We start from the raw sequence: 68,010 nt of genomic DNA, 5'->3' as shown, positions 1-68,010 counted from the left end.
GTGATCCGATGTCATCATTTCTTATGGCTGAATAGTATACCATGGTGTATATGTGCCACATCTTCTTTCTTTTTTTTTTTTTTTTGTATTTTTCCAAAGCTGGAAACGGGGAGGCAGTCAGACAGACTCCCGCATGCGCCCGACCGGGATCCACCCGGCATGCCCACCAGGGGGCGATGCTCTGCCCATCTTGGGGCATTGCTCTACCACAATCAGAGCCATTCTAGCGCCTGAGGCAGAGGCCACAGAGCCATCCTCAGCACCTGGGCAAACCTTGCTCCAGTGGAACCCTGGCTGCGGGAGGGGAAGAGAGAGACAGAGAGGAAGAAGAGGGGGAGGGGTGGAGAAGCAGATGGGCACCCCTCCTGTGTGCCCTGGCTGGGAATCGAACCCGGGACTCCTGCACGCCAGGCCAATGCTCTACCACTGAGCCAACTAACCAGGGCCTGTGCCACATTTTCTTTATCCAGTCTTCTATTTTTTTTTTACAGTGATTAAAGCCTTTAAGCAAACTCTTGGCCAATACAGCAAGAATCCACAAAAGAATAGTGTCCTTAACTGTTCACCAAGTCCAAGTTGGCCCCAACACCATGCCAAATCCCTGAAAAATGCAACCCAACCCCAGTTCAGTCTGTTAGGAGCTGTCACAAGGAGCAGGAGTCCAGGAAAAGTCCACATCCAGGAAAAGTCCACATGGCACTGGAATTGTTGTCACAATTCTATACTTTGCAGCTCACGTCCAAGTCCCAATGACCGCTGCTTCTAGCTGGTAATGATTCAGGTAGACTGGAAAAGCCATCTGCAGCATGTGTGGAGATGGAGCTTCTGTTCTCCTCTACCTGGAGAGATGAGACCAGGTTGCTTTTCCCTGGAGCTCTGCGACTGTGGCTTGGTAAAGAGAACCTTGGGATACACTAAGCTGGGTGGCAAAAGTAGATTCATAACAGAAGTTGGCAAAGGGGGAAAGAGAGCTCTAAATTAGAAGTAGGTCCTAGCCTGAAATATGAGTGGGGCATTGAGGTAGGAGGAATAAAGGAAACACTATATATTAAACAAAGCAGCAGAAAATAGGACTATCAACATCCACACAGAGATCTTCGAGGGAAGAATTAAAAACCTGACTATTCAGGCAAGACATAGTTAAGTGGCCCTTGTGCAAATGAGATCAGTTTACCTGCTTCTTGGAAGAAATACCCTAGGCTCGTCCACAGTGTCGCAGATGGGGCCGACGGCCCTGGGCACCTTCAGTCTTCAGTGGCAAACCCCAGCATTCTGGGCAAGGTTAGGTCATAGGTGGCTGGAGCAGGACTGGAAGAGACTGAACCCTCCCTTAGAGGAGCGAGGGGGAAGCCTACCTTCCAGTGTCCCTGTTTCCTCACAGCAGAGGCAGGTAAGTCTGGCAGGCTTTAGTTCAATGACCTTCCTTTCCACTATTGAAGCAGGACCCAGATGGCATCCTATGAGACCCCTTTGGGGTGTTGGAGCCTTTAAGGGCGTATCCTAAAAGTTGGTAGTTCCCCTGATCTCTATTGGGCTTTTTCTGCCTCTAGGTATCTTAAAAGCCATGCTCAGAAGATCTCGCTGAGGGGTTTGAGGATCCCCATCCGCCTATATAAATCTTTTCCATATATTTGGAGTTATTTGGAAAAAGACAAAACAGTGTTATTAGCTGGATCAAATAAAGAAGGTAGTAGTTTGCAGGAGAAAAAGATTTGGCGTCTCCTGTTCATCAGTATTCAAAAGAAATTTTAAATTCTTTTAAGTAAAAAGCATGATATGGTAGACCCGTAGGAGTTCCAGGATATGACTCTCCCCTTTAAAAATTTTTTTTTAATTGACCTTAAAATATTTGCTGGGTACACTTTAATAATACCTTGACTTTAAAGATTGTAAGAAATACACATAATTCGAAAGGTTTGACAAAATACAGTAAATGCTTTTGCTCCATATGCAGGAACATTGTCAGTTTAACCAGTTTAGGAAATCCAATAGTAGAACAGTGCATACAGACAATGAGCTATAACATGCTTAGCAGCCTCTCCTGTTCTGACAGAGGTTACTATAAATCCATAATATGTATCCACTATAACATGGACATAGGACTGTTTGCCAAATGAAGGTATATGAGTAACATCCATTTGCCAAAGTTGTCCTGGTAGGGGTCTTTGAGGGTTAACTCCAAATGAAGGGGCAGGTTGTAGTATAGGACCCCTTGGACAGGATTTCCCAATCTGCCATGCTGCTTCCCGAGAAAGTTGAAACTGTTTACACAGGGCTGCAGCGTTCTGGTGATGAATAGTATGAGACTGAATTGCTCTATCTGTCATGGGTGCTCCAAATAATTTTCTTTTGGGTAGCTTGATCAACAAGGGCATTCCTAGGCCCTGGTTGGTTGCTCAGTGGTAGAGCATCGGCCTGGCGTGCAAGAGTCCCAGGTTCGATTCCCGGCCAGGGCACACAGGAGAAGCGCCCATCTGCTTCTCCACCCTTCCCCCTCTCCTTCCTCTCTGTCTCTCTCTTCCCTTCCCACAGCCAAGGCTCCATTGGAGCAAAGTTGGCCCAGGCACTGAGGATGGCTCTGTGGCCTCTGCCTCAGGCGCTAGAATGGCTCTGGTTGCAACAGAGCAACAACCCAGATGAGCAGAGCATCCCCCCCTGGTAGGCATGCTGGGTGGATCCTGGTCGGGCGCATGTGGGAGTCTGTCTGACTGCCTCCCCTCCTTCTGCCTTTCTTATAAGGACACTTGTAACTGCATTTAGGGTCCACTTGGATAATCCTGGTGATCTTTCCATCTCAAAATCCATAATTTAATCACATTGTAATTTATTCAACTCTTCCCCTTTCAATAGATTTGGACTTTACTTTAAATGCAATCTTAATTATATATTAAGGACTCATATACATTTGCATCTGGTTCCAGACTGTCTGTGTTGTTCCATTGATACTTGCCTATGACAATGCTAGACTGTTTTGAGTTTTATTATAAGGTCTAACATCTGGTTGGGCAGGATCCTTGTGGCAAATTTTTTATTTCATGGAGAGTTCTTGGCAATTCTTGTACATTTATCCTTCCATATTAATTAGATTTTTCTCCTCTTTGTGCATTTTAAGATAATTTTTACCTAGTTCTGAAAATGAAACAGGAAGCATTTGATATCTTGCTACCCAGCATTTGTTATCAGTTTTAGCTCAAATAAACTCATAAAAAAGAGAAGAGAGAACCACCTGACCCATTGTGCCCTGACCGGGCAAGCCCAAGGTTTCAAACTGGTAACCTCTGCATTCCAGGTTGATGCTCTATCCACTGTGCCACCACAGGCCACACGTTTTTTTTTTGTTTTTTTTTTAATCTGGAATGCTGAAGTCACCAGTTTGAAACTCTGGTCAAGGCACATAACACAAGCAAACAATGAACAACTAAAGTGAAGCAACTATGAGTTGACACTTCTCACTTCCCACCACCCTCCTCTCTCTGTAAAATCAATAAAGAAAATCTTAAAAAGAGAGAGAGAACAAAACATCCCCTAAAATATCCACCTTTAAAAACCCTTAATGGCCCTGGCCGGTTGGCTCAGCAGTAGAGCGTTGGCCTGGCGTGCAGGAGTCCTGGGTTTGATTCCTGGCCAGGGCACACAGGAGAAGTGCGCATCTGCTTCTCCACCCCTCCTCCTCTCCTTCCTCTCTGTCTCTCTCTTCCCCTCCCGCAGCCGAGGCTCCATTGGAGCAAAGATGGCCTGGGCGCTGGGGATGGCTCCGTGGCCTCTGCCTCAGGCGCTAGAGTGGCTCTGGTCGCAACAGAGCGACACCCCAGAGGGGCAGAGCATAGCCCCCTGGTGGGCATGCCGGGTGGATCCCAGTCGGGCGCATGCGGGAGTCTGTCTGACTGCCTTTCCGTTTCCAGCTTTGGAAAAATGAAAAAAAAAAAAACCCTTAAGAGAGGACCCCGACTCCTGGTAGCATGCGGGGGGGCCTTCCCCCTCCCCCACTTCTTTTCAGGCGCATTTGTCCCTCCCGGGCTCTAAGGACCCTTTTTTGACCTTTATAACTTGTTTCCTAAAGCCCGTTTTTCCTACCTCTGTGACTTTCTAAATAAACTTTCTGTTATAAAAAAGGAAAACAAGAACAAAACAAAAATCTTGTTAGGATTTCTCATTGTAATTGCTTTAAATTTGAGTTTATTTGGGGATGGGTTGATTTATAGGAACATGGTATTACGATTCTACATACGGATGTATTTAAAGAAAATCCATAAATTTGTTTTAACTAAATAAGTAACCTACATAAATTAAACTATATTTATAGTATATAAAGTATTATAAAAAGTACTTTGGGGGCTCCAGCGATCAAGGGCTGAGTCTGTCTTTATTTCATTCCACCTCTGGCCGTGATGACAAGTCACGAATAGGGTCCCGCTACCCTCGGAGAGGTTGGATCATGTTGCATTGTGCTATTCGGGTCCTTCTCACATGTCTCTGTGGGTCCTCGACACATGTTCCCATTTTATTCTCCCTACTCTACAGAGGGAGAAACAGAAGTTTGGAGAGGTGGATTGACGGGCCGGGGTCACAGTAGAACTAACAGTCACAGTGCTGGCCTGCTGCCCGTGGTTAGGAAGGGGTCGAGAGGTGAGAAGAATCAGCTCCCCCTTATCCCGGGTCCCGATCTTTTGGTTTCTCAAGGGCTGTTTGGTTGCTCCCCTAAACGGCCTCAACGTGCAGGCCAAGGTGGCACTTGGTTGGGGGCTGCAGCACAGGCCAGTCTATCATCCCCCAAGCTGCTAACAGATGACTTCACTTTCTCGTGACTATGCAGGTTTACAGTCTTAGGGATGTAAAACAATCTTTCTCACAGTGAACAGCTGCTGTCGGTTCCTCACTTTGCGGCCTCGCTTTTCTGGGCTGTATCTCTTCTTGTTTGAGTCTGCGCCATTCTCCTTTGTGCCTTTTCTTTTCTTTCTTAAATTTTTTTTTAATTGACCTTTAGGGAGAGAAAAAGAGAGAGGGAGAAACATTGATTTGTTGTTCCACTTACTTATGCACTCGTTGGTTGATTCTCGTATGTGCTTTGACCAGGGCTTGAACCCTCAACTATGGTGTATTGGGAGGATATTCTAACCAACTGATCTTGATCCACCCAGCCACGCATGGCCTTTGTGCCTTTCATGATTTATTCTTTCTTCCTAGGCTTCTCCTTCCTGCCGTGATGGATATGACCCACCTTCCTTGGAATGCATTTACTTACTTGCTGTGACTGTCGTAAAATAAATAGATGTACCTTTCTGAGCCTCAATTGCTTCATTTGTAAAACTGAAATAAGATCTGCTGTATATGACTGTTGTGGTTAAGAGGAAAAACACGTAAATCACAGCCCTAGGACACAGAATACACCTATTATATACATTAGTCTGATGTTATCATATATAGCTGTACAGCCCTGAACATTCACACACAGATTTTATCTATAGGTGTTAAGACCCTTTTCCTTTTCTTTTTTTTTTTTTTTTTTTGTTTTGTTTACAGAGACAGAGAGAGTCAGAGGGATAGATAGGGACAGACAGACAGGAACAGAGAGAGATGAGAAGCATCAGTCATCAGTTTTTCGTTGCAACATCTTAGTTGTTGATTGATTTGTTTCTCATATGTGCCTTGACCGCGGGCTTTCAGCAGACCGAGTGACCCCTTGCTCGAGCCGGCGACCTTGGGATCAAGCTGGTGGGCTTTTGCTCAAACCAGATGAGCCCGCGCTCAAACTGGCGACCTCAGGGTCTCGAACCTGGGTCTTTCCGCATCCCAGTCCGATGCCCTATCCACTGCGCCACTGCCTGGTCAGGCTCTTTTCTTTTTTTAAGTGAGAGGAGGGGAGATAGATTCCCGCATGTGCCCTGACTGGGATCTAACTGGCAACCCCCATCTGGGGCCGATGCTCCAACCAATTGAGGTATCCTCAGCTCCAGGCAACGCTAGAACCAATCGAGCTACTGGCTTCATGAGGGGAAGAGAGAGAAAAGGGGAAGAGGGAGGGGAAGAGAAGCAGATGGTTGCTTCTTGTGTGTGCCCCGACCGGGAATCAAACCCAGGACATCCGCACGCTGGGCCGACGCTCTATCCACTGAGCCAACAGGCCAGAGCCTATTCTTTCTACCTTATATAATAGTTATTTGTGTTGAGTATAGGCTCCTGGGCAAGGAGGGGGCAATGTGGTTAGGGGAAATGGGATGTAGTAAAAAGAAACAGGATCTGGAAACAAAAGATTTGGGTCTGCCACTCAACCAGCTATATGACTGAGGACAAGGTATTTCTCTTCCCTGAGTTTCTTCCTTTGTAAAAGAGAGATACATAGCCTGACCAGGCAGTGGCGCAGTGGATAGAGCATCAGACTGGGATGCAGAGGACCCAGGTTCGAGACCCCGAGGTCACCAGCTTGAGCGCGGGCTCATCTGGTTTGAGCAAAAGCCCACCAGCTTGAACCCAAGGTCACTGGCTCCAGCAAGGGGTTACTCGGTCTGCTGAAGGCCCACGGTCAAGGCACATATGAGAAAGCAATCAATGAACAACTAAGGTGTTGCAATGGCAATGAAAAACTAATGATTGATGCTTTTCATCTCTCTGTTCTTGTCTGTCTGTCCCTGTCTATCCCTCTCTCTGGCTCTGTAAAAAATAAATAAATAAAATTTAAAAAAAAAAAGAGAGATACACAATCAAATGTCCCATAGTCTTTTCATGTACATTATCAAAATAAGATAATGGATGCTCTAGGGCTTTAGAGATTGCCAAGAGCTGATGTCTTACTTTCCAATTGCCCTCGTCTGCTTCCTAAAGCTCAGCACAGTGCCTGGCTGGGGCCTAGACGGGTGTGCATAAGGATTTGTTAAAAGAGTAGGCCACTGCACTGACTTTATTTGGTCTTCACATTTCCCCTCTGAGATCAGCCTTAATATCCCCATTTCAAAGGTGACCAGACTGAGGTTTGGAGTGGGTAAAGGTCTTTAGTCATTAATTCAACAAACACCTGAACAAGCAACTACCATGCATCAGACACTTAGATACTAGGGATACAAAGACAAAATCTCTGCCCCTCACAGTCCAGAGTGGAGGGCAGACACATAAAGGTAAATATAACACACACACTGATGCAAATAAAAGATAACACAAGCACATTATGAATTATTGCTAGTATTTATTGGGTTCTTACTAAATGCCAGTCATTGTGGCAAGCTCTTCCTGTGTTTCACTCATTCAGGTCTTCTGCAACTCTATCAGATAGATACCATTCTTATGCCTGTTCCTCATATATTCATAAATAAGGCATAGCAATTGCTTAAAGTTTCATAAGTAGCCAGAGGCAGAGCCAAGATTAATACCCCATTGCTCTAGTGCCAGAGGCCCCCACCTTAGCCACCAAGCTCTACCACATCTGCTAATAAGGCAGCACATAGGGCATTGTCAGAACCCCAGGGAGTTACCTTTGACTCAGTCTGGGGTTCACCTGGTGGTTGGGGAGATTTCCTGAAAGGCTGCGGGAATTAGCTAAGCAGAGGTCGGTAGGAAAGGTAGAGTCATTTCAGGAGGGAGGAAGGAGAGAAAACCATCTACCAGAGGTCTACACAACATCCCAGGCAGGGGCTGGGGTTTATGAGGAGGCAGCAGGAGCAGGCAGGACCCAGTCTACAAAGGAGAATGATCCATACCCTTGAGGTAGCTGAAGGTTCGAAGAGTTTTAAGCAGAGGAGAGAACTGGCTAGATTTTTAGAAACGTCATCAGGGCAGCTCTGTAGAGACGGATGAGGGGAGGAGAGACTCAGAGTAATCCCAGGCACGAGCTGATCGCGGCCTGGACAAGGTCTGGGGCCGCGAGGAGGGGATAAGAGACAGTCAGAGGATGATGATTTGGGGATTGTTAAGAGAAGACAGGGACCAATTTTTGAAAGACACAGTTTCGGTCCTAATCCAGGGGAATGGGGGTGATCTCATAAAGTCAGTTTTGGATGTAGCCCTGGTCTTCTGGCCCCCATTCCCGTGCCGTTTCGCCTCCTCGCGTGGTCAGCGACGATGCCCGCAGGCGTGCCCCAAGTCACCCTAGGGAACGCAGCTGCCGCGTCTCGCGACCCAGCTCGGAGCCTGGAACCCCACCCCTCTGGTGCTGGTGACGTCTGCAGTGCACTGTTCTAGGCGCCAGAGGGCGCTCCCGCAACTGCTAGGGACATTCTGGCCCACCCGTCTCAGTGGCCGCGGAAGGTGACGTGGACACGGAAGTGGTCGTCGTCGCGACGGCACCGGTGGGAGCGGGGCGAGGGGATCAGAGTGCGGCCGGCGGGCAGACGGGCGGCCGAGGACGCAGGCGACATTGTCGGTTGGATGCGAGTCCGCTGAGCCGACGTACGGCTTCTCAGGCATCTCCCTGCGGGTCGGAGCCCCGGAGCCGGGACCCGCTCAGCCGGCGTCACCATGACCAAGGCCGGTAGCAAGGGCGGGAACCTCCGCGACAAGCTGGACGGCAACGAGCTGGACCTGAGCCTCAGCGACCTGAACGAGGTCCCGGTCAAGGAGCTGGTTAGTACAGTCGCGCGAGGCCAGGCGTCCACCCAGGCCTGGTGCTGGCCTTTGCGTGGGCCGCCTCCTTTCCTATGCTTCCGTTTTCACGTCTTAAAATCAGGTGGGGAGAGTGGGACTGAGCCCCCCGGGGAGGCGGCGTCCGCCTTCCTCGGATGTACACGTGTCACTTTGGCGCAGTTCCAGAAGATGGGGGTGGGGAGGGGGCTGCTTATCTGGCCTTGGGCTTTGGACAGGTCAGGAGTGCATCTGCCCCTCCGGCCCCAGGTGGGCGCCCACAGAGCGGTTGCTCGATGTATTGGGAGAATGAATGAACAAATGAATGAATGACTAGGTTCAAACATAGGCCTCGGGGTAAGCCGGGGTGTGGTCCAGAACCGGGCTTTCCTAGGAAGTCGGCAACCCCAGCTGGCCGCCCCAGCCCCGAGTCGTACTTCCGTGAAGAACGGGAGGTCTCACTGTTGGCAAGGTCTCTTGCCTGCTGGGCTGAAACGGACCAGAACCCCGCGCTGCCGGGCCCCATCTCTCCAGGCCCCTACTCCCACACTCCCACCCAGGAAACAGGCCTGAGGCCCCTCCCTGGGAGATGACACAACTAGTTGTCAAAGTGGAGTGAGCTGTTCAGCCTTGCTTTTCCCACCTGGTTCCCTACCTGTGCCCTCCTCGCTGGCTTCACTTGGGATGAGGTAGACTTTTCTCACTGCCTTTGGCACTTGATCCGGTCTTCCCTCCGCCTTGGCTGTGGAGTATAGAGGTCAGCACAGGATGGCCAGTTAACATGTCAATTCAATAGCTTAATAGCTGAGTGCCCTTGGCAAGCTAATTAACTTTTATGCCTAGATTTCCTCACTTATGGAATGGTGATTATAGTTCCCATTTCATAGAGGTTGCAGGGGTTCAGTTAACACTCTAAGGTGAAATATGTATTTGGCAGGTAGCAAATGCTGACCCTTGTAGCTATTTTCATGGCTTTCTTCACACTGTAATATCGAAAACTTTTTTAGGTGGGCAAACTTTATTCTTGGGGCTTTCTGACATTTGGAAAGTATAGGTTGGCCTAGGGTTCTAAACAGTGTTTGGCTTCTTCCCCACCCCAGGAAGATGGCCAGCCTTGTTTCCACCTGCCCCTGGGACTGCTATTTGAAACCGATTACTCCAGGCATCTGGTCAGCGCAGCATTGCCCCTAGGGAGAAGGCAGGGGCAGCTCTACTGAGCCTCCAGTCCTGAACACCAGGGAAAATGGAGATGGGCCATGAGGGCCTTGTTTTCACTTTGATATTCACTCATTGACTCATTCAGTCGTGAATCAACCAGTATGCATGTTGAGTGCCAGGAAGGCCTGAACTAGAGATTATGGAAATTGCATATCTATATTAGACAAGTCCCTGCCCTGACATCTAATCAGGAAGGGTGCTACCGGAAATAATTAGAAGTGCTAGTATTTAAGAGTTTCTTAGAATCTGTGTTCCTCTCGTGGCTGTTCCACAGCCAAGCCCCTGTTCTTTGCATTGTTCCTTAGGTTGGGGTTGACTGGCTCACTTTCCCTCTCCTGTCCCTGGGAACGTTGTTATACTTCAGTGCCTTTCCTAACCATGGGAACTGGTAATGCTTCCTTACCAGATGTCACTGAATCATTCCATGTGTTGATTTGACGTTTTGTCCTCATTCCCTTTCCTAGGCCGCCCTTCCAAAGGCCACCATACTGGATCTGTCCTGCAATAAACTGACTACTCTACCGGTAAGATTGGCAAGCGAGCACGATTTCTTCTAGAGCCCTGATGCTTCGTCTTTCGGTTTGGGGGAGTTGTGTCATAAGGCGTAATTTTAGGATAGGCCTGCAGGCAGGCTTCAACTAAATCTGAGTGCGTTGGGGGCGGAGTGGGGTGGCTCATCTCAGTGGGAAGGGAAGCAAGGTAGGAGGAGCCTTGTTCTCTAGAATAGTGGGAAAATCAGGCCAGAGAAAACTAAAGTCAACAACGGGATGCTGGCTGAGTCAGTTTATTGGGTTCATCTCTTTTTTTTTGCCATATTTTATTACTTTGAAAAATAGTTTACCTCCCTATTGCATAGAAGAGGCTGGAGACCTTTGTAAATTGCCCTACATTTGTTTGTTTGTTTTTAGCGAGAGAGAGAGGGAGATACAGGAAGGAAGAGATGAGAAGCATCAACTAATAGTTGTGTCACTTTAGGTGTTCACTGATTGCTTTCTCATATGTGCCTTGGCAGGGGAGCTCCAGCCAAGCCATTGACCCATTGCTCAAGCCAGCAACCTTGGGCTTCAAGTCAGTGACCCCGCACTCAAGCCAGTGACCTCAGGGTTCTGAGCCTGGGATGCCGTGTCCCAGGTCAGCGCTCTGTACACTGAGCCACCACCCGTCAGGCAGAGTGCTCTGCATTTCAGGGAGAGAGCTCTTTATGAACAGCCTCCTTGTGTATCACTTAACAGGGAACAGGAAGAAGTATGGTTTTCTGGGACTAGTGTGTCATTATCCTTTCAATCTTTAATTGCTTGAGATACTTTTTTGTTCAGCACATCCAATCTATAGTCAAATCCTTTTGTTTTTTTCTTGTATCAATTCTTTTGCTCCACCTGTGTAGATGCTGGAGTCATCCATTCAACCTCTCCGGGGTAGCAGCTGTTCTCTTCTCCACAGCAGTGCCTCTTTATACTTAGGCCTAAGTTTCTTGTCATTGTTGCCTTTCCCATCCATTACCCTGGTCTAGTCGCTCCTGCCATTCTCTTTTGGGCTCTGGCTCAGAAATCAAGTCTCAGAAATTGGCAGTTTCCTCACTAGTCATTAGTCCATTCCCCTCTCGGTATTTGCCTGGGTCTCACTCGCTGTGTGTAGCATCGTCCTGTAGCTCATCAAGAACCATTTCTTTTTTTTTTTTTAATTTTTTTAAAATTTATTTATTCATTTTTAGAGAGGAGAGAGAGAGAGAGGGCGAGAGAGAGAGAGGAGAGAGAGAGAAGGGGGGAGGAGCTGGAAGCATCAACTCCCATATGTGCCTTGACCAGGCAAGCCCAGGGTTTCAAACCAGCGACCTCAGCATTTCCAGGTCGACACTTTATCCACTGCGCCACCACGGGTCAGGCCAAGAACCATTTCTAACAGTGAAAAGTGGCACTGAGATCCCACTTCTTATAGGTAGTCTTTTGTGCTAATTAAAGAAGGGCAGCAATTCGCTGCAGCCTGATGCCTGCTGTGCACTCTGTTAGATGGTCACTCAGCACTCCTAAGTGTGCTTTTCAGTCGGAATTCAGTAGTCCTCCCTTTCTCTGCAGTGCAGGTCTCCTGGTCTGGATCCCCATGTCCCCAGAGAACACGAATAGTGCCTCATTAGCTGAGGTTGGAGCATCACTTCAGATTAGTGCTGAGCAAAGGCTTTAAGAGGGATGTTTTGAACTGTGCTGAAGAAGAGCCAGGATATGGGGAGGGTAGGTTCAGCCCCTTCTGTCAGTAAAGAACGCTTATGGGCCACCTGTGCTAAGGACTGTGCTAGGTGCTACAGAAATAAGAATAACACTGGGTATTCAAGTGTAGGAGAAGAGAATGGGTCCCCAGTCCACCCAGGAACAGTGGAGAGGATAAGTTAAAGCAGGGGTCTCAAACTCAACTCAGCACGTAGGCCGCAGAGCAAGATCACAGCCGTTCGGCAAATACAAGTAGACCCCTAGGCTTACTTAATTTTATCCAAAATATTTTGAACTTCGTGGATTAGTCTGCGGGCCGCACAAAATTGTTCGGCGGGCCGCGAGTTTGAGACCCCTGGGTTAGAGGGAGAACTGAGGCAGAGGGACCGCACTTATTTTGTGCCCATATTTGTGCTCAGCCCTTTTGCGTGCACATCTCACTGCAGCGCCAGGAGTGATGATGCATGCTGTGGCCATTTTTATTTGATGTGGAATAGCTGGTAAAAGGTGGAGTTGGGGTTTACACATTGGGGCCTCTGACTTGGGGCCTCGTGGACTGTTCCATCAAAGTGCGTGAGCCCAGGCTTAGGTGTTGTGTCTTTGGGTCCTAGTCGGATTTCTGTGGCCTCACACACCTGGTGAAGCTGGATCTGAGCAAGAACAAACTGCAGCAACTACCAGCTGACTTTGGCCGTCTGGTCAACCTCCAGCACCTGGACCTCCTCAACAACAGACTGGTCACCCTGCCTGTCAGCTTTGCTCAGCTCAAGGTAACAGTTCCTGAACAGTTCAGTGCTTCATGGTCAAGTGTGGCAAAGGGCCCAGAGACTCATGGAGCATGTCTTAGAGAAAGGCTGACCGAAACAGATCCTGCCTTGTGGCTCACCCCACAGCTGGGACGCAGAGGGGCTCTCTCCCTACTCACTTTGTTCCACCTGGCGGGGCTCTGTCTGTGAACTCAGGCTTAGCCAGCCTCTCTGCCCATCTCTGTAGAGTCTGAAGTGGCTGGACCTGAAGGATAACCCCCTGGATCCTGTCCTGGCCAAAGTGGCCGGGGATTGCCTGGACGAGAAGCAGTGTAAGCAGTGTGCCAACAAGGTAAGCATGAAGCTCCCCGGGCGTCCTTCACGCGCTGTCCTGGGACTTGCTTCTGCCTCTGCCCGTTTTCCCACCCAGGACACCCATACCTTGTACTGATTAAAGTGCCAAAGTCTCGGTGACATATGTCTCCCATGAACTTGGTCAGCAAAGAGACGTTTGTTTCTGTTTCTGTACAAGTAGAACAGTGCTTTATTGCAGAACTTCCAATCTTAAGAAACTAGAACCTTCCATGATCCAACATTTCAGTCAACTGTTGTTTAAATGGGACGGGTGAAGGGCTGTGGCTTTTCTGAGGCATAGTTGTTGTAGGAATTTTGATAATATAAAGGCGTTAATATTTGTGAGTTTTATAGCTATTAACAGACATGTATCCTTTAGAGATCTGGCATTCGATTTTAGTCGCGGCAGCATGGAAGGCAGACAGAGCCAATAACCGGGAAGCGGCTCGCACGTCTCTTGCAGAACAGTGCTGTACCCATCTCGCAGCAGCTCCCAACTGTGGCCATTCTTTCCGCCCCAGCTTTAGAACAGTGTGCTGCGGCTTCAGCTGAGCACCAGATGACTCTGGCTATGTTTAGGGGGCATGGTGAACAGAAAGGACTTAACTTTGAATGCTAGAATTAATGTGGGTGAAATGTGTGTATGGTGGGGCTCTGTATGACTCTCAAGAAGAATGGCCTTTCTTTTTCTGTCATTAGCTCAGGGTTTCTTAGATAGTTCCATCATCTGTATCATCCATTGGTACAAGAAACCAACAATAAAGTTAAGGCAACCAAGTAGCCAAGGCAATAGTTAGCTCTTAGCTGAGAACAGTGCAGGTGATCAGTAGAACCGTGATTTGAAAACAGGGTGCTTTAGGAGTGATGTTTGTTTCAAAGACCAGTAGTAGCTACCGTTGATTCTTCTCCCTTTGTCCTACATTGCTTTGTGTTTCATCTCATTGTCCTCCTAACCCTGGGAAGTAGGTATTCACATGTCTGACACAAGACACCTCATTGTGCACGTGCCTTTTATTGGTCCATTTATTCGTTCAACAAATAATACATTGAGCCTTATGAAATTGCTGATCGTCTAGCAGGCGTCCCCAAACTACAGCCCGCGGGCCGCAATACGGCCCCCTGAGGCCATTTATCCAGCCCCCACTGCACTTCTGGAAGGGGCACCTCTTTCATTGGTGGTCAGTGAGAGGACCACTGTATTTGGCAGCCCTCCAAGGGTCTGAGGGACAGTGAACTGGCCCCCTGTGTAAAAAGTTTGGAGACCCCTGGCTACAGCTTTGTGACCCATAAAAATAATTTTTATTGAGTGCAAAGGTCTTTGGTGTATGCATACGTCCTGACCAAGCTCTGGTAGCTCAGTGCATTGTGGAGCTGGTAACTGAGGCCGTGTTCCCAGCACTGCGCCCTGGGCGGCCCTGCAGCACACCTCTAGGCACTGCAGGTGCGGCAGAATGAGCTCACTTGTCTCCAGGAGTTAGTTTAGGTCTCACCTCCTGGGTGCATAGGTTAGTCATAGTAACTGATCGGCTCGGAACATAGTAAAGCCCTTCTAAAACTAACTTGTTAGTTCAACAGTATTCATCAGGCGCTTACTGTATGCTGTGGACTAGGACAGGTTGCCAGATCTGCTCTCTAGAGGCTCACAGTCTAGGCTAGAGGAGTCTTCCAGTTCTGAACTTGCTGTGTTTTTGTATAATTAACTCCTGATATAGAGGTAAAAGGACATCTTTCTAACCTCCCAGATCTTTATTTAGCCAGCTGTACAGTCCTTAAAACCAACAGAATGGTTGGTGCTTATTTAGAATTCAGAGTTCAGAGTGAAGTGACATAGGAACTTTGAACTTGGGCTACCTGTGTCCGTCATGCTTTACCTTTCTCCAGATCCTGTAACACCTCGTTGAGAAGCCAAATTTTAGGAAGCTTGATACCCTTCGGAGGGGTTTGACTCCTGAGTTACACGGGACAGGGTTCCTTGTGGCTTCAAACCATGCTCTTGGAGGGAGCTGCTTTTGCAGGCCAGACCCTGAGCCCTCTCATGATGGGCATGTGCGTGTCTGAAGTGTCCACAAAGTAAAATAACTACATTTGAATACCTGTCTGTCCTGTAGGGTGTCTGGTGCAGTAGTGAAACAGACAGTTTGCTATCGACTTACAGAGTGAGAAGAAGGGAGAGAGAGAGGGGAACCTCAGTTTGTCCCTGTATGTACCTGGCTGGGGACCAAACTGGCAACCTCTGTGCATTGGGACGATGCCCCAACTGAGCCATCTCGCCACGGCTTCCTCTCTTTTCTTATGAATGCAGTCAAGAAGATGAAGTAAAAAAAGCTGCAGTATTTATTAAGCACATATAATGCCAGGGGCTATGTTAAACAGCTAGTACAAGTTTATGTAGCAGGCCAGAGAAGTCTTATTTCTGTTTTCCAGATGAGAAAATCAGCTCAGAAAGGTTAAGTCACTGGCTAAACTCACACTGTTACTAAGTAACTGGTAGAGTCAAGATTGTGTTGGGCTCCAAGCTTGCACTCTGTCCCCTACATCCAAGGAATTTTAGCTTCTAAAAAATACAAACAAACTTAAAAAAAAAAAAGTCATTTACCTCCTCCCCTGACCATGTGTATGGGGAGAATCTCTGAGGGGGTGTCAGTGAGAGGTCAGCCGTGCCTGTGTTGGTGAGGGTTCACAGGGCTCAGGGCACCAAATCTCTGAGGGGGTGTCAGTGAGAGGTCAGCCAGGCCTGTGTTGGTGAGGGGTCACAGGGCTCAGGGCACCAGTGGGTCGTGTCGTGTTGGGGCAGAATGGCTCCTTCCCTTTCTGCTAGACTCTCGCCCCTGGGTGAGGGAGCGGAGCAGGCTCTGCTCTGGGAGTTCAGAGGAGCAGGCTCTGCTCTGGGAACTCAGAAGACCCGCCACTGCCGTCCCAGCTGTGCTGCTGTGAGCCCTGAGACGTGGGCGGAGCACCCTCTCAGAGTCTCGGTGTTCTTCCTTTTGAAATGGGAATCAAGTCACCTGTTCATCAAACGTGTGCTGAGTGCCTGTAATTAAGTAGCTAAGCTCTGTGCTTGCTGCAGACAGGATCCTAGTTCCTACACTTAGGAACTCACAGCCTTAGAGCTGAGCTAGGTAAGAGACCGCCCCAGGACTGGGGGGGAGGCCAAAGAAGAGAGTCAGGACAGTGTCTTGGGGAAGACACCGCTGTCGCTGCTCGTCAGAGTTGCTGCACATCAGAGACTATAAATGGCAGGGTTTTTCAGATCCAGTTGTCATTGTGTTCACACTGTCTTCCTGACAGCTATAGTGAACTGGGCCCACAGTGAACTGGGCTCATAGACTCTTCTCCAAGGACCGGCACTAGGTTAGGAGACAGGCCTGCCTCCAGGGCCGAGGAGAGCAGTCTTTGAGACTTCCTCTGAGCGGACGTGGAGCCGCAGAGCCCGCGCGCAGTTGAGCGCCCCCTCTGCCTCTGCAGGTGCTGCAGCACATGAAGGCCGTGCAGGCGGATCAGGAGCGAGAGAAGCAGCGGCGGCTGGAAGTAGAACGAGGTAGGTGGCCAGCCCTCCTCTAGTCATCTCTGGGTCCCGATCCCAGCAGCTGGTTCTGCTTCAGGAGCTGAACCCAGAGGGGACTCATGCAGAGCAGTGGGGCACAGTGAGGTGGCAGATAGCTCCATCTCTCTGTGACGCGTCTCCCTCCAGTCCTGGTTTCTCCACTGAGCTCCAAAATCAGGTCCAACTGCCGTCTGCCGGTCTGCTTGGAGGATTAATAGGCGTCTCAAATTAAACATGGCTAAAACAGGTCACCTTTAGCCCCTCACAGTGTCCCCCAGAATAGAAATTCACCATCCCTGCATCGTTCAAGCCAGAAATTGGAGAGCTGTCCGTGGTTCCTTTCTTCTGTTCCTCCTGTATCCGGTCTGTCAGCACGTCCCGCGTGTGACTGTTTCTCCACCTTGAGTGCCACCACCGTGATCAGGCCGCCATTCTGTGGACTGCTCGAGTGCCTCCTACCCTGACGTCCTGTCTCCATGCTTGTGCCTTCTCTGCAAAGACATTGCCCTTGCAGCAGCCAGAGAGATCTTTTTCACACAAATCAATTAGGCTGCTATTCGCTGAAAACCCTCTAATGGCTCCCAGTTCAACTTAGAATGAAATTCAAGCTCAGTAAGATGCCCGATAAGGCCCACCACAGCCCTTGCATCTCCGGCCTTGCTCCACACACACACAGACGCAGTTAACCTCAGCCACACAGACCTCTGCTGTCGCTGGGACACTCCGGGCGCAGTCTCGCCTTCGGGCTTTGTTTGGTTTCCTTTCCCTCAGATCTTTCCACGGCTGGTGGTTTCCTGTAATCCCTCACGTCTCTGCTCCAATGTTGCCTTAGATTAACCTCAACCCTTTCCCAGCCCCCCAAACCAGACGAGCCCTCCCTCCTGTCATTCTCCACACCCTCAATTACTTCCTTCGTGCCACACAGGACTGTGATTTTTACTATCTGTTCACTTGTGGGTCGTGTGTCTCATTCTCTAGAAAGTAGATGACTTGGCCCCTGGCCAGTTGGCTCAGTGGTAGAGCGTCGGCCTGGCGTGCAGGAGTCTGGGGTTCGATTCCCGGCCAGGGCACACAGGAGAAGTGCCCATCTGCTTCTCCACCCCTCCCCCTCTCCTTCCTCTCTGTCTCTCTCTTCCCCTCCTGCAGCCAGGGTCCATTGGAGCACAGTTTGCCCGGGCGCTGAGGATGGCTCCATGGCCTCTGCCTCAGGTGCTAGAATAGCTCTGATTGCAGCAGAGCGACGCCCCAAGATGGGCAGAGCATCGCCCCCTGGTGAGCATGCCGGGTGGATCCCGGTCGGGCGCATGTGGGAGTCTGTCTGTCTGCCTCCCCATTTCCAACTTTGGAAAAATACAAAAAAAAAAAAAAAAGAAAGATGACTTGGGCACTAGAACCTGGCTTGTCCTCCCTGCTGTGTCTCGAGCACTTAGAACGAGGCCTGGCTCACAGGGCTGTGCCGCCTGGCTGGCTGGCTCCAGAGCCCTGACCGGAGGACTCCTGTGGTTAGAGGAGGGACGTGCGTGGCACCGGTTGCAGGCAGCTCCTGAGATCAAAGCTCCCGTGGACGTACATGGCTACTGTGATGCCGTGCTTACTCTGACCACCGTTGCTTTCATTTCTTGACGGCACATGGTCTCTGGAGGCCGAGTGTCCTGTTCTTGGCATTCTCAGTGCCCAGCTGGAACTTGGAGCTTGTTTGTTCATAGAGAAGCGATGGAAAGCTACAGTACTTATAGTGCTGCTATTTAGCTGCATGGTGGTTCAAATAGGTTTTTATGCCCTTAGAGGACATTTTGCCACCCCTTGTGGCATTCTGGCTTTGGAAAAATATACTTTAGATTTCCAAATCATTAATTTGGCAATGCATATTTAGACCCCTAATTTATAAGTTGGGTACTGCATGTAAACATCCTTGAGCTGGGAAGTAAATCAGAATGAGTTAAGTCTAGACATGACACACTATTAGTCTCGTTTTTTCAGGAGAACATTTCCATCGTGTCTGACTTTGAACCTGAGCGCTCACTGTCTCTTCTTGTCCTTCTCAAGCCACACTCCTTTCTGCAGCTTGGGGAGCTAGGAAGCCGGAGCACCTCCATTGTCTGTCCTCAGAGCTGAGTTGTATGAAGCTCTCCATTGCTGTGTTTCTGCATCAGTACCTTATTTGGGGGGAGCACTGGACCCCTCATCCCACACCTTCCTCATGCCCACTAGTTACCTCTAACCTCTGTAGCCTGTGGCTAGAAACCCCTAATGAGTCCATTCAGCAGAGCCTGAGAGCATCTGATATTGTGGCGAAGCCCGAGACAGCTGTTTTCTTTTACATGTTATGTGTGACTCGTGGCATAGGGAAAGGGAGGCTGAATCTGTACTTAAAAACCTTTTTTTATTGATTGATTTTAGAGACAGAGCGAGAAGGGGGAGAGGGAGAAAGCGGGAAGCACCCATTTGTTCTACTTCATTGTACATTCATTGGTTGCTTCCCGCATGTGACCTGACTGGGGATCGAACTCACAATCTTGGCATTTGGGGATGACATTTAACCGACTGAACCAACCAACCAGGACTGAATCCATACTTTCGTTTTTATTTTTAAATTAAAATTTTTTTAAAATTTTTTTCTTCTTTTCCAAGTGAGAGGAGGGGAAATAGACTGCTGCATGTGTACCAGCCGGGATCCACCTGGCGACCCCCCGTCTGGGGTTGATGCTCTGCCCATCTGGGGCCATGCTCTCAACTGAGCTACTTTTAGTGCCTGAGGTGCACGCTCCACGGAGCCATCCTCAGCGCCGGGCAGATGTGTTCATAACATGGCTGCAGGAGGGGAAGAGAGAGAGAAGTGGGAGGGGTGGAGAAGCAGATGGGCACTTCTCCTGTGTGCCCTGACTGGGAATCGAACCCGGGACATCCATATGCCAGGCTGACGCTCTACCACTGAGCCAACCAGCCAGGGCCTGAATCCATACTTCTAATCACTCAGGAAAGCACACTGGATGGTGTGGGGAGAGAAGCCATTTTGAGGTGCACTTTCTTGCAGAGGCTGAGAAGAAGCGTGAGGCCAAGCAGCGAGCCAAGGAGGCCCAGGAGCGGGAGGTGCGGAAGCGGGAGAAGGCGGAGGAGAAGGAGCGCCGGAGAAAGGAGTACGACGCCCTCAAAGCCTCCAAGCGGGAGCAGGAGAGGAAACCGAAGAAGGAAACAAATCAGGCCCCGAGTAAGTCTCCCTCGGTTGTAAGGCTCGGGCAGGCGCAGTGGGGAGGCTTGCGCGTGTGCAGGCACGGGCGAGCGAGCGAGCGAGCTTGCAAACTGCAGCCCAGGAGAATGCCGGAGGTCTGCTTAGGAGGAATGCGGGACTCTCCAGGGAGCGAGGGCCCAGCTGGCTGGTTTCCCCGGAGCCACGTGGGCTGTTTGGGTCCAATGTAGCCGAGAGCATTACCAGAACAGGGAGCTGCACTTTTTGTAAGTTAGATTCTAAAATCAATGAGAAAGGTGAAGGTCACATGTGGTCACGTGATCCTTAGAAGTCCCTCACAGCATCTGCGATACACTGGTGTTCGGAGTGCACGGTGCGCTCACTGAGGCCAGCACCGCCTGCGGTTTTCTCTTCAAGTTGGAACAGATCACTGTCTTTTTGCTTGAACACCAGGGGAATCACTTGGCCTGTGTTCAGGGAGCCATGTTGTATATAACAAACATGTTGTGTTTGCCTGAATGTGTCCAGTTGGGTTTGTGTAGCAGTGTGTGTGGCTCCATGTACCGGGAGGACTGTATACTCTGGGCCAAAGGGGGCCCCGAAGCAGAGGCACCGGAAGGAGGAGCTCCGGGGGAGGGGGAGGCCGGGGGCCCTGTCCCTGCTGCCCTCACTGGCGTTGAGCATTGAGTGTCTCCTAACCTCACCAGCTATTTCCTTGTGTAAAATCAGGGTCTTACCTCCTTACAGAGAAGTGATAGAGTAAGTGAGAAAATCTATGTGACAGGATCATGAATTCTTGGCCATGTGGGTGCTCAGTCAGGTTTTTCAAAAATTTTGCCTAAATATCTCAAAATCATTTTTTTCTAATTGTAAATGTAATATATGTGTTCACTGCAGAGAATTTAGAAAAGTCTTCTATATATCAGAAAATGGCAATCACTTATAATTCCCCATTCCCAGCAGTAATCACTGTTAACAATATGGTGTGTAACCTTCCAGGTGTTCTTTTTATGTGCATCTTATACTGTATAATAACAATATTAGTAAATCTCAAGTGTTTCCGCAAGTGGGCAGCACTGTAGCCATACCTCCTGATAAGCCCTGCCCCCGATCCCAGGGCCTGGATCATCGCCATGTTATCCAGAACTCAGGACCTTGGGGACTGGATACACCGCGTGAGGTGTCCAGAATGAGTTCCAGTTCTGAATGTCCTCCCTTGAGAACCAAGGAGAAGGCGTTTATATTTCAGTCTCTGCAAAGTTTTTGAGAGCTCAGATGTTCTTAAATCAGTTTTCTCTTCAGGCTTGGGGCGTTTTCATTATGAGGAGGGGTGTGTGTAGATCTGCGTAGACAAGAGTGGCATTGGTTGGTAGTGTGGGTCTCCTCAAAGTGACCGAACTTTTTTGTCTACTGTGGCTTTGTCCCTCTAGAGTCCAAGTCCGGCTCTCGGCCCCGTAAGCCGCCTCCGCGGAAGCACACCCGGTCCTGGGCTGTGCTGAAGCTGCTGCTGCTGCTGCTCGTGTGCGTGGCCGGCGGGCTGGTGGTGTGCCGTGTGACGGAGCTGCAGCAGCAGCCCCTCTGCACCAGCGTGAACGCCATCTACGACAACGCGGTCCGGGGTCTGCGCAGCCACCACATCCTCCAGTGGGTCCTGCAGACCGATCCTCAGCAGTGAGCTTGTCCTCAACACCTGCTGCCTCCCAGCCTTGGAGCTTGGATTCCTATGGAATTGGGTTCTGGTGGACACAACCTCTTTTTAGCGTCAGACCTACCTGCCATCGTTAAATGGCTGTTGATTGGTACTTGAGACCTCCTCTCTGTAGGACTTCTTTGTTCCTTAGGGTTCCCTGGTGGAATAAGAAGTGGAAGGTGGGGAGAGGAAGAAACCTGCATGCCTAAAGGAATAGGCTTGGGGGTGGGGAGAGGAAAAAACAGAGCCTTTTCTAGTTCTACAAAGCTGTGTAAAGGCAAGGCTCGTGTCTACTAAATGGTCAGCTGTCACTACATTTATACTTTTGTATGTCACACACCCTTTCTTTCATTCCTCCTAGGTAACCAGGGCAGATCAGGAGGCAGTAGGTTGTTATTGGGGACTAGTGGTACACCATACTCAACAAATCTAGCCTAAATTGGAGGCAAGGGGCATACCTATTTTCTTAAGGACCTCAGGCATTCAGACATTTTAATGACTAGAGAATCTCAGGCTCAGAAAGGGACTTCAGGACTGTCCAGTCCAATAGAACACTTGCAGATAAGGAACTTGAGGTCTTCTGTGACTTGCTTAGTCTCCCAGCTAGTCTGAGAGCTGGACTCCCACTCCAGTATCCTTTCTTTCTCATCATTTTGCTTTACTTATGATGTCCTGAGACAACAGATCTCACACCAGAATTAATTCTCTCAGCCAGAGTCTGGGCTCTTTCACGTGGACAGATTCATGATCCACAAATAGAAATCTCAGCCATGAGGGCCTTGGGCAGCTCCTGTGGAGTCCTGCCCCTACTTGTGTGGCTTCCATAAAATGCCTTGATTTTAAAGCATTAACTCCCTGATTGTCAGTAAATAAGAAGGCAGACCCTTGCAAAGCCACACTGCCTGTGACAGCTGTTAGTAACTGGTGTGACTAAATACCTCAGAGGCGACCTGAAAACTCAAGTGTCATAGACTGAGGTTTAGAACTGTTTGATTCTAGACCTAGAACTAGACCTCATGCAGTGAAGGGAATCAAGTAGCATCATGGCATTAAACGTGGTCAGGAACTGGGGTGACTGGCACAGTCAGGGTAGGACTGCCACTCATCTGCTAGAGGAAGCGTCTTCTTGCTCAGTGGCCGCCTTTATCTTTGACAGTAGCTGAATGGAGGGACCAGAACTGGCCATGTCACAGTGCTCAGTCACTGAAATCTCCCGATGGCAAGTTCCTTGCCTCTCGCCCAGAAGAGCAAGAACCTGTTGTGGTTCAGAGATGAAGAGGATGGGGTCCAGCTTTTTTAGCCATAGTGGCCCAGCTGGACAGGACTGCCACTGGACTGTCCTGATACTGAAAGGAAGGACTTTCATCCCCAAGGATAGCTCTGCTGCATAGACCCACACCTTACTCGGGATCACTACACATTCCTTTAGTCTTCCTCCAAGCTTCAGAGCCATTGGTACAAATGCTTTATTGAAACTAAACACATAGTACATAGTGTAAGACTGAGAGAACACAGAAGTCGGCATAGTGGCCCGAGCGTCCCCTGGCTGGATGAGGCAGCCTTGGGGTCAGAGGAAGGCGGGGCACACCCAGCCCTGCACAGCCAACCCGCTGAGGGCAGCTCACCCATGATCTCAAGATTTGATGTGAGGTTCTTTTGGATTTCTGCAACTATTAAATACGTGTCTGAATGGTCTGTCTGTGTTCCTTGTGCTTGAGGCTGGCTGGGGTGGGAGTGGGGGGGCTCCTGCACAGCCGTTGATCTTTGCCAGGAGAGAAACAGTGCTGGTGAAGGTAAATACAAGTGTCTCAGCCAGTTCACAGGGACTTTCACAAACACTGTCCCCCAGGAACACGTCTGTGGTGGGCCTGACCCAGGCTTGTGCCCCAGCAGGCACTTCCTGTGTCCTCACGTCCTCATGTCCTGAGGTGGGTGCGGGGGGGCGTCTCCAGCTTTTCCTCTGGCCCCCGAGGGCTAGCTTCAGTCCACACTGTCTAAAAAGAGATCTGGCTGCAACGAGGTCATCTGAAGGTAGATACGCCTGGACAGCTCTGGTCCAACACGGCGGGAGGTGGCTGTCACACCTTCCCCACGGCGCACCTGGACATCTGCAAGCAGATTCTGGCGTTCTTGCTCCGAGAAACACCGCCTATAAGCCTGAAAGTGGAAAATGGTATCAATCCCACACCATCTGCAGTCACCTGGGAATGGTGTGGTGAGCTTGGGCTGGGCTGAGAATCTGCCCTCCCCCCCGGGCCAGTGTTACCGCGGACCTTGGCAGACCGCGCTGTTGGCTTCACCAGTGCTACCCGTGAAAGCCACCTGGGCATCCAGCAGGGCACCAGGGCGCAGGCAGGGTCCTGGAGCAGCGTACCTGGACCAGGAGCCGTGGGGAGGGATAGGCGGCCACGACAGCACTGGCCATGTCCAGGCTGACTCGGTTCAGCTGCTGAATCTGCCTCCTCCAGACCTGAGCAAGTCCCCCGCCAGCACGGTCCACCTTCGCCCCTCCGGCCCAGTCACTCTCCAGGCAGAAGGAGAAAGCGGTCTGATCTCGGAGTTTCCTGTCCACGGCACAGAGGAAGAGCTAGGAGTCACTGGTTACTATCCTACACCTGTCCCTAACTGGGAACTTAAACCCCTCCCTCCAGTGGCCTTGTGAGAGGTGGGCACAATGTTTTATCTTGCTCTTTTTGATCCCCAGCAATGCTAATTGTTGATTCCCTTAAAAACACGCAGTCCTTTTCATTAAAAGAGAAGGTGCCAGGAAAGTACCAGAATCTTTTGTTTATGTTGTCATTGGGTTGTACTGACCAGAGCAGCAGAGCACAGGGTCAAACACCAGGGACTGGCTATCAGGCAATGTGCGGTCTAGTTCTGCTTCTTCTAACTTGCTAGGAGCAAGTTCCCTCAGGTAGAGAATGAGGGACTTAGACTAGATTGTCCCTGAGGTCTCATTAATTTTAATATCTGACTATGAACACTTTTGACCTAAGTAGGCTGAATACTTTATTTTATGAAACTTTATCACATTGTGACCTGATCTGTGACGATTCCTGGTAACCGGGCCTACTACTGAAGCAGTGCCACCCTGCAGGACACAAACCTAAGCTAAAGCAGCACATTTTAAAGGGGCTGGGCTTGGGGCTCGTCCCCAGAATGCCCCACATGAGGGCAGCTCCTGCTGCAAGCTTGAGAGACAATGGACTGAGAGCAGAGTTCAGGGGAAAGGGACATCTTTGAGTACTAGACCCACAGTAAGGGACAAGGCACAGCAGCGGGGCTGGGATCTGTCGCACCACTTACTTGAAGGGCGCCTCGGCCACAGCCTTTGTGAACGCACACGCAAGGTCGGCCAGCTCCTTCCAGCTCTGCACAACTTGAGCCTGGGCAGGTGTGTGTAGCTGCAGATCCACCAATGCCTAGAACCCAAGGGCAGAAGCACTGGAAGGGCGGCGAGACTAGTCTGAAGTTGTTCTCTCCTCCTGGTTCACGAAGCTGCGCCCCGCCCCTGGGCTCCTGTTTGGCCCCTCCTCTCCAGCCTGTGTCAAGGCAGAGTACTGGCCAGCAGGCTTGTCACTCTTCCTCAATAGCAAATCAGGTTAGATAAGAGTAGGTGCCCAGCCTGACTCACACAACAGGACGTCCTTACCTGCTCCATGTCCACCCTGGACACCGTGGGTCCTGTGTTGGTCTCTGCTGGTCTTTGTTTCCTCTTCTCCCTGGTCTGTTCTCGGTTTGCCACTCCCTGCTTCCTTCTCCTTAGAGGATTTGGAGCACTGGAGCAGCAGAAGAGATCAAGAAGGGCAGCACCTTCAGGCTGAGCTGAGGCAGAAGAGGTACAAGAACACTGGACCAGAGCATCCCCCGGGGCTTGGCAGGGACAATGGATGGCAGAGGGACCCCGATCTGGGATGAATACATTCACCCCTGTTGGTCCAAGAGCTGCCCCTTCTGATGCTAAGTCTTGAGGACAAATCCAAACCTGAAGTATTTCTCCTGGTCCACAATCACCAGCGACAGAGCTTTCCCTGCTGCCTTTGCTGTGACGTCGGTTACAAAGCTCCGAAGTGTCTCCTTTCCCTTCTCGGTGCCGCCTAGACTTCCCTGCACGAAGGGGCAGAAGCTGCGTTAATGCTCGCTCCCTAGAGTCCGTCCCTGTCCCATGCCTCAGCGCCCACCCTCTGGCCCCGCACACCTGTTTGAAGTTGTGGATCATGAACACAAGCTCCTCTGCCAGAAGCAACACCAGGACCATCGGCTCCTCCATCCAGCCTTCCTCTCCATCCTGCCGAAGCTCCTGGGACCAGGCAGAGGAGGCAAGTCAGCAGGTGCTCAGCAGCTACGAGCCCCAGGTGCTCTGGGTGAAGGAACTCAACCCTATGAGCCTACCCCATTTTACTTTGTTCTTTTTCTTCTGGAATGAAGTCATGATGGCAAGAACCAATAACCTATGACCTAGACTAGTCAGCCTTGGTATATTGCACCTCAAAGGCAGCAGGTAAGAAAGGAACCTTAGTGAATTGAAATGAGCTGAGAAAATTATGAGATCAAATAAGAGAGCAAAAAGAATAATGTGTCATCTATAGACTCTTGAAAGTGTGGGGTGTAGTACTTCGGATTCGCAGATAAGCACGGAAGGTACAGGAGCTACAGTAACCTGGGAGCCCAGGCCGAGAGGGAACATGTTTTCTGTGCCTACTATGCTCAGTGCTGGGTTATGTCACTTAGTCCCCACAGCTGGGAGGGACTGAAAGGGACGTAACAGGGGCACTCATTTTATACACGAGGCACAGAGTGATGAGATAATTTGCTCAGGGTCATAGCAATAAAGCCCCGAGGCTGTGATTCAGCACAAGCCCACCTAGTCCCAAAGCCCAGTTAGAGCATGAGAAAGCCCACGCAGATTACCTTCCCTCTGCTCCACAGATCCACTCCCCACCCTCCCCGCTCTGCTCTCTGCCCAAGGAAAGTGATCTCTACAGACCACATCACAAGGTCCGCACGCCCCCTGGCTAGGGGCGGCTGATGGAAAATCCAGCAGGAAACTGGAGAGAGGGAGGAATGAAGTCGGGGTATTTCTTTCCTTGGCTCCCTTCTGATAGTCACCTAGGGTTTGCTACCCTCCCTGACTGGAGGTCAAGCTTCTTTCAGGGTGGTCCTCTCTACATTTGTCTCCTTCTGGATTCTGGGAACCACTTCCTCCCCTCACCCCTCTGGGCCTAGACATAAGCTGGTGGCACCCAACCAGGGCGGTTTTTCCCCCAAAAGGAACATTTGCAGTATCTGGAGACATTTTTGATTGTCACAGCTGAGGAAGGTGGATGCCAAGGAGGCCACTGAACATTCTACAATGCATAGGGCAGCCCAGCACAGCAGAGAATTACTGGGAACGGCGAGTACCCGAGGTGGCGCCACCCTGAGTTAGTGCTGCTGTCACCCTGAGGTGCAGCACTGTCCTGTAGTTTCCCTGTACCCTGCCCACACCTTGGAGAATGGCCCCTGGATTCAATCCTCCTCCACTTCTCCTAAGTGGAGTGGAGCGTCTGTTTTCTTGCTGGGCCTTGACAGATATGTCTGGGGGTGGGGGTGGGGTACACAACCAGAAAGGCCTACCGCCCTTCTCCTCCAGGAGATGCTGCTCTGCACGGCCTGCGCCTCCACCACACAGCGACACTCCATGGACTGCAGCGCGGCGAGGAGCTGGCCCCCTCCTTCCCTCTGTAAGAGCACTGCAACAGACAGAAGAGGGGCCATCAGCGGCTGGCCCAGCAAGCAAAGCACTCAGCACAGGGTGAGGACTCGCTAGGAGGACCTGGATCCAGCGCCACGACCAGGTGTTTTAAGCACTCCTCTGGCCTCGGGGCTCTGGGCCTGCCAACCGGTGCTGCCTCCTTTCTCCTCTGCGGTTGTCTCAGGGCGCTTTCCTTCGGGCTTGCTTGTCCCCGTGGCTGGCGTCCGTGTGTGCCTCTCTTCCGGACCTTCTGATTGTGCCTGGTTCTCTTCTGAGGTGAGGGGACCTCAGCATTTGTTTTGGACACTGTCAGGCTGCAGCTTGGGAGAGGGCAGGCAGCGTGGTAGGCTGGAAGCTGATGACATGGATGGTCTATCACAGGGTCCTTATTATCTGATGTACACCTCTCTGAAGGGTCAGTGATCTTTGTAAAGGGCTGGTTTTTCCAGTCATGTGATTTTTCTTTATTATTTTGATGATCCAAACCACTTTTAACTGGAGAGCTAGAGTCCTCAGGGCTCAGCGGCTTGTAAGTCAAAAACTTACACGTAAGCCTCTGAGCCAGGGGAGTAAGTTCCTCCTCATCCTCACTTCCACTGCTCAGCACCCTGGCTGACTGTGTGTGAGTGACAGTTTCAGCTGTGTCTGGGACAGGTGGTGGATCTTGCAACCTCGGTGATGGAGGGCAGGAGGCCTCAGAATCCGAGGTGCTAACCACCACAATCTCCTTCTCCTCCTGAGGCTGCCCCCTTTGTGTTGAAGATGGTTCCTTCTTCAGAAAGGCAAATACTGGTAACTTTTCACAGTCGCTCTCGCTGGATTCCAGTGAGAGTGACTTCTTTAGATCCATCAAAATGTGCTATCAAATTAATTCTCTAAAAGACAAAGAAAGATGAGACACAAACTGTGGCATTCAGTTCAGTCCACTAGATGTATTCTATGGCCAAGATTTACAGAGATATGGTAACTATACTGCTCACAAATATTAGGGGATATTTCAAAATGAATATAAAGCAATAAAAAAAAGCATTTGAATTTTATTTATTAAACATGAACATCAGAAAAGCAAACAAGTCAAAGAAAGTTGTTTGATTATGCAAATGAGATGCAAAACCAACTTTTATTTCATGGGTGAAAATGTACTACAAAAGGCTGAAAGTACTGGAGTATCTGCATGTTCCCTGATCCCCTAATTTTTGTGAGCAATTATGATACAAAGAAACAGATATAGGGCATGTCCCCAACATATTCCACGTGGAACTCAGAACAGCTATACCGGTAGTCTAACAGGAACCCTCCTCAAATCCTTCCTAGGTCAAGGTGAGATATGAACAAAGTAGAAGTTACTAATACAAAATGTTAATGGAGTAGTAACATGAGTCACGCCCTCCACCCCACATTAATCTTCACATTTGAAATGGAGATGACAAAAGTCATCCTTTTTAAAAAAAATTTTTTTGAGATATTCACATGCCATAAAATTCATCCTTTTAAAGTGTACGATTCAGTGGTTCTTTGTGTAGTAACAAGGTTGTGCAACCATCAGTGCTATCTAACTCCAGGATATTTTCATCACCCCCAGAAGAAATCCCGTAGCCATTAAACAGTCAGTCTATTTCTCCCTCACCCCAGCCCTTGGCAGCCACAAATTTACTTTTTTGCCTGTTCTGGATATTTCATAAAATTGGAATCATATAATATGTGGTCTTTTGTGACCAGCTGGCTTCTTATTCTTGGCACTCAAGGTTCATTTATGTTGTAACATGTTTCAGTACTTCATTGCTTTTTATGTCTGAATAATATCCCACTGTATGGACAAGACACGTTTTTGTTTATCTTATTTGATGGATATTTGCTTTGTTTCCATTTGGGGCTGTTATGAATAATGCTGCCATTGAACATTCTTGTACAAGTTCTGTGTTTTTAATTCTCTTGTATACATACCTAGGCGTGCAATTGCTGTGTTCTGTGCAAGAGTCACTCTTTGAGCAAATATATACTAACACTGGAGGTGAAGAGGGATGAGCCATGTAACCTTTCTGGGCCTTGCTTTCTTCTTTAGTAAAACAGGGATGATGAAAATGTTCCTACTTTACAAGGTTGTAAGAAGTAAAAGAAACCATGCATCTTCTACATCGCTTGGTACAGTGTCTGGCACACAGTAAGAGCTCTGACTAGGAAGGGACCGCATCCCTGTCCCCTCGCAGGGCCTCGGAAGACTCCTGCAAAATGAGGTAGTAGACCAGACGGGCCCTGCAGGGCACGCTCGTCAGTTCATCCACACACCCCGGCCAGCAGACGCCCATGCCAGCAAACCCCTGCGGAGCAGTTCTCAGGACGGAAGCCCAGCCCTGCCCGCCCGGTCCGTACCCGCATGCACACCCGCTTAGCTCACCGGCAAGTTCTCCCGCCACACTTTCAACTCCAAGCAGGACCCGGAAGTAGATCGCCCGGCAGCGGAAGCAGAAGCTTTCTGAAACCGGAAGCGAGTGTACGGGAAACATGGCGTCGGCGGCGCTGGCGCTGAGGACGCAAGCAGCTGGTAAAGGGACGCGTGGCCATTCCGAGGCGAGGGATGGTGAAGGCGAGACCTTGCAGGGAGCCTGGAGGCGGGGCGTGGGTGGAGGCTGCTTCCTGCGGAGGACCCTGGGTGCAGGGCGTGGGGAGGAGTGTGCTGGGCCCGCGAGGTTTGGTGGGGGATGTGGGCCCCCCCCCAACTGTCGCTGATTACGTGATGTCTGGGGCGCCGCGCTTTGGGTGGTTCGAGGAAACGTGTCCTTTCCCTGCCTGGCGTGGCGTGCAAATAAATACAGCTTCCCTAGGGTTTGGTGACGTGGCTCACTGCTTCCTCTCTCTGGTTTTGTTCGGACACTTTCATCTATAAAAATGGGTTTACTAACGTTGGCACCCTGGAGCTCAAAAAGTTAATCTGTTTGGCCAACAGATTGAGCTCCTACCCTGGGCCAGACACTGGGAATCTCAGCAGAAGACAGTCTCTATCCCCTGGACGGTTCTTTCTAGTGGATAAGCCAATAACTGAGCAATAAGTGGTTCTAAATAGTGACACGTGCTGTGAAAGAAAGCAAGTGTGTGTGTTTGTTTTTGTGTGTCTTTGTTTAAGGTAGGTGATAAGGAGAGCCCTCAGAGGAGGTAACTTTTAAGTCAGCGGTTCTCAACCCCCGGGTCGCGACCCACTGGTTGAGAACCGCTGATTTAAGTTAAGAGCTGAAAGATGATAGGAAGTTTAGTTCTGTAAGAGAGTGAAGGACAAAAGAGAGACCTGACTCAATTTTAAATTTCGAGAAGCAAACTTGTTCTTACGTGAATCTAAAAATGGTAGGAGTGGCAATCAGGAAATCAGATGGGAAGGTGTAATAGCTCTGATGAGAGATGATTTAGCCAAGATATTCGTGTCAGTGAACTCAGAGGGAAATAGATGGATTTGAGATCTGTTTCGGAGCTCGCTGGTAAAATGGATATTCGAGGTGAGCAAAGAGAAAGAATCTGCAATGACTGATTTCTGTCTGAGCAACTGAATAAGTGGTAGCATCACTTCGAAGAGAAGGCTGAGGAGTAGAGTGAAGGGCAAAGATTTGTGAATGAGATAAGTAGGTAAAGCAGAAACCCAGTTCCTGAGCTTAGTGCGTGAGTGAACAAATGAATAGGTATTTAAATGTTGTAGACTATGGCACTGGGCATTTAATGTGTTGTCCAAGCCCTTATCTCTGGTCCTTTGCTCCAGTTTGTCTGTTCTCATTAAGGAATTCTGAGCTTATAGGCTCCAGAGACCCATAGGATTTCTCTTAAACCTGGCATGGTCCTGATTATCCATGGCTGTGTCTGGAGACCTGAAGGCAAGGACCGCCAGCCCTAGGCTCATATATAGCAAGAGGCTTCCATCTTGGTTAGTATGAATTTTAGTTCCCTTTCCTTTTTAAAACAAATGCCATTGAGCACTTTGGAATGAGTATAGAAAGGCCAGATTAACAGGGTAGAGTGGCAGTCTTCTCAGCTGGACCTGTCTGCTCTGTGGGTTTGCTGAAGAAAGGGTCCATCCAGCCTTCTGAAATGGCCAGGATCCTGTACGAGTATTGGTATGCAGTGGATGGGTGGATGGCTAAGGAAGTGGTGGGTGAGGCCAACGCAGGAGTCTGTCTCTGGGTGTCCTTTGCTGGGCTCTGTGGTCTAGCTCCTCCACAGGGCAAGCAGCCTTGAGGGCATGGTGGTGAGTGAAGCTGAAATAGCCAGCCCTGTGGTATCCTCTTGCTGGCTTCTGTTTCTGTGTGTTTGTTTCTCCTCAACAGGGCTGGATGTGTCAAGACTTGGGGCATATGGTATTTGGGGGGGGGTTCCCGTTAATATTTTACTGCCCCACCCCTTACCCCCTGCTCCCCCTCAGCCACGCATACATCTCTCATACAGTGCTTACACTCTGGACAATATAAGGAATGACTTGTCTCCCACCATGGGAGAAGGCCAAGGACGTTAGCCACCCCTGAAAACCAACACAATCCAGTGGCATTTCTGCTCACATACCTTTTTTTCTTTTAATAAATTGATATTAAAGAGAGAGGGCAGGAGAGAGAGACAGTATGTGCCCTGACCAGGGATCGAACTGGCAACCTCTGTGCATCAGGACAATGCTTTAACCAACCTAGCTATCCAGCCAGGGCTTTTAATAGTTTATTTAATTAATTAATTAAATTTTTTTTTTTTTTTAAGAGAGAGAGAAAAACAGTCATGCTGTCATTGGTTGATTCTTGTATGTGCCCTGACTGGGTTCAAACCTGCAACCTTGGTGTGTCCAGACGATGCTCTAGTGAATCGAGCTACTCAGCCAGGGCCTTTGCTCACATATCTTCTCACCTCCCTGCCACTGCCTCCTGCCAGCTCTCAAACTAGTAAGTGGCTGCTGAGGCAGAGAAGGAGAGTCTGTCTGAACAACATTTCTGTTCTCTCTGCAGCTACTGCTCTGCTGAGGCCCCCTGCGGCCGCGGCTCTTGCTGTCAGATACGCATCCAAGAAGACAGGTGGCAGCTCCAAAAACCTCGGGGGAAAGTCACCAGGCAAACGCTTTGGCATCAAGAAACTGGAGGGTGAGGGTGTCCCTTGGCCGTACCCTACTTGATGCCCCTGGCATTCCTTTAAAGAGAGGAAACCTTGCAAGTGCTTGGCCCAGGGCTCTCCGCTCAGCTCACCAGAGCATTTGGGTCCAGACGAAAGAGTCAGATAAAACCAGATGGTGGGAGACGGTGGGGGGCTGAGGAAGAGCAGATAGTGTGAGCCCCGGGCATGCAACTAGAGAGAAGAGGCTGTTGGGTGGGGGCAGGGAGTGCTGGCATTGCACCATCTGGGAGTTGGTTTTATCCAGGGACAGGCTTAGAGGTTGGTGTGCAGCATTTGGGCCGGTACAGTGTGGGCACCATCATGTTTTCTCAGCAGTTTGCTGTGCTGCCCCATAGCACACTTGTGGACTTCTCTCCTAGGTCATTATGTTCATGCCGGCAACATCCTTGGGACTCAGCGCCACTTTCGCTGGCACCCAGGTGCCCATGTGAGTTGTTCTGTGCCCCCTCACCCTTATTTGTTTTGGGGGACCACCTCTCCGTGCTCCTAAGCCCAGTAATAATAATAAAACAGTGGCATTTATTGGGTGCTTACAAAATGCCAGGCACTGTGCTGATTCCTGGGCCTACATGATCTCGTCTACTCCTTACCCCATCTTTGGAAAATTGGTAGATATCGTCTCCATTTTGCAGGTTAGGGGCCAGAGACTTAGTGAGTGGAGGGGCCCAGATACAGAGCTGGGATTGGAACTCTGAGCTTCCTTTCTAAACCCCAGTTCTTGGAGAAAAAGATGCCTAGTTAAGATATTTTTTGAATCTTGGGAAACTAATTTTAATGTATTCATTTTTCTATATTTCTAAGAATTCCTCCATAGCATAAAGTTGTTCTTAAATGACTGAAGGGTAGCTTGGATTTAATACAGTAGAATTGAATGTGTATATCAGAAATTATGTCCATACTAGGCATGGATTTTAGTTTAGCGAGTTGGGATCACTTTCTGAGATAAGAAATTCTTTGGTAATGTTATGTTCCTATTGTACTCTTTACATTATCTTAAAATTAGTTTAGTTTTCTTTGTAATCAGTGCCCCCACACCTCATCCCTTTTTGGGAAATTTTAATAGAAACAGAAGGACTGATAGTAACCTATAATTATTTCAAAAATACTAATCCGTATACGAATTGATTGTATTTGTGTAGCTTTATCTTTTCGAACTTGAGACATTGGCTCTGTGGCTGTGGTAACTCTTGTGACTTGCTAAAAATGACAGCAGTGATAAACGCCAGCATGTTTAGAGTAGTCTAAGCATTCTGAGCTCTTTGTGACTGTTAACTCATTTTATTTATTTAGTTAAAAGATTTTATTTATTGATTTTACAGAGCGAGGAGGTGGGGAGGGAGAAGTATTAAGTCATAGTTGCTTCACTTTAATTGTTCATTGATTGCTTCCTTGACTGGGTAAGCCCAAGCTTTTGAACCAGCAACCTCTGTTCCAGGTCGATGCTTGATCCCGTGCACCACCGTAGGCCAAGCTTAGTTATTAAGTCACTTAATCCTTGAAGTGACCCTATAAAGTAGTTCGTATTATCCCTGTTTTGCAGATGAAAAACCTAAGATTCAGTGAAGTCAAGTAATTTGCTCAGATCAGACATAGTAAGTAGTAGTGCTGTGATTTGAACCAAGCATCCTGGTTCCAGAGTCCATTCTTTTCACCAGAGAAATAATACATAATGCTGGACTGCCTGGGTCAAGATTGTCACATATCCAATCGCAAGTTCTGAAACAAGAAAGCTAAAATACAGAGTTAAAAAACAATATATAGCATATGGTTTATTTAACCTGTTGGCTTGTCTGAAAAAGACTTAAAAATAGTACCTAGTAAACAAGGTGAGAATTAAATGAGTTGAGGGATATAAAAGTGCTTTATTATGATATATTCTATAAAAGAGCTGGGAACAGTGCATATATATGGTAAGCACTATATATAATAAGTATTACCTAATGTCATTATTTTACTAGCATATATATTATCCATATAGCTTTGGTCTATTCTTTCCTTAAAGCCTAAACTTGATAGATCATTATATAAATGAAAATGTATGTCAAACTAGTGTTTAATATGACAGTTGCAGTATTTTTGAAGTCTGAGTGACACGAGCTCCCGGGCAGTGGGCAGGGGCGTCTCCCTGAGCTTGTTTGGGGATCTGTCCATTGTGGCTCTGGCCAGCTGCACAGACATTGGTCTAGGTTAACAGCCCTCCGGGACTGAGCAGCCGCCTGCATTGACTTGTCTGTGCCTCCTCTGTCATGGAGTCAGTCAGGTAGTAAGTGGACGGCAAGGCAGTGTCAAGGAGTGGGAAAGGGGCCCGAGCCGGAGCTTTCTGAACCTTCCCCTGTGGCCCCAGGGCCTGCCCTCCTCTGAGGAGTCTGTCCTGCAGCCCCGGGATGGACGCCTACCTGGCTCTCCCTGGAGCTGAGCAGGTCTCTGCGTTGCAGGTGGGGCTGGGGAAGAGGAAGTGTCTGTATGCCCTGGAGGAGGGCGTCGTCCGCTACACTAAGGAAGTCTACGTGCCCCACCCCAAAGACTCGGAGGCTGTGGATCTGGTCACCAGGCTGCCCAAGGGTGCCGTGCTCTATAAGACTTTTGTCCACGTGGTTCCTGCCAAGCCTGAGGGCACCTTCAAACTGGTGGCTATGCTCTGAGCTCCCCGTCAAGGCCGTTGGACAGAGACTGGAGCCCAGGTGACAGGAGCTGTTGGTACCAGAAGTCAAGGGTTGGGGTGGCAACAAGGCCTCCTGCGGAAGAAGTATGTGAAGTGCCTGACTGCGAAACCCCAGATCTGACCTGGGGCCAAAAATAAAGTTAGCTGGAGCCATGAGTCTGCTGTCTGGGGACAGACCTGGACGGAGCTGCTTATTGATTTGTCGGTCATTCTGCGCCCTAGGGTACATGGGAGGGAACCCCAAGCAGGAAGAGGCCAAGGGGGGCTCTCTTTGAGGAGGGGATTGTTGGAGCACCATCCCCCCCAGGGGAAGGAAGCGCAGAGCCTGTGCTTGAAGTGGGTGTGGCTGCTTGCCTTCCAGGGTCCCGTGGAGGCTGGGCCGGGCCCTGGGAGGAGGGGCCAGCAGAGGGAGCACCCGGTCGTGTTCCTCTTCTAGAGCCACAGTCAAAGGGAGCTGAGTTGGCAGCCCCTGAAATGGCCACGTGGCAGCCTCCTGCCCGTCTGTGCTGTCCAGGGCAGAAAGGCCCCATCTGCCCTAGAATACTGAGGCCCTTTCATGACAAGGCTGCGTGAGTGACAAATGGGCTTCCTGCTCTCTGGGGAGACACCAAGCTCACATTCTTTCTTTGGTTCACATTATTTTTAAATCAGTTTATTTTTGGCTTATCGTAAATTGTAAACGACAGCAAAGAATCTGGCTGCAGGAATATTAAGTCTGGGTTTAGAGTGGGCTGGGGCCGGCTTTCATTGTCCATCTCACCCAGGACCTTTAGAGGCTTGACTTTGAGGGAAAAGGCCAGGGAGGATGTCTCATCTAGTGCCCACAATCACCCTGGCCATTGGAGGTAGGTGGTGTTGGCTACAGCCCCAGAGGGGCTTCCTTCCAAGGACTCTCCCCTGCCTTTAATCTGCACCTTTTCCGCTCAGGGCATGACCTACCTCCCACAGGTCATTGGTAGAGACAACGGGAGTTTGTTGAGGTTTACTTTGAATTCTTTCTTGTGAGGTCTCCTGTACCAAGACCCAGCTGGGGAATATTTGTGGGGTGTCTCCACAGGTTCAGTGCTGTTCCTGCCAGTCCCCAGGAGAAGCAGGACGAGGCAAGATGGGAGAGGTTGCTCTCTCTACAGTGATGCTTCCCTGAGCAGGGCAGAGGGCACTTCCTGGGAGGGGGGCAGAGCCGTGGTTGGATGGTGGTGCCGGCAGTGACATTCGGGCCTCAGCTTGGTGGCAACTGGAGGATTAGGAGAGCAAAGTCATTAGTTGTTCCCTGACCTCCCCACCCCTAGACACACATGCGCCCTTTGAACTGCTACTTTCCATCTGCCCAGTGATGGTCCTCCCTGGGTCCTAGAGCTGTGGGCTTTATGGAAACCTTTCTATGGGCGCCCATCCTGCATCATAGGGAAGGCTTCCCTGGGCTGGGTCTGCAGTCCTTCCCTCTACTCAGAGGGGTGAAGTGGGGCCTCCAGCCTAGGCCCGGGGCTCCCCATCAGTGGTCCTTGTCCTTGCCTGAGAAGCTCTAATTGGGCATTGTGTATAAAAGTAATAAGAAAAAACGCTCGATTTTTTCAGTGCACCCAAGGCTGGGTGTGCCGAACGTGCTAGTCACCTCTCCAGGCCCAGAGCCCAAAGGGCACTCAGCTGGTGAGTCTGCTGCTCCCAGTCCCTCTCTGGAACATTCTCATAGCTGGGCCGGCAAGCGGGCTGCCACAGGGGTGGCTGGTAGTTGCTGGGCAGCACCACACAGAATACCTTGCCCTCTGGAGCTAGCCCTGTGACCAAGAGAACCCTTCTCCAGCCTCCACCTGGATCCTCTTCCCCAGGGTGAGCCTAAGACCCAGGTTCCCCTCATAAAACTAGGCCGCTGGGCTGGGTTCTGACCCCCCAGCACACACCTCTCACCCAACTCCCAGGTGGCAACCCCCAGGAGCTTCCCTCACCCGCATCCCTCAGGGTGCCTGGCACCTTTCCACTGCCTGGTCCCCAGTGGGGCATCCCATGCTGCTGAAATAGGGATGGGGGCAGCCCAGGGGGTTCATGAAGGACAACTCAGAGTAAAGCACAGGGTCAGTGAGCCAGAGAGCAGAGCCCAGACTTTCCCTCGCCATCGCTTCAGTTCTCTCCACTGAGTCCAAGGTCCAAAGCTCAGACCCTCAGCATTTCTGCAGTGCACTGGGGTATAGAGATTCCACTCCTTTCTGGCCACTAGCACATTCGCTCATGATCCTAGCAGCCCGCTCTGGTAACCTTTGGAGGGAGAGTCGAGTCCAAGGTCTCCGGCTTGAGCACTGGATCCTAGACATGACTCCATGGTCGCTGGGTTGAGCCCAAGGTCACATTGCAGCCCTGGCCCGGAGGGAACATGGGTTAGAACAGGGGTCCCCAAACTTTTTACCCAGGGGGCCAGTTCACTGTCCCTCAGACCGTTGGAGGGCCGGACTGTAAAAAAAACTATGAACAAATCCCCATGCACACTGCACATATTTTAAAGTAAAAAACAAAACGGGAACAAATACAATATTTAAAATAAAGAACAAGTAAATTTAAATCAACAAACTGACCAGTATTTCAATGGGAACTATGCTCCTCTCACTGACCACGAATGAAAGAGGTGCCCCTTCCAGAAGTGCGGCGGGGGCCAGATAAATGGCCTCAGGGGGCTGCATGCGGCCCGCGGGCCGTAGTTTGGGGACCCCTGGGTTAGAAGATGCTGAGTCCAGAGAGCAGGTTCCAAAGGTCCCTCCATACCGAACAGAGCACAGGTGCCCTTTTGTTGGGATTGGGGTAGAGAGCATGGAGCGAAGGGGTGTTGGGTTGGGGTGTACACATTGGCTGGGATGGGAAGCAGCAGCAGGAGCAGAGGACCTGGCAGCACTGGGGCGCACACTGGTATGGCAGCAAGCAGGACGGCCAGGATGGGCACCAGGGAGGAAACGTCCTCCCGCCAGAGGCAGAGGCAGGGCTCAGCCTGGACCCGGCCTGCACGGGCCCATCTCACCTCCCTACATCGGAATTCTGCCCCAGAAGTTGCACAGGAATGACTGGGCTGGGTCCAGTATCAGCTCAACATGCAAGGGAAACTGAGGTGCAGGCAGCTCCTTTTTGGCTGCTGCAAAAAAGGATTTGTGCGGGAGAGCAGAGGAGATGTACCCTGTCTCCTCCCTCAGCTCAGGGAAGGAGTGATGTGTGCAATGGAGCTAGAAGGATAGACTTAGGGAAGGACCTTGTGGTAGGGGCAGACACCCTCAGAAACAGTGGATCTGAGGTGGCAGGGAGAACTCAAGAATCTGAACTCAGCTGACGCCACTAGGGTTCACAAATGCATAAATAAACTGTTGCAATATTAAAAAAAATAAAATCTGAACTCAGGCTCCAGGTGCCAAACCCTCTTCCACTGTTGTAGACTGTGGCATCAGAAAGTGGCGCCAATATGGCAGGGACTTCAGTGATCACAGACCATACACAGCATTCTTCCTAAGTGGCTGGTTCTAGGTGACCCTGTAGGTGAAGAGGCTGGGCTTCTGGCCCACTGTGAGAGGGACCAGGGGTGCATCTGCCCCACCTGTGGGACGCAGGACAGCCAGCAGGACCATGGGAGTGGCTCTCCTCCCTACCCCACCCCTTAACCCCCTTTGCAGGGCCACCTCCCAACCCAGGAAACAACTTCATTCAGAGCCAGGGGATCTGTGAGCCACTCTCCAGCTTCCTGGCTTCTGCTCCAGCTTGTCCCGGTCAATAGCATGCCATGACCTAGTGTCCCGCAGATGGCACTCCCCTCTGCAGACTTGGCAGCCACGAGGGTCCCTATAGAACCTTCAGGAGAAGGGGTTGGCTGGGAACAGGCTTGGCTTCTGCTAAACCCAACAGCCAGCTAGGGAACCTCCAGCTTGCCCAGATCTGTGTACTTCTTCAGATCCCCTCCCGGCCTGACGCTGCCCCACTCCACTGCCCCCTGGCCCAGGTAACTGGGCTCCAGATGCCAGTTGGCTGTCCTCTGGTCTTGGCTTCCACTGCTAATGGAACCGAAGTGTCTGTGGTTGCCCTGGAAACCAGGCAATTGGGCCATAAAATACAAAAGCCTCCTCCACCCTAGATCTCCCTCTCCCTCCAAAGGGATTGTGCAGCTCCCAGGGCCCAGCCTTCCCCAACAGGCCCCCCCATCCCCAGCACCACCCCACATCCAGCCTGGCCAAAATCTGGATCTTGACCCCAGTGTCCCAGCCAGGATATCAAAGCTACAAGAGCCCAGCCAGTAGGCTGAGCTAACCCTGCAGAGGGATGGGGGTGGGAAACACTGTCGGCAGAGAAGCTGCACTCAACACTTGCCTCAGCGACCCGAACAGGGGGGAGGACAGGAGAGGAGGACCTCCAACCCCCAGCCTGTCCTCTGAACCTGTCAGGAGACAGTGGAGCCTGGTCCCTGGTCTGTAGTGATTCCAATTCCTGGGGCCAGGACATGCCGCCAGAGCAATGGTGGTGGGGCTGGACTTGTAGTTCTTGCTGGCCTGCAAGTTATCGCCTGGGGGAGCTTTGAACCTAGACCATTGTTGAGTTCCCACCTCAGGCCAATTAACTCAGAATCTCTGGTCATGATCCACTAGGCTCAAAGTGCAAACACAAAACGTTCCAGCAGGTGAGGTAATGAGTAACTGGGACCTGGTGTGGCAGGGACTGAACCAGAGGGTGCTTGTCCCATCCAAGTTCAAGAAATAAAACTTTTGCTAGCCTAACAATAGCATAGCTGCAGCCTAGGTCAGGGGTCGGGAACCCTTTTCGCTGAGAGAGCCATGAACACCACATATTTTTAAATGTAATTCCGTGAAAGCCATACAACGACCCGTGTATGTTATGCGTTATCCAATAAAAATTTGTTGTTGTCCCAGAGGACAGCTGTGATTGGCTCCAGCTATCCGCAACCATGAACATGAGCAGTAGGAAATGAATGGATTGTAATACATGAGAATGTTTTATATTTTTAACGTTATTATTTTTTTATTAAAAATTTGTCTGTGAGCCAGATGCAGCCATCAAAAGAGCCACATCTGGCTTGCGAGCCATAGGTTCCTGACCTCTGGCCTAGGTTAAACTTGCTGGCTGGTCTGTGAGTCCTTAGCAAGCAGTCCAGATGTTTGTTTTTTTAAATCTTTTTTTTTTTTTTTTCAGTGAGAGGAGGGGAGGCAGAGACAGACTCCTGCATGCGCCCTGACCAGGATCCACCCAGCAAGCTCACTAGGGAGCGATGCTCTGCCCATCTGGGGCTTGCTCCATTGCTCAGCAACCAAGCTCTTCTTAGCACCTGAGGTGAAAGCCATGGAACTATCCTCAGTGCCTGGGGCCAACTCACTCCAATTGAGCCATGGCTGCAGGAAGGGAAGAGAGATAGAAAAGCAAGAGGGGGAGGGGTGGCGAAGCAGATGGTTGCTTCTCCTGTGTGCCCTGACCAGGAATCAAACCCAGGACATCCACATGCCAGGCCAACTGGCCAGGGCCTAAATGTTCTGATATTTACTGCCTTAGTCTTATATGCTGAACAAAGTTATTATTTTTTAATTCAGTGAGAGGAGGGGAGGCAGAGACAGACTCCCACATGCACCCCAACCAGGATCCACCCAGCAAGCCCAGTAGGTGATGCTCTACCCATCTGGGGCGTTGCCCTGTCACTCAGCAACCGAGTTCTTAGTGCCTCAGGCGAGGCCATGGAGCCATCCTCAGCACCTGGGGCCAACTCACTCCAATCAAGCTATGGCTGCAGGAGGGGAAGAGAGAGGAAGAGAAGCAAGAGGGGGAGGGGTGGAGAAGCAGATGGGTGCTTTTCCTGTGTGCCCTGACCGAAAATTGAACCCGGGACATCCACATGCCAGGCTGACGCTCTACCACTGAGCCAACCGGCCAGGGCGTGAACCCAGTTATTAATTTTTCCTTTTATTTACCTAAGATTTGTTGTTAAAAAAAAAAAATCCACAGAACCAGAGAACCAGAGTAGAAGTTCCCAATGCTCACTAAAATAGGGGCCAGAAAAAAGTTGTCTTACCCTTGAACTCTCAAACATTATTTTCTTTGGAGTTCTGTTAGGTCATTGTCCTTAGGAGCAGAATGTAGTGACAGAATGACACGGTGGCCTGCTGCCACTACTTAATAGCTGTGACTTTGGACTCATCATTTCACTTTCCTGATGTGCTCAGTGAAGACAATAAAAGTGTCTGCGTCAAAGAATTCTGAGGGATTAAATGAGATCCTGCACGCGGGGTCAGCACAGCAGCTGAACAGAGAATCCCAATGCTGTTACTGGTGGTCAGGGGTGCCCTCTCCTGGCAACTAGGAAAACTTGCCGTGCGGCAGCCAGCGTTCCCCAGCCTCGGCTGACCAGGCTGATCCTTATTACCAAGTGAAGTGAGGCTGCAGGGCCGATATGAGGCCCTGCTGACAGAGGCAGGGGAGCAGAAGGGGGGAAGGGCCTTGCGAAAAGGAGGGAAGCTGGGTGGCCCTTCCCAGCGTGGCCCTGCCAGGTCTTAGGGCAGTGGCCGGGGACCCAAGCCACTCTGCTCCTGCCCCTAAAGGGGCAAGCTCCAAAGGTAACCAGGAGGCCGTGGCTGGGGTCACCTCTGTTCTCAAGGGTGCTCCATACTCAGGGCTGGGTGGGAAGCAGAGTGAGGGCTTCTGGGATAGGCCCCGGGGACACCAGAGCAGCCATCCGCCTTGGCCTTGGGTAGGGGAGGAAGTGCCGGGTAGGGACCCCCAAGGACCGAACTGGCTCTTCCGCTGGCCTACTGGGTGGCAATGGGGAAGGCTCTGAGCCTCTCTAACCTTTGGAAAAAGACGGAGCTGTTATCAGGTGTGTTCTTGCATCTCTCTGGTTCTTGGATAGACTGAGATTTTAAGTTGCTGCCACTTTGGAGTGAGACTGCCACCTCATGGATCCCTAAGTACCAGCCAAGACTTTCAGGAGAAGGCAGCCCAAGAGCGACGGCTCCCCGACACCATCACAGGAGGAAACACACAGAGGCTCGGCTTAGAGAGATAGAGATATATTTCTTCTGTTGCATATTTCAGACTTCACACTGAGCTTCAGGCACAATGCACTCCAGGATCTTCTGAGAGCCCTGACAGTCTCCTTCCCTGCTGCTCAGGAGGGCCTGCCAGGCCCTGCCTGCAGCTCCGGGCACCCCGAGACTCTGCGCTGGCCTCAGCAGGCCCCATCGAGGAGCAGGGCATGCTGGAGAGCCCTAGAGCCAGCCCCTCCTCTCTTCAATGGTCCCCTGGCTACAAGAGGAGGGGCTGTGCCACTGGAGCCCAGCTCTGCGGTGCTCCTCCAACTCGCCTCCCCCTGGGGCCCTTACAGAGCCTCGGCCACAAGCACGCAGGCCCAGGCTGGGGGAGGAGGCCCCGGAGACAGAGGCAGGCCCAGGCTGGGGGACGAGGCCCTGGAGACAGAGACAGGCCCAGGCTGGGGGACGAGGCCCCGGAGACAGAGGCAGGCCCAGGCTGGGGGACGAGGCCCTGGAGACAGGCAGGCCCCACCCCCAGAGCAACAGCAGACGGGCTCCTCAGGCCCCCGCTCCCCGGAGCCATGGCCCACTTCCTGGGGCTGCTCTGAGCCCTATTGCACATCTTTTGTTTCTAGTTCATCCCGACTGCTCATTATCCTTTAAAAAAAACAAACAAAAGACTGGAGGAGAAAGTTTGGAAGAGCACGACGTGGAAGCTTGGAGCCCTTCTCTCCACCTTCCTGCCGCCCTCTGGTCCCCGGCAGGGCCGTCAGCAGTAGTAAATGCTGTGTTGACCTTCCCCGCCGTCTGTGCAGGTTCTTGATGGCTGACATGGTGTGTGGCCTGGGCCTCGGGTCCTTGCCTCCCAAGGGGACGTCCCTCCGTCTGTAAGGTGCGGTTCCCCGGGTGTTCCGGAGGTGCTGGCTGGGGCCCTGCTACCTGAGTCGCCCGTCTGCTTTGACAGGCCCCAGCTCCGATTTGGGATCGGGGAACAGAGAGCTCCAGCTGGTCAGTCCGCAGGGCTCCAGGGAGGGGCAGGCAGAGGGGCCCGTGGCGCACAGTCCAGCCACGGACCAGAAGCCGCTCAGTTCCCCGTCTGTCCAGGCCTCAAGTGCGGGGCCGGTGAGCAACGCGTGCCGCCGCGCGGCCTCCTCTGCGGGCTCCGGTTGAGGCAAGTTCAGGATCCCACTCAGGCCCTGGAAACTCTGCTCCGTGTACTCGTTGTGGGGGGGGCCGGCGTGCAGCCAGCTGGCATCATCTGCGAGTGCAAGAGCACACGGTCAGGACGCCCGGCCCGCCCGATCCCATGAAGGCCGGACCCCAGGAGTCAAATCTGGACACCCTTGTGCCTGCCCCAACTGCAACCGAGTCACATCTTGCTGAGAGACCTGTGATCTTGGGCTAATCCACAGAACTTTCTGTGCCTATAAAACCGTTAGTTTTATTAAATTAAAACAGTTATCCCCAGCCCTGGCCGGTTGGCTCAGCGGTAGAGCGTCGGCCTAGCGTGCGGAGGACCCGGGTTCGATTCCCGGCCAGGGCACACAGGAGAAGCGCCCATTTGCTTCTCCACCCCTCCGCCGCGCTTTCCTCTCTGTCTCTCTCTTCCCCTCCCGCAGCCGAGGCTCCATTGGAGCAAAGATGGCCCGGGCGCTGGGGATGGCTCTGTGGCCTCTGCCCCAGGCGCTAGAGTGGCTCTGGTCGCAATATGGCGACGCCCAGGATGGGCAGAGCATCGCCCCCTGGTGGGCAGAGCATCGCCCCCTAGTGGGCGTGCCGGGTGGATCCCGGTCGGGCGCATGCGGGAGTCTGTCTGACTGTCTCTCCCTGTTTCCAGCTTTAGAAAAATGAAAAAAAAAATAAAATAAAATAAAAAAACCCAGTCATCCCCAAATTCCCAACTTGAGCATTAAGTAACAGTGTGTTTAGGCCCCTTTAGAAGGTGAGGTAACTCTCCCACAGTGGTCTGGTGGGCGCCCCGCCCCTTCTCCGCCATCTCCAGTGGCTCCCAGAGCCGTGGGAAGCTTCCCATCGGGCCCTCCAGCTGCAAGGCCCTGCTTGCTTCACCAGCCTTCCTGCCTGCCTCCCTGCACCCTGCTCCCCTCCTCTGCTTCCCTCATCCCCAGACACCTGCCAGCTTTGTTCCCTCAGCTGAGAAGACCCTCTGTCTATGACACCCAGCACGCCCACGGCTCAGCCCCGACCCCGGCCTGCTGTGAGGCCACCCTCCGTCCTCCCCCGGTCTGTCCACCAGACTGCGAGTCCTGGAAAAGCAAGGGTGCAGCTGCCTGCGCTGGTCTGCGGCGGCCCCACCACTCCATCCTCCCCTGGGTTACCCCCACTCTGACCCACCTTCTCTGTGACAGATGTGGCCAGAGGAAGGAAGCCCCTACCTACCTACTGAGCACCTTCTGTATGCCAGCGACTCGTCAGTGACTGGGGAGACACAAGCCCCCGGAGGGAGCCTGCAGCCTGCACCTGTGTTCAGAGTCTGCTCCCTTAGCCTCAGCCAAGTGGGTGGAGGGCCATGTGACCCTGCCCATCAGGCCACACAATCAGACTGCTGTCCCAAGAATGTAGAACTCGGGGACCAAGAGGCCCTGGTCAGTCTCTGCTGCCCCGAGAGGCCATGTGTCATGTATAAGAAGCCAGAGCCCGTGTGGCTGACACCCAGAGAGAAGACGGGATGAGGAACAGGAGGGCCTCAAAGACTGAGGAAGTACCTCTGGTTCCCTGTGAGACCTTTGCTTAAGTTGCTGCCACGGACCAGAAGCCACTCAGTTCCCCGTCTGTGCTGTCTGCGGGGCACAGCTCTGCTTTCTTCCCATAACCCCCTCTTTGATTCGAGCTATTCTGAGCACATTTGTGTGCCATGCACCTCCACCCAGGAGGTCTTCAATAGTCACATTATTCCTGCTTTGCACGTAGTAAGACTGAGGCCCAGGAATAGATTGCCAAGGATAAAAGCCCAATTAAAGTGTCAGAGCTGTGTTCTGAAGCCAAGTCTACCTGGCTGCTTCCACACCACAGCGCAGCCCTGGGATGCCAAGGGGAGGACGAGCACACGCCCAGCCTCCCACCTCCCCTTCTCCAGGGAGGGGGGTCAGCTCTGACGGTCAGCTTCTTGGGGCCACCCCCTGGCATCTGGGCATCGTTTGGGAATCAGATCCTTACCTTTCCTGAGAGGTAGTTTGCGGTTGAAGGTCAAGGGCAACACGAGGAAGCGGGTCTCGCCCAGGGGTTCCCAGAACTGAAGCACCCGAACAGTCCAGGCACCTGGCCGCAGGGGCCGGCTCAGCGGGGGCTTGTACTGCGTGACCTCAGTCTCTGTGTCCACCACAATGTCGTAAGACGTGGCCACCACATAGGTGGGGTCGATCCACACCACAGTGGCTGTGAGGTTGGGGCCCCGCGCCCAGCGTTGCATGGCCACAGGCTCATCCAGTGGCCCCAGCAACCCCCCAAAGTTCCGGAAAATACGCTCTTTGGGGTCCCATTCGGTGCCAACCTGTAGGGAGGGAGGCAGCTGGGCAGGACCCTGGGGATAAAGTCCTTCTCTCTACTCTGACGCTGCCTCTAACTCACTCTGTGACCTCGAGTTAGTCTCCTTCTGGGTCTGTTTCCCCATCTGCAAAACGAAGGGCTTGGACTAGAATCTGTTCTAGGCTTCCACTCTGACCTGCTCGGCAAGGCTGGGGGCAGCAAGGCAGTGACAAGGCTCCAAGTCCTGCCCAGGGACCATCCCTACACAAAGCCAAGGACTCTGAGAAAGAGACCGAGACACAAAAGCCTGACCTATGGCCTGAGTGGAATATCCGAGTGCCATTAAAAGAAAATCCTTGTGGTTTAGAAGATGGGGTTGCAGTCCCCTCTCTGACCACTGCATGTCCTCTGTGTGTACCCCAAGTGGGCGCTGCTCTTCCATGTATGCATGCAGGGGAGACAGAGGCAAGTGTAAGGCATCCCCAAAGCTGCCATCTCTAGGAAAGAAGAGCCCAGGAATCCAGCCCTGAGAGGCTTCCCCTGATCCTTGTCCCTCCCTTAGTCTGTCCCTCTTCCCACTACCCTGAGTCTTGCCGGGGGTCAGGAGAAGGCAAGGGGAGGGCCTGTCCTACCTCCAAGCTCTGGAGCCGGCTGGCCTGATCACTGCGCCCCGACAGCTTCAGTGACCCCTGGGGCATGAGCCACATCTCCAGCGTCTCTGCCGGCTCTTGGACTGAGGGCTGCACCGCCTGCGTCACCAGGTAGCCCTGGAAATGGTCGTCATAGAAATACAGGTGCACACTGGACGGCAAGCCCCTGGGCTCAAACCTACGAAGGTTCCAGCAGGGAGAAAGGGAGATGCCATCAGCATATCCAACGTGGTCTTGAGTCCCAGGGCGGGGCTCTGGGGAGCTTCCTTTGCCCCAAATCGTACACCCGCAGCACCTACGTGCCTGGCTCTTGCCATTGCTTTCGTACTTGCACTTTCCCCTGCCTTGGACTGGAGGCTCCCTGGGGGCAGGGGGTGTCTCTTTCTGATTGCCTTCCCCCTGAGTCACCGCACCCGAAGGCTTGTAGTACATCACAAGAAGGTCTCACCTGCAGAGCAGGGCAGCAGGCGGGGGCGCGGTGGCGGCGGCATGGCGCAGGCTGAGGCGGGCGAAGGCGGCGTAGGCGGTGAGCATGACATCACTGAGCCCACTGGGGCCGTCCGCTACGTCATAGATGTTCTCCCAGTAGGCCTTGAGGGCGGGTGTGCCAGGCGGGTAGCTGCCATACAGGTGGAAGTCCAGAATTTCCAGTACCTCCTGGTTCACAGTGGACTCAAACTTCCGGGCAAAGAAGGTAGGTCTGGAGACTTGCTGGGGCGGGAGAGGAGGGAGGGTCAAGGGTCCTGGAGGTCCCAGAGAGCATGGCAGGGGAGGGGCCCCTCCCAGCACTGCCCAGAGATGGACCTCTAGGCCTCTCCCCGTTGCCACAATAGCCCCAGAGCCTGAGGGCTGTGCCGGGCGGGGGCCCCAGGTTCTCCGACTGGCCCACCCTGAGTCCTTTCTGACCTTGGCAAGGGCCAGCGACCGGGGGCTCGGGGAAGCACCTGCAGCCGTAGGAAGTCCTGCGGCTTGAAGTCGTTGGGGGAGCAGCCGCACCAGTCCACGATGTGCTTGTACTGGCACTTGCAGCCCAGCTTGCGGTTCCAGTTGGTGACCCGCAGGTTGTTGTCCACGAGGCTCTCGCAGGCCAGGCTGTTCTCCAGCACCGTGTGGAAGAAGGACTGCGGGCGGCAGGGCAGGGTGGACGGTGAGCCGTGGGCACCTCGCCATGCTCCCTCCCTGGCCCGGCTGAGGAACCCGCCACCCACCTCAGCGGGGAGCAGCGTGTAGGTATAGAACTGGCGCAGCTGGGCCACCAGCGGGTCGTCTGTGAACACCACATACTCCACAAAGCTGCGCGTCAGAACGAACCAGTCGGAGCCGCCATCCACCACGATGCCCGCGGGGATCTGCCGCTCGCCCAGGCGCCACATGTGCGAGTCGCACTCGTGGAAGAGCCGGTCCAGGCCCTGTTTCTTGATGAACCTGTGGGGAGCAGAGCCGCGGAGGCTGGGGGACATGCAGAGTGGGATCCAGGCCCTCCCCCGTCTAGGAACCAGCGCCCCTCCATCTGCAATGGATTTGGAGGCTTTACCATCTAGGGCTGGGCCCCCACACGCCCTGTATGGGAAGGGGCTGTAATGAGACCCCAAGGCCGGGGCCTCTTCCCCCAGCCCCGCACCTGGAGTTGTCCCTGCCATGTGATTTGAGGAAATTCTTGTCCCGGTTCTTGGATAGGAAAGCCACCAGCTCCTCGTTGGTCCTGGAGAGGGAATGGCGTGTGGGCAGTGCGTGGGAGGGGTTTCCCAGTCGCTGCCCCACAGCAGACTCCCTCCTGCACGTTTTACCTTCACCCCTTAGTCTGCTGGCCATGTGCCCTAACCCAGGCTGATGCTCTGGGCTGGTGGGCACCTGAGGCCCCCGAGGAAGACCACTCCACCCTTCCTGCGGCGCTTGCTCTGACCCACCATCCCGGGTACATACCCCTGGTCCTTCCTCCTCCCCATCTCGTCCCTCTCAATCCCCACAGCGGATCTCATGCACCAACCCCTCCCCTAAGACACGGCTGGGGCCAAGGGGCCGTGTCTGAGCTGTGTGGATCCCAGAATGAGGCCCGCAGGAGGGGAAGGAGTGTATCAGGACCCTCCAACCCCAAGTGCCCAGATGGGCCCCTCCCACCTGGGGGGTTCAGAGCACCAGCCACACCTGGTTGGGTAGTCGGTGGCACTGAGGTTGATGAAGAAGTCCCAAGCCCAGCCGGGCACCTCCAGCAGGTCCTGCATGCTCCGCAGGTACATCCTCAGCAGGCTGGCCCCGCCCCAGATGGTGACCATGCGCCAGGGTGTCACCCGGATGTTGTCATACCTCCGGGCCAGCTCCACCACCTCCCGGTGCAGGTAGTTGGAGCGCTAGGGCAGTGAGGGGGTGGGAGGTTCTCAGCAGCCGCAGGGGGGCCCTCAGCGTTATGACCTCCCCACCCCACCCCCAGGACAGAGTACAGCGCTGGCTGCTGCCCTGGTCTAGGCCCGTTTCCCTAGCTCTAGGCCACCTGAGCAGGCCAGAGGCCCTGTCTGTCTGTGACCCTCCGTGTCTCTGCTCTGCTCACTCAGAACCCTGTGGTCTCTAGCAGTACCTTGTCCACGTGGATGTAGAAGAAGTGCTGCTTGTGGTAGACAGCCTTGAGGAGACGCTTCAGCTGGCGGATGGCCCGGCCGTGAACCACCAGCATGTAGGCGATTCGGACCGGGGGGCCGTCTGCGGGCTGCGGGGCCCGGGCCTCCTCCCACTGGATGCCGGGGCTCATCTTCCCTGAGTAGAGAGTGGGCACCAGTCAGGCCCCTCCCCAGGTCACCGGGTGGAGGGCAGATGGGAAGAGGGACCTGCCCGCCTTCCAAAGGGCAACCCTGGCCTTGGGGCCCAACACTCCCAGGTCCTGGCTCTGCCTTCTGCCACTTAAGGTACTTATCACCAGCTAGGCAAGGGAGGTGGGCCCCCTGCCAGGTCACTTCCTGGGGCCGCCACCTCACCACCCATGTCTGTCTCTTACCAGCCAGCTGGCAGTGCCGGGGCACAGCCTTGGGCATGAGGTTCCCGGCCTGGTGCAGGCACACCACGTTGGCGATCTCTTGCTGGCACTGCTTGGAGCTGGCCCGGGCCAGTGCGGACAGTGCATCCTTGCCCAAAATCTCGCACTTGGGGGTGAAGCCGTTGTCTGTGGGCTGGGGGGCGCCCTCCACACTCCCCGTGTCTCCATGTGGTGGGAAGCCAGCTGCCCCCACAAGTGCCTCCCCAGCGGCTGCCCCACTCAGGTTCTGGCGGCCAGGGGCCTCTGGCGGTGGGGCCGGAGGGACCCTCCGGCTAGCTCTGTGCCGGCTGGTAACTGCCCGCACCACTTTGGCCACAGGCACACCTGGGCTCTCAGCACGGCCCCGCCAGCGCCCATGCCTCCTGCCAGCGCTGCCCCGCCGTCCCGCTGAACTGTCTGTGTCCTTGGAGCCCTCGCTGGGGTCCAGTGGCCGTGGCTTCCTCTGCCTTCCTTTCTGTAAAAGACAGGCAGACACAGGTCCCTGGGACAGTCACCCACCGCCTGCTCCTTTAGCTCCCTGCTGGCCGCAGGCCCAGAAGCCTCTGCTGCTCTTTATCTAGACTGTTCTGTCCACCTGAGGGCTGGGCACAAGCAGCACTCCTGCTGGGCATTCTCCGCACCAGTGGGCTGAGGCGCGGGCCTCCCTCCACGGTGCCATCACACCCACATCCCCGCTCCCACACAGATCGCAGGGCACTGTGTCTCCTCCGTGCTTTGGACTCGGTACCATTTCCTTTTTCGGCAGATGTGAAAACGAATATCCACGTAAGTCACAAGAGAAGGGTGCGGAGGCCTGCAGGGGACTTAAGGGTGTCTGTCCACTCTCACCCCAGCTTCACTGGGAAGACAGAGGAAAGCATTCTTCGGTCTAAAGCACTTCTTGGGGCTGCGCGCCCAGGGGCCACAACAGAGAGAAGAGGTCAAGCCCGGGGGGGAGGGAACAGAGGTGAAACCTGAGACCCCAGATAAGCTGCATTCTGTCGGAAGCAGAGACCAAGAGGGAGTCAGAGTGCAAGATGTTCAGTGAGAACACCTGTGACGGCGGGGAGCAAGAGGCGGCAGGCAAAGCCTTGGGATGCCAAGCCGGCCTGACACCTGTGCAGGGAGGGGAGGAAGGGCTTCAGATTACAGAACAGCTTGGAGGGAGCCTCGCGGCCTAATGGGAACTCCAGTGCAAAGACGGCCTGGAGAGGTGAGCTCTGGCACTCCCGGCCCCACTCAGTCACTGGCCGGGAAGGGCTGGCCTGGGGCAGGACGGCCAGAACAGAGCGAAGACACCCACAGCTGGAGGCTCTCCACTAAAGACTCTCACAGCAGGTTCTCAGGAGGGGAAGCCTGAGTGCAGGACCTCCCTGGCTGCCTCACCGCACTGCCTGGCATCTGCGGCCTCTTCTCAAAGGTGGCCCGGTCACACTCGAAAGTCACGTATGCCCACCCTCTTCCCCAGCTCTCCCTATCCCCTCTCTTGACCCTACTCCCTTTCCTGCCTGACCAAATCCCATCCACCCTTCAAGACCCCCTCGTGTGAAGCCATCTCTTTTGCCCGAGTTGGACGTCTGTCTAGCGGATGGACCTTCTAGGGGAGAGACTGTCATGTCCACCCCATCTCCCCAGTGCCCAGTGGAGCAACTGGCACAGAGGGACATCTGGTTGGTGTTTGGTGGATGAGACACAGAAGAGAAGAAGCAAGAGGCACTGTGACAACTGTGTCCACAGGGCTCCAAGCCTAGCTTGGCCACTCACCCACACTCACCTACATTCCCTGAGCATGTTCCCTTATCTGTAAATATCGCAGGGAAGTGTCACACGAGACACAGCACCAGATAATGGCAGCTAGAAAGAGCCATCTCCCTTCGCAGCCTCCATTTTAACGTTTCTCTTACCATCCTCTGTCCACCCACACCCATGGGTCTCCTCTCCCTTCATTCCCCGTCCACTCCACGCGTGCCCCAAGTCCTTTCTGGCCCAGCCTGCCTGTAGCATGACTTACGGGAAGCCAGCCTCTCTGGAAGCACCCTCCTCACCTGGCTTCCCGGATGCCCTCCCCGGATCTTCCCTGCCTGTGACACTCACCAGCCTTCTTGGCCGACCTTCCTCATCTCCCAAGGCCCCCTGGGCCTTTCCCAGTCCTAGCTCTACAAGGGGACCTCCTCCAGTCTCAGAACTCCATCCACTCCCAGCTTTCTCCATCGGGCCTGGAACCTTCAGGTTTTTTAAAAGCCCACCTTCTTGACATCTCCCTGGGTAGCTTGATAGTTCTGTCAACCCCACAACTCCCAAAGCCAACTCCTGATCTTCCTCCCTGACCCTCTCCTACTTCACCGGCTCAGGGGATGGTGACACCATCCTTCAAGTCGCTCAGGCCGAAACCTCTTAGGAGCCATCGTGGACTCTTACTTTCCTCACATCCACACCCAACCGATCATCAGGAAATGATTCCTGTGGGGGTCACCTTCAGGAAGGGGACTCCATCTGGAAACAGACCACGACTCACGGCCTCCATCTCTGCCACGCCTGCCTGTCCTGTGCCGGGAATGCTCCCCCAGATGTCTCCGCTGCTCATTCATGCCTCCTCCAGTTCTTTGCTCAGATGGTATCTCCTTAGCATGGCCCACCCTAACATTGTATTGAAAAGTGCAGCCCCACCCCCAGCCTCAGCTTTATTTTTCTATAGCACTTACTGCCTTCTCTCATTCTACAAAGTATTTACATCATGTTAGTCTGCGTCCCTCCCCTTCCAAGGATGTAAGCTTCACAGGACAGAGCTCTTTGTTGTGTTGTTCACTGACGTATTCTGAGAGCCCAGAAGAATGTCTGGCAATGGTAGATGCTCAATAAATATTTGTTGAATGAATGAACGAACGAATGAATGAATGTAAAGCTCTTGGCACAGGCTAGCATTCAATAACTATTATTACTGGAAGGGCAGTAGGACCTAGTCAAATATGATATCAAAAGAGGGCCCACGGCTCTCAGGCACGCCTGGGCTCTGTTGTGTTGCCCCTCACCTCCCTAGGACCTTCCTCCTCTTTCCTGGTGGAGAACGGCACCCCCCATGTCATACTGACACCCATCTCAGGGACTGAGCCCCATTTCTCAACTCTAGCATTCATGCCCTTTGTGGCTGGCACCCAGCCAGCCTCTGATCTCTTGAGAGGTACCCAATGAGAGCTGGGAGTGTTTATTCCCCTCTGAGAAGAGATACCCGAAAGAGGGAGGCCAGAGTGGGGAGGAGCCAGCAGATCCCAATCTGTGCCCACGTTGGAGAGGGCACCCTGAACAGGGCAGCCCCCGGGAAAGCTCACTCCACTGAGCTGAGTGCCCATCAGCGTGGCGATGACCTGGCCACACAACAGAGAAAGACATCCTCAAGCTTAGGTGGGTAGAGACGGCAGAGGAGCTGTGGGCTCTCAGGGGTGGAAGCTAGTATCAGCAGTCAGGAAGCTGGTCAGGACAGCAGGGTCCAGGGCACAGGGCCAGGCTGGTGCAGTGGGATCCAGGATGTGGGAGGAGATGGGCAGTCTGGTGCCCTGCACTGCAGCAGGGAGCCGGCTGACCCTGAGAAGGACAGCCCCAGAGGAAGCCAGGGCACCAGGAGGCAGCAGTGAGGAATGGCGGAAGAAGAGGGACCTTGGTGGACAGCCAGCCTTCAGCCCTGCCCCTGCCCGGGCATGTTCATATGGGCATCAGCAGGGCTGCTTGAGGGGCTGTCCCCCAGCAGTCCCTGAGGTCAGAGTCCTTGAGGTCAGGGTCCCTTCTGATTACTGAGGGTGAAGACTGGCCCTCTAACCTGGATGCCTTCTGGCCTCTGAGACCCCCCTCCTCCCCACTGAGAAGACATGTGAAGTCCTTGCAACTCTGCAGCTGCTCCTGGAATCCTCAACCAGGGAGACGGAGAACACAGAGCTGCTTACCCCACCTCCCACCCCCTCTGGACTTCTCAGAGCTGCTTACCCCACCTCCCACCCCCTCTGGACTTCTCAGAGCTGCTTACCCCACCTCCCTCCCCCTCTGGACTTCTCAGAGCTGTTCACCCCACCTCCCTCCCCCTCTGGACTTCTCAGAGCTGCTTACCCCACCTCCCTCCCCCTCTGGACTTCTCAGAGCTGCTCACCCCACCTCCCACCCCCTCTGGACTTCTCAGAGCTGCTCACCCCACCTCCCACCCCCTCTGGACTTCTCAGAGCTGCTCACCCCACCTCCCACCCCCTCTGGACTTCTCAGAGCTGCTTACCCCACCTCCCTCCCCCTCTGGACTTCTCAGACTGAGTTTAAAGGAAGTGTGAGGCAGTGTTTGTGAAAGCTTTGAAACGATAAAGTGCCTGTCTGGATGTTAATGATCATCCCTGGTCTCCACGCTACCCCCCCCCCCCCCCCATGGGCAGAGTGCGCACGGTAAGTGCATATCTGATCCCATAGCTGCTAAGCCCGGTTGGGGCTTTCCTATCGCACTTAATAAAACCCTCATCCCTCACTGTGGTCTCTAGGCTGGACTAACTCTTGAACTTTCTTCCAGGGAACATACCACACCCTCCTTCCATTCCTCGAAGGCAACTGAGCCCATTCAACTCAGGGCCTTCTGCCCAAACTCTACCCCCCCCCCACTCCCCCGGGATGACTGGCTCCTGCAGCTCACATGCTACTTCTTGCAGAAGCCTTCCCCTATCACCAGATCTAAACCAGCCCCTGTCACTCCACCGTTTCCTTTTCACTGTCAGCCTCTCCGTGGGGATTGTCTGCCCGTGAGGGCTGAGACCCTGTCTATTTTGTTTACTTCTGTATCCCCAAGGATCAGCATAGTGACTGGCACCAAGTAGGACATAAGAAATATTTGTTGAATGAATGAATGAATGAATCCCTCCTCCCAATGTGCAGTGCTGAGATAACAATGAGTTATTTACTGATGGCTTAGCATATGCTAAGAACTCCTGCAAATACTTCTCAGGTATCATTTTCATTTAATCTTCACAATCACCCAGCGAGAGAGGTGCTCTTATTATCCCCATCCTGAGGAGAGGTACTGATAAGGACATGGAGAGGTGAGGTGATTTGCCAGTGGTCACACCATTACTTAGCAGCAGCGCTGGAATAGGACCTAGGAAGTTGGACAATAGGTCCAACTTCAGTGCCCACCTTCCTAAGCACTATGTTATGCTTGCCTAGCAACCCTGAGGTCCATTCAGGTGGCTACTGAAGGGGTCCAAGCACTGATGGCTGCTTGGACTCCACAGTCTTTCAATCATTAAGGATCATTTTCCATTCCAGTCCAGTATTTCCCTATAGGCTTCTGCCAGGAGGAAGTGGGAAGGCGGGATCCCACCCACTCCACTGCCCCAGTTCTCTGCCACAGGGCAGCAGGGACCTTTAAGCCTGAACAGTCTCTCAGCCTATCCAGAGACTCAGAGAGTCATGCAGCAGCTCAGGGCCATTTGTTCCTGAGGGGCCTCAGATGTTTTGCCATGCCCGCGCCTCAGAGGTCACAGGCCTCTGCTCCACACTCCAGGGTCCGAGGGCTCTCTAACAGCCTTGGCAGTCCTTCCACCTTAGACAGTCTCATCTGCTCAGAGTCTTCTTACACTAAGCCCGAAAACATTCTCTTCCTCCCACTCATTGGTCCACACTACCTTCACGGAGCTAGCCTCCGCCCCGCACCCCCACCCTCAGTTCCTTTAGGAGTCATGGTCTCAGGTGACTTAAGTTCCATATCCCCTCACCATCCCGACATGGTTCTCCCCAAAAAGGCAAGAACAGCTCTTCTCCCAGCCCGCACTCCAGGCCTCCCAGACTGCGCAGATGTGCTAAAGGAAGGTGGAGATCGGGGTTCCCCTGGCCTTCACCCCGCCAGGTAGAGAGGCCCGAGAGGAAGACATGGCAAGCAGAGCACCTGCCTCAGAGCCCTTGAGGCACCAGAACCCAGGGGATGCGGTGGGCACAGAAAGTCTCTGCCCTCGCCACAGCTAAGGGCCAGGATTTGGCCTATCCGCCCTGTTCTTCCAGGATAGCCCCAGACGCCACTGGACTTTTCCTGACCATGCTGGGGAGGACATGACTGGGCCTCCAGCTCAACCATGGTCAGTCAAGAGAGACAGAGCCTCAGTCCCTCGGGGGCAGAGACCTGGGAGTTAGTAGGGTGCGTCTGCCCCTGCTCCAAGGCCTGGGGCTCTGCTAAACCAGCTGCTGCTGTCCCCATTCCCTTGAAGTCAGAGGGGGGCCCCTCCCCAATTCCCTAACTCCCTGAGGTCAACTCATCGGCTCCCTCTTCCAGCATCTCCTCCGGAAGACCTATGCAGGTTCTTCAGAGCCCTGGCATGGCTTGGCTAAGAAAGCCACGCCTCGGGGACACTCCAGGTCTTGCCCTCGGGGTCACTCCCTGTTCCCTCAGTTGCCGAACTGAGTTTCACCCTGGCCTCCACTTCACCACCGGCCGGGGCCCGGCAGGCGCTTCTGGGCGCGGATGCCCTGGGTCCCTCAGCCAAACACCTCTGCGCGCACACCCCCTCCCCCTCCCAACTTCACAAAGTTTGGCCTGGGGCACCCCACCCCAAGCGGGCTTGGGCCCAGCCCCGCCTCCCGGCCCCGCTCCCCACGCCTGACCTTCATGCTCCCGGGGCCGGAGACCACCCCACCGAGACCCGCTCCTCCCGCCCCGGGCAGCGGCCCGGGCAGTGGCCCGGGCGCCCGGGTCACCCACCGACCGCGCGCAGCCCCCCTGCCACGCGAGGGAAGGGGCGCCAGAAGTCGGACGCCCAGCTTCAGGCGGCCGCCCGCGCCCGGCACGCATGCGGCCCGTGCCCCACTTCCCCAGCCGGGGCCGCCCTCAGCCCGCCAGGACCCCGCGCGCCCCCGCGCCTGGCCTGCCCGCCTGCCCGCCAGGCCGTCAGCGCACCTCGCCCGGCTCTTCCTCCTCCAGGCCACTGAAGCTCCACACCACCAGGCCCTGCAGCAGCAGGATGGCGAGCGCCGTGGCGATCGCCAGCTTGTAGCGCCGCACCAGCTTCTGCACCCGCGCGCTCGCCACCATCTTCCTGCCCCGGCCGCGGGGCGCGCGCCCAGCCCTGCAACCCGGCCGCGGGCGCGCGCTGGGGCGCGGGCCGAGCCGGCACCCCCCACGGGAGGCGGGCCCGGCGCGCGCTGGGCCGAGGCGGGGCCGGGGGCGGGGCCCGAGGTCTCTAATCGCCGCGCCCCACAGGCCAGGGGCGGGGCTTGGGGCCGCCTGCTGGGCCGGGGTGGGCGTGGGCCGGGGCGCCGGGACCTCCAGAGCAGAAACTTAGTCCCGCAAAGCTCCTTCGCTGTCTTCGCGGGTTCCCCAGCTACTATGTGTGCTCACCTCCTCTTGGATCGCAAACCCATGGTTCCGCGGTGCGGAGAGCTCTGCATACAGCCCGACCTCTTTTCTGCCCGCCGCCCAGTATTTCAGGGGCTGAGTCCTCGCCCTCAGGGTGCATAGAGAATGCCATAGCTCCCAGAAACTCCCGGTCTGGAGAGATTGTATATGTGACCCAGGCCCTCCCTGCTTTTGTCGCGACCCTGGAGGCAGCGCCTATGGACAAAGTCTCTGGCATCAGAGACCCTCACAAAGCCTCTCTTCCTTTCTCCTCGCCCTCTCATCTAAAGATCTTCACTCAGGCCTCTAGTAGAGCCGTGGTTCTCAAATTCTAGGGTGCGTCAGAAGCACGTGGAGGACTTGATACAACATCGCTGGGTCCCACCCACAGAGTTTCCGCTTTGGTAGGTCGGGAGTGGGGCACGAGAATTATAATTTTCAGCAAGTTCCCGGGTGATGCTGATGTTGCTTGTCTGGGACCATCCTTGGAGAAAAACTAGACCTTTGCGTATACTGTTTTTCTCGCTGACAAATTCTAGCAGCTGTATATATCCCCTTCCCTGCCAATGGTATCCTCCCCAGCAATGTCCGTCCATTCGAGCGCTAATCACATATCTGGTTGTGATGTCTCCGTGATCGCATGTTATTCGCTGGGCACTGGACACCCAGCAATGCTCAATAGATGTTGTTAAGGAAAGAGCAGGTGAAACCCAATTTCTCGTTTAACCAGCTGACCCTATCGGTTTTTGAGAGCCTGTTATGTTCAAGCTCTGCATACCCACCGTCTTCGCACCTGCAGCCCTCCTCTGAACCTGGCAGGTGCCCGAAGAGAAGGCAGGGGAGAAGAGGGAAAGCATTGCCCACCAAAAGCAAGGTGCACGCCCAGCAGCCAAGCAGCGTGAGAAGGAAGTAATAAGAGCAAAACCAAGACTGAAGATTTAAAATGAAGACTTTACAGAGAAGTCTGGAAAAAGAAATTTGTGTATGTGTGTTTTTAAAGTTGGAAAGCAGTGATGAAGGGGTTTAGAAGTTGCCAGGAGATTAGCTTGGTGAGGGAATTCTAAGCTGTGATGAGAACAGGAGATCCAGTTATTTGATGGGAAGCTTAAATAAAACTTCCTTTAATGTCTCCTGTCCCTTTGGTATTTGTAATCGTTCCATTCTGCAGTCTTAGTTAAATGGGAGGATTGTAAACAGTGTTTCAGATGACAGTTTGGCTATTAAGAGAACCTACACTTCAAGATTTTGGAGAACATCAGTTGACATACTTACAACTGATATGTTAATTAAATATCGATCTTCGATCTTCTGTGCTCATTACTTCAGGCCCCTGGGGACCTCTACATGCCAATACTCTCCCCTCCCCCATGAAAATAGCTTTGTCTTCCATTGATTATATAAATAATATATATACTCATTATGTGACATTTAAAACATAGAAAATATATAAGAAAAAAGTAAGTCACCTGAGATCACACACCCTGAGATAATCCTCAATATTCTGGTGACTACCCTTTCTCCCATCTCTATACGTGTGCATAATTTTGCATGGATGGGTGTCACATTACACACATATTTTTTAAATATAAAGACTTATTTTTAAGTATCTCTCTGCCCTCCCCTCCATGTTAACTGCCTATCTAGCTTGCTTGCTTGCTTCCTTACTAACTTCCTCCCACCACTCTTTCTAACAATTCACACACACAGTTTAAAAATTTTTTTTTGAGGGGATGTTTGTCATTATATTTAAAAAGTTGAATCATCTTTCCATACACTACTCTCCATCTTGCTTTTCTTCTGTAACTGTGAGTACACGGTAGAAATTCCCCCAAGTTGTATAGTAGTATGGTGCAGGTCTAACTTATTCTTTTTAGTGGCTGCATAAGATTCCACTCCCTTCTTGAATAGGCTTTTATTTGGCGTTCAAGTTTGCCACTATGACAAGGCTATGATAAACATGGTTCTACCCAGATCCCGATGCACTGTTGCCTTTATTATTTTTAAATTTTATTTATTGATTTTAGAGAGAAAGAGAGAGAGGGAAAGAGAGAGAGAAAGAGAGAGAAGGAAACATCTGTCCCTGTATGTACCCTGACTGGAGATTGAATCCACAACCTTCGTGTTTCAGGACAACGCTCTAACCAACCGAGCTACCCGGCCAGAGCACTGTTGCCTTTATTTCTATCATAGTTTCCCAGGAATGGGATTACTGGGGAAAAGGGAATTTTTAATTTTAATAGCTATTGCTGAGTTGCTTTCCCAGAATGCTGTGACGACTCACACTTCCACCAGCTATGGATGAGAGCATTGTTCTTCTGCATCCCTTTCACCAGCAGGTGTTATCGCTGTTTTTAATTTCTGCTCATCTGATAGGTGGGAAGTGACCTCCTTGCTTTTTTAATTTGCAGCTCTCTGCTGGGGAGTGTCTGCTAATTGGTTTCTTGACTGGATTTGCTCTTGCCAGAATTGCATTTTCACCATCTTCATGGATTTATCCATTGCTGTTTCATTCTTTTTTTTTTTTTTTTTCTTATCGACTTTAAGAGTTCTTCATTCTTTTAAAATTTCCCTCAGTTTATCACTGCACTTCGACATACAACTTTTCTAAATATTTTAACTTTTGGGGGGAATCAAATATGTTCTTCTTGTTTTATGACTTCTCATTTTCTGTTCTAGTTTAGTAGATCTCCCGACCTTGGATGAAGTATATGGTCTCATATATTTTCTCCCACAATTTTCATTTGAGTCTGTAATCCGTCAGGAATTTGTTTTTGAATCCGCTATGAAGTGGAGATGCTGGGGGCTGTATTGAGCACTGATTCCCAGCCCCTCTATCAGTAGCCATTCAGATTTAACTGCTTTTTAAAAACAAATTTCTCATTGAGGTATAATATGAATAGATTGATTTAGATTTGACTGTATAAAATACCAGGTTTACTGTTCCCTACTGTCCCCTCTTCTCTTCAGGTTCCCCTGTAATTTTCTCTGTGCTCCCCCACCTTTATTGTAGAAAGTCTTGAAAATATCAAGTGGCTCCTCAGAAAGTCAGAACAGAAAAACATTGCTTTATTTTATTATTATTATTATTGTTATTATTATGTTTTATTTTAAATGGGCTGCTTGTATAATGTGTCCTATTTCATGTGAAGGCATGGTCGTTAGAGTCTTAGTTTTAAGAGTTATTTTATGAGCCGCGGATGCTGAATGTTTTTTTTTATTTTTTTATTTTTATTTATTTATTTATTTTTTACAGAGACAGAAAGTGAGTCAGAGAGAGGGATAGACAGGGACAGACAGACAGGAATGGAGAGAGATGAGAAGCATCAATCATTAGTTTTTCCATTGCGCGTTGCAACACCTTAGTTGTTCATTGACTGCATTCTCATATGTGCCTTGACCATGGGCCTTCAGCAGACCGAGTAACCCCTTGCTTGAGCCAGTGACCTTGGGTCCAAGCTGGTGAACTTTGCTCAAACCAGATGAGTCTGCACTCAAGCTGGCGACCTCGGGGTCTCGAACCTGGGTCCTTCCGCATCCCAGTCCGACGCTCTATCCACTGCGCCACCTCCTGGTCAGGTGCTGAATGTTTTTAAATGCATTTTCAGCATCTAGAGTTTAAATGGGTCTCAGGACCAGAGGACATGGAGGTCCCCTGCAGTAAAGGTCCCTGCCTGTGCCTCCAAGCATCTCCCAGACTCTGCCTTCTCACCTTTATCTGATTTCTGCTTCTCTGTCCAGTCCCTTGGAGTGACACTTCACTGAGCAGTCTGCTGGGCCTGGTGCTGCTTCTATCCCTAGATGCTACCTTTGGGACACCCTTTGCCAGGACCACACCCAAGCCGAGTCTGGATCCCTGGGCCTCTGCTGTTCAGGAAGTAAAATCCAACATCTATTGAAATGATCATATGGGTTTTTCTAATGTGACTTATTGAGATGATGGATTATTTTTAAAATAATTTTTATATAGTAAACATTTTTGCAATTCTTAGAGTAAATTGGTCATAGCAATTTTTTTTTTGAGAGAGAGAGAGAGAGGAAGGCAGAGAGAGAAAGTAAGGGAGAGAGAGAGAAGGATCAACGCATTGTTCCACATAGTTGTGTACCCATTGGTTGCTTCTCTTATGTGCCCTGAGTGGGGCTCAAACCAGCTACCTTGGGGTCAGGCCAGCAACCGTGGGATGGAGCCAGTGACCCTGGGACAGAGCCAGCAACCTTGGTGCTCCAGGGTAATCTCTATCCACTGTGCCAGTAGCCAGGGTATAGATTTTTTTAAAAAACCCAAAAAACTGTAGTAGGTTGAATTGGATTTCCTAGAATTTTATTCAGGATTTTTACATCTTTGTTTATAACAGAGATTAACCTACACCAGAAGCTGCTAACTGGTGACTCATGGGCCTTGTTTATTTGACCAGCCCAGGGGATTGAAGTTTTTGATTTGGAATTCCTAATTAAGGGGCACACAGTCTCCAGTCCCCATAGCTTCTACTTCCCCCTGCCATTTTATACCCAATCAGCTTCATCCTTTTATAGTATTTTCTGGTTTGTTTTTTTTTTCCTGAAGTTGGAAACGGGGAGGCAGTCAGACAGACTCCCGCATGCGCCCGACGGGGATCCACCCGGCATGCCCACCAGGGGGCGATGCTCTGCCCATCTGGGGTGTCGCTCTGTCGCAACCAGAGCCATTCTAGCGCCTGAGGCAGAGGCCGTAGAGCCATCCTCAGTGTCCGGGCCAACTTTGCTCCAATGGAGCCCCGGCTGTGGGAGGGGTAGAGAGAGACAGAGGGGAAGGAGAGGGGGAGGGGTGGAGAAGCAGATGGGCGCTTCTCCTGTGTGCCCTGGCCGGGAATTGAACCCGGGACTCCTGCACGCCAGGCTGATGCTCTACCACTGAGCCAACCGGCCAGGGCCTTTTTCTGGCTCTTGTAGATACTTGTGCTTGCAAACCCTGGTCTATGGTTTCCTTTGCTCATTTTTTGTTGTTGTTGGTAGATTTCAGAAATTATTATTATTATTATTATTATTATTATTGCGAGAGAGAGAGAAGGGAGAGAGATAAGAAGTATCAACTCATAGTTGCAGCACTTTTAGTTGTTCATTGATTGCTTCTCAAACGTGCCTTGATGGGAGGCGAGGGGAGGCTCCAGCCGAATTGGTGATCCCTTGCTCAAGCCAATGACCTTGGGCTCAAGCCAGCAACCATAGGATAAGGTCTGTGATCCCATGCTCAAGCCGGATGAACCTGTGCTCAAGCTGGCAACCCTGGGGTTTCACACCTGCGACCTCAGTGTCCTCTATCTATTGCACCACTACTGGTCAGGTAGAGTTGAGAATTAGAGTCATACCAGTTTAGAAGAAAAATTGAGGAGCATTCTTTTGTTATTCTGTGTTTTGAAATAACTTACACAACGATAGACACTGCTGTTCTTTACACATGAGAAAAGTCTTGCCAGCAAATGTGTCTAACCCCGGAGTCCTTCAGGAGCTCATTTTTTGGTAACTTCTCATTTTTTCCCTTCTAGGTTGTTGGTCTATTCAGAATTGTGTGCTTCTTTTTTGGGGTCAATATTGAAATTTATGAATGTTTTTCTGGAAAAGAATTTAAACACTTGGCTACGTCACTTGTATTTTCCTTTCTCATTTATTTTGTTTATATCACATGTCAACAGTATGAATTGTTCCCAAAACAAAAGGGTCACATCTTGTTTATTTTTCTATTTAGTCAGCTGAGAGCCCTTATGCAAGCAGTATTAGCTTTCTCTTTGGTCCTCTGAGTTGTCTAGAAAGCCTGTGGTGGGCACAGCCAGCTCAGAAAGGGGGTGTCAGCTGGGCTTCCAATAAGACTGCAGGAGAGCTTTGAGGGTGGAACATTCTGCTCCAGCAAATCATCTTACTGCCACGTGGGGTCGCTGTAGGAAGGTGGTCCATAATTAGAAGTTGCCCAGATGGGCTTTTACTGGTCTGGTACACATCCCTGCCCGGCACACTAAGCTCAGACAAAATGTCCAATATTTGAACTCTCAGAGTTGCAGTCTAAGTGCTCAGCTCCTTTGCCCCACCCCCCTCCAACTCGATCTGCCAGTATGCTTTCACTGTGAGAAGCAGAATGTGACTGAAACACTAAGGAGAGGAAGGTTGGAAGTTCATGCTTTGACAAGTAGTACTCATTGCTCCAAATACATACCAATGAGAGAATAAGTTTTAAAAGACTTAATAAGACATAAACAGGCTAAAAAACACGATGAACATCGCAGTGGACAAGAAAGAGAACTAACTGGACAGCAGATTGGTGCGTAGGGCCAAAGCCAAGGAAGGGCCTGTGGGGTAGTGGGAACTCAGATGTTACACATGGAGTAGAGAGCCAGACTCTCTAGCTGAATACAGGGACTGGCGTGAGGCCCCTCATTTCAGAAAGAAGGCTAGAAAAAATAGCAACTGTGGCCCTGGCCGGTTGGCTCAGTGGTAGAGCGTCGGCCTGGCGTGCAGAAGTCCCGGGTTCGATTCCCGGCCAGGGCACACAGGAGAAGCGCCCATCTGCTTCTCCATCCCTCCCCTTCTCCTTCCTCTCTATCTCTCTCTTCCCCTCCCACAGCCAAGGCTCCATGGGAGCAAAGTTGGCCCCGGCACTGAGGATGGCTCCATGGCCTCCACCTCAGGTGCTAGAATGGTTCTGGCCTCAGCAGAGCAATGCCCCAGAGGGGCAGAGCATTGCCCACTGGTGGGCATGCCGGGTGGATCCTGGTCGGGCACATGCAGAAGTCTGCCTGCCTGCCTGCCTCCCCCTCCCCCCCGTTTCTCACTGTGGAAAAATACCAAAAAAATAAATAAATAAAAATTTAAAAAAAGGAAACCAATTCAACAACTGAAATATGAACTTGCAGATGAAATTAATTTTGGACTAATTCTGCCAACACTTGAAAATAAGGAAGCTCAAAGAGATAAATGGAGACATTGTTTGACAAACAAGAAATTATGTAACAATGCAGGCGAAAACAAAATGAAGATACAGATATGAAATATAAACACTATTCATATTGCTGTAAGAAGAATCTTAGTCCATATATCCTTAGGTATGGGTATCTTTATATGATAGATTCCTAAAAGTAAGATGAATATGTACAATTCAGTTTTTTAAAAGATATTGCCAGAAGATTTCAGAAGAAAAAAATGTAGTAATTCACATTCTTTTGAGAATACATGAAAGTTCTTCTTTTCCTAAACCACTAAGCAGGTGCTTCAAGCTGGATTTTTTTCTCATTCTTGAGGGATTTTTTGCATCTACTTTTTCCTATATCCTAGCAGGCATTTTAAAGTGATTTATTCAAGAAGAGTACTCGAGAGGGATTATTTTAAAAACAACACCCACACCTGAGAGGATCTTTCTGTTGCCTTCATCCATGATGACAACATGGCTTTTCCTTTAGGTTCTTGGAGATCCGTGTGGCTCAAATTGCAGGTCACAACCCATTCAACTTAACAGACTGTGAGAGCATTTTTATAAACATAGAACAATATAGACAAGAATAGAAAACATTAAAGTGCATCAAATGTGGTAAAGATAATCATTGCATCATAAATGTCCAAAGAGCTAAGTAAGAGGGAGATTTAATTTTTCTTTTTTTACCCCTTATCTTGTTTAAATATATATTTACAAAGTAAAGTGTTTTTTTAACGGTGAGTTAAGGTAAAATAAACGAACATTTACATCTCTGGATGATGTGAGGAGTATACAGTAATTTTAATTTTAGGTTCTTTGTTCTTTTATGGCTATAAAATCCTTATTTATCACCTCTTCCTCCAATTTAAGCTTGTTTTTAAAGTTATAAAGGAAATAAATTCATGTGTATTTTTTAAAATGCAACACAACAAAGGTTATAAAGCAACAAGGAAAATCTCTCCCTTCAGCTCCCTGTAGCAGGTGTGTGTGTGTGTGTGTGTGTGTGTGTGTGTGTGTGTGTGTGTGTTTCAGAAATTTTTACCTCTTTTTCTTTTGAGAATCCCATCATAGTGAGTCTAAACATGGTCCTCTTTTTCATCAACTTTTCTTGGGACTCAGAACATACCCTCAATTTCCAACCGAGTTCTTCCTGTGTGCCAAAAAAGTTTTCTTCTCACACGTCTTTGATGGTTGCTTTTGCTGTATCTATTCTTCTCTCTCTGGAATTCCTATTATTCCCAGGTTATATCCCCTGTGCCTGACCGACTGCCTCTTTCCTTTTCATCTCTTTATCGTTTTTACCCTTGACCATGTTAATTTTATTTCCTCCAGTGTCCTGTCTGCTATTTGCAGCCGACATCCTGGCTTCTAACACAGCTCTTGTGGTTTCTGTCTCCCTGCTTACACTTTCTGCTCTCAGATTTCTGCTTATTATGATCTTCTGTAGTTTCTAGATCTTTTCCAGAGCCCCCTGGAATCTTATTGAGAATTTGAATCAGATATTCAGATTTTTAAAATGTGCTGCAGTTAATTTGCACACACACACACATCCACTCCCCGGGCAGGCAGCTTCCTCTGAAGTTTCCAGGGATGTTTAGTATTTTCTGAATTGCAGCATTTTCCAAGATCCTATGAACTTTCTTTGCTAACCCTTCCAGAGGAGAGTGAAGTCAGCCCAGTGTGGCTGTTGAGGTAGAATCTTTATTTCCTTGGTTTCTTTTTTATTTTTTATTATTATTATTTTATTATTTTTTGTATTTTTCTGAAGCTGGAAACAGGGAGAGACAGTCAGACAGACTCCCGCATGCGCCCGACCGGGATCCACCTGGCACGCCCACCAGGGGCGACGCTCTGCCCACCAGGGGGCGATGCTCTGCCCCTCCGGGGCGTCGCTCTGTTGTGACCAGAGCCACTCTAGCGCCTGGGGCAGAGGCCAAGGAGCCATCCCCGCCCGGGCCATCTTTGCTCGAATGGAGCCTCGGCTGCGGGAGGGGAAGAGAGAGACAGAGAGGAAGGAGAGGGGGAGGGGTGGAGAAGCAGATGGGCGCTTCTCCTGTGTGCCCTGGCCGGGAATCGAACCCGGGACTTCTGCACGCCAGGCTGACGCTCTACCACTGAGCCAAACGGCCAGGTCCTCTTTTTTATTTTTAATTCAGTGAAAGGAGAGGAGGCAGAGAGACAGACTCCCCCTTGCACCCTGACTGTGATCCACCCAGAAAGCCCACTAGGGGCAATGCTCTGTCCATCTGGGGCATTGCTCTGTTGCTCAGCAACTGAGCTCTTCTTAGCACCTGAGGTGGAGGCCATGGAGCCATCCTCTGAGCCTGGGGCCAGCTTGCTCCAATCAAGTCATGGCTGCAGGAGAGGAAAAGAGAGAGAGAGAGAGAGAGAGAGAGAAGTGAGAGGGGGAAGGGTGGAGAAGCAGATGGATGCTTCTCCCGTGTGCCCTGACTGGGAATTGAACTCGGGACATCCACACGCTAAGCTGATGCTCTACCACTGAGCCAACTGGCCAGGGCCTTATTTCCTTGGTTTAATCTTTCCATGTCAGGGTGGGATTGGAGGTGGCACCGACTTAAGGCACAGAAACTCTGGAGGCCTCTCTGTCTGTCGCCTGCCCCTAAGAAGAATGTCTTACCTCATCCATGAACATGGCTCAGCTCCTCGTCAGAAAGTGTTTTCGGGGCTGCTCTTTGCCTGGCAATCATCAGCTTGGCCCTGCATGGCGTGGGTATCAGGGGCTGATGGCAAAATCTATCTAGTTCAAGTGTAAACCCCAAGGGAGCCCATTTGTCTAAGGAACTAAAGCCACATTCTCTAGTCCCCTTTGTCAGTGATAAACCTGCCATTTCCCTCTCCAGTAACCTATTTCTCAAGTGACCCTGCACTTAACCTATTCTACAACTTGAGTCCAGAAGAAATGGAGCCATGTTCAGTGGGAGGTGGTAAGAGTTTCTGCCCAAGTCTTTCTGGGTCATTTAAGTTAGACCCAAGAGCTCGAGGAAAACTGACAGAGAACACAGTGGGGATGGATCATGTCAGCCCCCATGTGGTCCAGGGGGAGTGGGAGACAGCAGAGTTGGACAGCCACAGCTGGGAGACTTAGTGCCACCTCCCTGGATAAATTTTTAGAAAAGAAAAAGAAAATGGAGTTTTATTATTTTTAAATTCTCAAGAAGACATAATCATTGCAAATAAGTTACTAAAAGGTTTGGGGGAATTCCTGGCAAGATGGTGGCATGCTTTTCTTCTTCTTTTTTAAAAATATGGAACGCTTCATGAATTTGTGTGTCATCCTTGTGCAGGGACCATACTAATTTTCTCTGAATCAGTCCAATTTTAGTACATGTGCTGCTGAAGCGAGCACCAGCATGCTTTTCTGCTTCGCGGAGCCATCAGCAGCTTCTCGGTGGCTGTGCCCATGTGTGAGCAGTCAAGCACCCATAGTGCACTTGGGGTGGTCTGAAAGCTACAGGTGTGCAGAGGTGGGAGGGAAGCTGGGGGTGCACCCTCACCCCATCACCCCTCGGCTGCCCTGGCCTCCAGGCCTTGCCTGCTGAGTGAGGGGGACTCCTGGCGTGGGCCACAATCCTGGCCAGGAGCTTCCCGGGTGAAATCTAGAACTGGCTCCGATAGGCGGAGAGACTCCGAAAAAAGAGGCGGTCAGCCCGGGATTGGTAGGTGGCAGGTGGCAGGTTTAATCAGCAATGGAACTCATAAGTACGTCTTGGGTTCCTGCAAGACAAGGAGTTTTCTCACACTCACCTGCTAAATCTTAAAAGTTTATATAGAGGTTATAACTGGATTAAGTCATGAAGACAGGGGCCTCAACTGGGTCGCGTGGTCACAAAGCAAGTCGGCATAGCCTCATCACCACGCCGCATGCTCAAGGGTGTGCCTCTGGCAGCTTCTGGGAGCGGGGGAAGCCAACAGGAGCACACATTCCAAAGACCCAGCAGGGTTGGGGAACTTCCGGCTGTTATGTCTTCTCCCTCCCCACCCCCCATCTTCTGATGACCTCCCGGGTCACCTGGGTAGCCAGCATCTCCTGCTTTGTCCTGACCACGTGACCGCAGTCCGACGGGGTAGCAGCCAGCCTTTTCTCAATGATGCCCTCTGTTGGGTCCTACAGGGCACAGTCTGGCAGAAAGTCCTCCAGTTTCCTTGGTGTGGATGGCTAGTCCTCAGTGCTGGTGCAAGTCTTTGTCATTTTTTTTTTTAAGATTTTATTTATTCATTTGAGAGAGAGAGAGAGAAGGGGGGAGGAGCAGGAAGCATCAACTCCCATATGTGCCTTGACCAGGCAAGCCCAAGGTTTCGAACCGGCAACCTCAGCATTTCCAAGTTGACGCTTTATCCACTGCGCCACCGCAGGTCAGGCTAAGTCTTTGTCATTTTCTGACGGCCATTTCCGGGGTGTTCTGTTGGAACAGGAGAGGGGGCGGCCGGGCAGAGATTCAGAGAGCCGTGCCTACACCACTGTCTTGCCAGGAATTCTGAAGTTTTTTGCTCACTTATTCACAGTTCGTATGTCTACTTGAACACTTGAACACGAGAAAACTCCATTGTTTTCTGCTCTTAACAGTCTACGTTCC

At 51.6% G+C, this 68,010-nt stretch overlaps 4 protein-coding genes and 1 non-coding gene across 8 annotated transcripts; 2 read left to right on the top strand and 3 right to left on the bottom strand.

The window, feature by feature from the left end:
• The first annotated feature begins 8,229 nt into the window (after positions 1-8,229).
• Positions 8,230-23,182, top strand: LRRC59 (leucine rich repeat containing 59). The gene is made up of 7 exons (XM_066364543.1): positions 8,230-8,550; positions 10,230-10,289; positions 12,578-12,736; positions 12,960-13,064; positions 16,532-16,604; positions 19,645-19,818; positions 21,228-23,182. The coding sequence occupies exons 1-7, from the start codon at positions 8,446-8,448 to the stop codon at positions 21,470-21,472; spliced, it is 921 nt and encodes a 306-aa protein (XP_066220640.1). The 5' UTR covers positions 8,230-8,445; the 3' UTR covers positions 21,473-23,182.
• EME1 (essential meiotic structure-specific endonuclease 1) lies at positions 22,936-29,660 on the bottom strand. 2 transcript variants are annotated; one of them, XM_066364542.1, is made up of 10 exons: positions 29,617-29,660; positions 27,303-28,096; positions 27,104-27,219; positions 25,686-25,787; positions 25,473-25,594; positions 25,140-25,266; positions 24,794-24,909; positions 23,862-24,051; positions 23,588-23,644; positions 22,936-23,481 (listed from the first exon to the last, which is right to left on the bottom strand). In XM_066364542.1, exons 2-10 carry the CDS (start codon positions 28,069-28,071, stop codon positions 23,404-23,406), a joined length of 1,677 nt encoding a protein of 558 aa, XP_066220639.1. In that variant the 5' UTR covers positions 28,072-28,096; positions 29,617-29,660; the 3' UTR covers positions 22,936-23,403. The 2 variants fall into 2 exon arrangements, with proteins under 2 accessions (XP_066220639.1, XP_066220638.1); XM_066364541.1 differs by having other exon boundaries at positions 22,936-23,644.
• A 32-nt stretch (positions 29,661-29,692) lies between these two features.
• MRPL27 (mitochondrial ribosomal protein L27) lies at positions 29,693-35,197 on the top strand. 2 transcript variants are annotated; one of them, XM_066364540.1, is made up of 4 exons: positions 29,693-29,763; positions 32,186-32,317; positions 32,708-32,775; positions 34,784-35,197. In XM_066364540.1, exons 1-4 carry the CDS (start codon positions 29,724-29,726, stop codon positions 34,988-34,990), a joined length of 447 nt encoding a protein of 148 aa, XP_066220637.1. In that variant the 5' UTR covers positions 29,693-29,723; the 3' UTR covers positions 34,991-35,197. The 2 variants fall into 2 exon arrangements, with proteins under 2 accessions (XP_066220637.1, XP_066220636.1); XM_066364539.1 differs by having other exon boundaries at positions 29,703-29,805.
• Positions 35,198-42,030: 6,833 nt separating this feature from the next.
• On the bottom strand, positions 42,031-56,243 carry XYLT2 (xylosyltransferase 2). Of its 2 annotated transcripts, XR_010748941.1 has the most exons (12): positions 56,044-56,243; positions 49,119-49,611; positions 48,705-48,880; positions 48,278-48,480; positions 47,754-47,834; positions 47,341-47,557; positions 47,077-47,253; positions 46,581-46,843; positions 46,115-46,310; positions 45,174-45,507; positions 42,532-43,257; positions 42,031-42,419 (listed from the first exon to the last, which is right to left on the bottom strand). XR_010748941.1 is itself a non-coding variant. In XM_066364538.1 (11 exons), the coding sequence occupies exons 1-11, from the start codon at positions 56,176-56,178 to the stop codon at positions 42,935-42,937; spliced, it is 2,598 nt and encodes an 865-aa protein (XP_066220635.1). In that variant the 5' UTR covers positions 56,179-56,243; the 3' UTR covers positions 42,487-42,934. The 2 variants fall into 2 exon arrangements, 1 of the variants encoding a protein (XP_066220635.1); XM_066364538.1 differs by lacking the exon at positions 42,031-42,419 and having other exon boundaries at positions 42,487-43,257.
• Positions 56,244-66,675: 10,432 nt separating this feature from the next.
• Positions 66,676-66,782, bottom strand: LOC136396475 (U6 spliceosomal RNA). The gene has a single exon (XR_010749761.1). It is a non-coding gene; the product is annotated as a U6 spliceosomal RNA (small nuclear RNA).
• Positions 66,783-68,010: the final 1,228 nt, after the last annotated feature.

The sequence above is a fragment of the Saccopteryx leptura genome, chromosome 2 (assembly GCF_036850995.1).
Source record: "Saccopteryx leptura isolate mSacLep1 chromosome 2, mSacLep1_pri_phased_curated, whole genome shotgun sequence".
Lineage (NCBI taxonomy): Eukaryota > Metazoa > Chordata > Mammalia > Chiroptera > Emballonuridae > Saccopteryx > Saccopteryx leptura.
Note: the sequence above shows the minus strand (reverse complement) of the source record. Positions and strands in the feature narration are given on the sequence as shown.

Coding starts and splice junctions, on each gene's coding strand:
- MRPL27 (XM_066364539.1), top strand. CDS start 29,724: ATGGCGTCGGCGGCGCTGGCGCTGAGGACGCAAGCAGCTGGTAAAGGG. Junction 32,318..32,707: donor TGGCATCAAGAAACTGGAGG/GTGAGGGTGTCC, acceptor CTTCTCTCCTAG/GTCATTATGTTCATGCCGGC. Junction 32,776..34,783: donor GCTGGCACCCAGGTGCCCAT/GTGAGTTGTTCT, acceptor TCTGCGTTGCAG/GTGGGGCTGGGGAAGAGGAA.
- XYLT2 (XM_066364538.1), bottom strand. CDS start 56,178: ATGGTGGCGAGCGCGCGGGTGCAGAAGCTGGTGCGGCGCTACAAGCTG. Junction 48,481..48,704: donor TCTACATCCACGTGGACAAG/GTACTGCTAGAG, acceptor TCACTGCCCTAG/CGCTCCAACTACCTGCACCG. Junction 46,311..46,580: donor CCTGCTGCCCTGCTCTGCAG/GTGAGACCTTCT, acceptor GAACCTTCGTAG/GTTTGAGCCCAGGGGCTTGC.
- LRRC59 (XM_066364543.1), top strand. CDS start 8,446: ATGACCAAGGCCGGTAGCAAGGGCGGGAACCTCCGCGACAAGCTGGAC. Junction 10,290..12,577: donor ATAAACTGACTACTCTACCG/GTAAGATTGGCA, acceptor TTTGGGTCCTAG/TCGGATTTCTGTGGCCTCAC. Junction 19,819..21,227: donor GGAAACAAATCAGGCCCCGA/GTAAGTCTCCCT, acceptor TTGTCCCTCTAG/AGTCCAAGTCCGGCTCTCGG.
- EME1 (XM_066364541.1), bottom strand. CDS start 28,071: ATGGATCTAAAGAAGTCACTCTCACTGGAATCCAGCGAGAGCGACTGT. Junction 25,788..27,103: donor TCTCCTGGAGGAGAAGGGCG/GTAGGCCTTTCT, acceptor GCCTGGTCCCAG/GAGCTTCGGCAGGATGGAGA. Junction 24,910..25,139: donor CCAGGGTGGACATGGAGCAG/GTAAGGACGTCC, acceptor CTTGGGTTCTAG/GCATTGGTGGATCTGCAGCT.